Source organism: Lissotriton helveticus, chromosome 2_1, assembly GCF_964261635.1.
Source record: "Lissotriton helveticus chromosome 2_1, aLisHel1.1, whole genome shotgun sequence".
Classification (NCBI taxonomy): Eukaryota; Metazoa; Chordata; class Amphibia; order Caudata; family Salamandridae; genus Lissotriton; species Lissotriton helveticus.
The window spans coordinates 902,599,308-902,671,396 of NC_136059.1; positions in this window are offsets into that span (position 1 = coordinate 902,599,308).

Below are 72,089 nucleotides of genomic sequence, written 5' to 3' on the forward strand. Positions count from 1 at the left end.
ACATGTGGGTTACTCTAGGGGAACTAGGGCAGTGGGTATCCTACTCCGCAATTCTTTTCAATTCACTGTACAACATATCTCACACAACCCATACACGGGCTTTGTGGCACTCCATGGGCATTGGGAAGGCCGACTATTCATCATCATTTCTATCTACAACCCCCGAGGCTACCCACGACAGCACTGACAGAACTGGGCTTTCTTATTTTATGATTACCACAAGGGGAACTGCTCAAAGTGGGGACTGCAACACAGCTATCTGCTGAGAGACAGACCATTGGCCGGGAAGAACTCCTCGTGTAAGGTCCTAGCTAAATTTTTGTCAGCTGTGGGCCTGGTAGATGTGTGGCGTGTGTGCAACCCGGAGGCCTGTCAGTATACTTTCCATTCTGATGCGCATGGCAGTTTATGATATATTATGTCTTGGCGACGCAACGGCCAACTTTTAGTTACATCCACCTGCTCCCGAGGGGAATCTCGGACCACTCCCCACTCTAGGCAATCTATGGTAGACAAATCAAACCGGGGTGTCATGTAGTACCACTTAATCCCCGGTGTCTTATGGTGTCACATATCCAAGGCAAATTGCAGAGGGCCACTGACCAGTACTTCAAAGAGAATGCAGGTATTGTGGATTCGACTTGTGGTCTTTGGGAGGTGTTTAGGCAGTGATTAGAGGTCAAGGCTGAAAGCGGGACACAAAAAGGAGAAAAAGGCACAGTTAGAGGAGCCAGAAAAGTCGATCCAAGGCCTTGAAGCCAAACTGATAGTGACAGACCTTACTGAAGTGAAGCATAGACTGAACATTAAGCGAAAACAGTAGAGAGGTGTGGGGGAGGACACAGCCGGAGCCAGACACTGAGCAACCTTGCATCATCTATACAAACTGAGAGATAGAGTGGGCAAACTTCTGGCATGGTTAGATAGAAGGGAAACAGCATTGAAAGTAGGTATTTGAGGTTATCACCAAAGAGGGAGTGTCGGTGAGAGACAGACTGCTGACACCTTTGCAGCATATTGCACAGAGCTCTACTCTCCGTTGCTGCGGGTCACTGCAGATGAGGCACAGAACTTATTAGCCACCCCTAAGATACCATCCTTAACGATGATAGACAGAGATACACTGGAAGTGAATCTCACCGATAGATAAGTGGGCGTGGCCATCAGTCATTAAATTGACCCAAATTGCCTCCCAGTTGAACTAGAAAGCTGGCTCCACAAATACTATACCAAAGTAAGGTATAGTGAGCACAGATTCCAGGGAGTACCCAGAGGTATACTAGAGGCTAAATTAGGTAAATATTAACAGCTCCCTTTGTGGTAGTGTGGGCAAACAGTTAGGCTTGTCCAGAGGGTGTGTTAAGCATGTATTGTATTAACTCACTCATGACAAATGGCACACACTCAGAGACTGAATTCAGACTAATTAGGTAAGTATAAAAAATGTATACTTATGTTTTATTATCTAGAACCAAGCAGGTCTTGGTCCAGGTAGGTAAAATATACTTTTAATCATAGAACAGTTCAAGAAGTGCAATTGAAATGGATTCACAATTGTTATAGGTTTGTATTGGTTCAAAAAGCAGTTTAAATTACACAGTAATTACTTTTAGAATACCTTTAGATTATATTGACTGCTCAGTGTGGTATGCCTAGATACCACACCGGAGGGTTTGCAGTTTAGTTACTTTTTCTTTCATACAAAGTCAGTTCAACACTTTTGGAACAAAAACTTGTAACATTGATTCCTATGGTAGAAAAATGGTTATCGGTTTCACTGGTAAGTAAATGTCTTACGAGAGGGAGTTTTGGGGGGACCCTTCAGGTTGAGGCTGCAGGTGCCCGCTTGAAGCTTGAGGGAGCTCAGGAATCACCAGATCCCAGGTCAGGATCGCTGGGGAGACCTTTTTGAGGTATTGGGCCAATTCGATGGTGAAGTCAAACATTGAATAGCTAATAAGGAAAAGTAACTATTAAAAATTCACATTTTTCCTGCCTGATGTTCCTAGAGGCTAATTTGAATTAGCTCTCCAGCATTTACCACCTGGTCTTAGACTTGAAAATCCTTTCAGGAGCAAACACCTGGCTGACCTGAATGGTTAGATGTGACTCCTCTGAACTCCACAGAATATTTAAAGTGCGGGCTGTGGGCATCCTGTGATACCACACTGTCAAATCCTGCTTGACAAGTCTGTGGAGCTGCATGTATCACTTGGGGCCCATGTGAATGGGAGAAAACAGGATGCCAAGACAATTCTTGTGGATCTCCTGTCTAATTGCTGAAGGACCCTGCTTTTGTCCAACCAGATGTCTATCTCTGGGTTTCAATGTTGGATGTAGATGGACACTGGGAAGATTATGAAATGGATAAAGTTGGCCCCAGGAATGTTACTCCATTTGTTAGGGACTGCCAAGCACAATTGCAGTCACTCTTGCAGGTGATTCACTGGAAGAGGCTGAGGCCTTCACCTATGTGCGCAGCGCCATAGACAAGCAGGGTGGCACAGATGCCAATGTCAAGGCAGGAATTGGCAAGCAAGGGCTGCCTTCCTTCAGCTCAAGAAGAGATGGAGCCCCAAGTAAATAAAACTAAAAACCAATATCAGGCTTCTTAATATCAATGTAAAATTGATCCTTCTGTAAGGAGCAGACACTTAGAGGACAACAGTGACCACCACCAACAAAGTCCAGACATTAATCAACACCTGCCTGAGTAAAATTCTCCAAATCCACTGGCCAAACACAATTAACAATAGCGACCTATGGTATCAGACTTCCCAACTTCCTGCAAATGAAGAAGTTGTGAAAAGATGCTGGGGCTGATTAGGTCACACCCCCTGCAAGCCTGCATCAAATAACACCAGGCAAGAACTGACCTGGAACCCTCAAGTGAAAAAGAAAAGAAGATGGCCATGAAACACCTGGCACAGAGGCTTTTAGGCTTACTGCAAGGAGATGGGTTGCACCTGGAGTCAGATTGAAAGACAAGCCCAGGACAGAGGTGGCTGGAGGGTCCATGTTGATGGCCCATACTCCAGGAAAGTTATTTAGCGTAAGTAAGTAAGTACGCATTGTATTTAATATAATGAAGTTTTATTAGTTGACATGTTTATGCTGCCTACTATGCGAATGAAATCAGGTCAAGTCCTAATCCAGCTAAATGCATTTTTAAGATTCTCAAAGATCTCAGGACAAGGAAATCTGCGGCATCTGTTATATCATCTGCGCGCCAATGCGATGAGCTAGCGACCTTTTTCATGGAAAAAGTTTGCACCATCTATCAATCTTTTCCACAAATTCCCACCCTTTCCACCTCACTGCTTTCTGGCAGTGGGTCCGGTGCAACCCTGTCAGTAATCCCGACTCTGTCGGAGGAAGAGTTCATTAGGCTAAGCGGAAAAACTAAAACTGGCTTCCCCTCTGACCCTTTGAGGCCAATGCAATTCAGGGAATCTCTTTCCAACTTTCGGGTCCCGCTCTGCAAAATTATCAATTCCTCCTTTTCAACTGGGACTGTTGCGGCCCTATCTGTTTCCATAGGGCCGGCACAGTGCCTGTCATGGGTTTCGCCCATTCTAAAAGAATCTACACTGGATCCAACCAAACCTGAGAATTTCAGACCCATATCCCTTCTTCCTTGGTTGGCCAAAATCACAGAAGCACATGTTAACAACGTGCTAACTCAGTTCGTGAACTATAATAACATCTTGGACCCCTCACAGAATGGGTTCCGTCCGGGTCACACTACGGAAACGGCCCTTCTGGCCACGACTGAGTACCTGCGGTCTATCATGGATCCTGGTCAAAGTGCGGCTCTGTTTTTGCTAGATCTCAGTGCCGCCTTTGACACGGTTTCTCATGGCATCCTACTTCGCTAAGCAATGGGACCTTACTATGGTCTCCTAAGCTGACGATACGCAGCTTGTTATCACCTTGGCTGAAGGATCTTCTCCGACTGCCTCTAGATTTAGAGAAGGGATGACTGCGGTAGCAGAATGGATGGCCACCAACTGCCTGCAATTAAATGCTAGCAAAACTGAAATTCTGTTGGTTGGAAACAATGCCAGTCTGTGGAACGAGTATTGGTGGCCTACTGCCCTGGGTGTAATCCCTACGCCCAAGGGAGTGGTTAAAAACCTTGGGGTCCTGATGGATTCATCTCTTACATTTCAAGCCCACATAAGGCAAGTTGCTGCCACCTGCTTTGGCCTTTTGCCGGGCCTCCGGCCCGTTCTGAAGTTCTTTGATCCGCCAATACGACAGCTGATCGTTCAGGTGACTATTTTATCCCACCTGTATTATGCTAGCTTCCTCCTTCTGGGGGCGGAAATACTCAGGATGCAGCGTGTGCAAAACGCTGCTGCCAGAGCCCTGGTGGGTCTTCCGCGCTTTTGCTCTGCCACCAGTACTATCCATAGGTTGCATTGGCTCTCTGTGGAAAAGCGGATTCATTTTAAGACCCTGTGTCTTTCTTTTAACTTCTATGTCCCCTCCCGCCGGCTTCGTTCGGCGGGGCAACATCCGGCAGTTGTGCCTAGAGTTAGGCTCTCCCGTGCTGGCGGACGCTCCTTCCGCCACCTTGCCCCTAGGCTGTGGAACTCCTTGCCTGAGCAAATTCGTGGCATAGACTGCCTGCTTGCTTTTAGGAAAGCTATTAAAACTTTTCTCTTTCCTCTAGTGTAGGTTTTACCACACGATAAACTGCCACTTTTTAGACTGTTATGTGTGTCTGTGCCCTCACGCGGCCAGCGCCGGGACGCCCCTTTGCTGGGGCAGCTGTGCGCTTTATAAAACCCATTAACATAGCATAACATAACATAACATAACATAACATAACATGTGTTGGCCTAGTCCAGCTTTCAATTGTCCTTTCAAATGTGTGTGATGTGCAGTGCCAGGCACTGTCTTGTTTTCTCTTTCTCTGCCTGTGCATCAAGAGTCTAATATATGACCTTCAGTATTTAATTTGCTGTGCGAAATTCACTACTTAAATCTACTTACATTGTTCATTGTTTCTTTATTTGTGTGTAATATTCCTGAAAGGAGGAAAGTTTAACTGAGTTCAACTGAAATCCTTTACTTTTGGCCAATCAGAGATGTTGTTTATATTTTGAACGTGCTTTTGTTTTCTGTTGCAGGGCATAATGCAGGCATATTAAATAGATGGAGACCAAAAGTCATTTTACTATGTTATGTGTATTCTGTTTTATTATTGAATAGCGCAATGCAACCCTTGCTTCGCTCCATGGTGACTGTACAATTTCTGTCTGCAAATGTATTTAAAAAGCTCTCCATTTGGGAGATGAGCCAAGACTTTACCTTACTTTTCTTAGAGTCACACTTCACATCAAACCTCATATATTAGCATTAGATGAGCCAGGGTATCTTCCTGGTCCCCTTAGAGAGCAGACTCCACATTAGTCTGTGTGGGGGTGGAGACTCATCTAATTCACTTTTTAAGGGAGCGTTACACAAACGCACAAGCCCGAGCGCGGTTTGAGTCTAACGGAGAATGCACAGCATCGTTCCAAGTGGAGAGGGGGGTCAGGCAGGGATGTGTCATGGCACCTTTCCTATTTACGCTATATACCAACAACCTGGAGAAATTCATGCTGGAGAGGTGCCGGGACCTACATCAGCTGTCAAAACTTCCAACACCTCCCCTACTCTACACGGACAACGCTGTAATTATGGCCCGTACATCAATGGGACTCCAACGGGCTCTTGATAGCTATAATGAGTTTATGAGAAACCTAGGCCTGAGAATAAATATTTCTAAAACTTTTATAATGAGCTGTAGGACCATAAGGGCCAATGGCGTCAGGCTATCAATGCTAGGAATCTCCTTTTTATGAGAACAATGACAGCCCTAGTGAATTTCTCCAAGAGGCTAGGAAAGAGACCCCCAGTAGAGCTGACCCATATGTATCAAGCTAAATGCATCAGCACAGCCACCTATGGTGCAGGGTTATGGGGGTACTGCGACGTAAAAGAAATTCAAAGGGTGGAGAATGCTTTCTTAAGGTATCTGTTGACGGTTCCACGAGGCACATCAACCTACATCTGTCACACTGAGCTGGGGCTCCCATACGTTACAGACATAATAAAAATACAACTAGTGCTGCTAAAACAACGTTTAACTGCAATGGTTTAAGTGACAGTGTGAAACTAGAACACGCACTAGAGATCACGTGGCTGAAGTACATCACAGTTTTTATGTCTGATTTAGGCATGCCAGAATACTACCATGATCCCTCTCTGATGGGCTCTATCGCAAGAAAAGCATTAAAAAAACAATGCATGACCGATATGGAGGCAAACAGATTTGCCACCGAGGCATTGCGGCTGTCCAAACTAATTAATTGATGTTGTCAACCATTGGCATGCAACCATACTTAGCCTATACATTAAGCGGGTACCATAGATTTGTCCTTACACGTCTCAGACTCAGATGTATTTCACCATTTGCTAAGTTTTCCGACCATAACTGATTGGTCCAAAAATTAAAAACCTATCAAACTGCCCCGCTGACAGAGTTTCCCCGCAAATATCAATTCACATAGTCCTGTTCAGTAAATGTTATTTAGAACAGAGGAGAAGGTGGATCAAACCCAATTTAAAACTATGGGGTTTGAGGCAATGCCGTCTGGCCTACCTTGCTCTGCAGCTTCTAGATAATTACTGTTTTGCAAGATATATTGGCCTATTTCTGAAGTGTATCATCAAACATAGGAAGCACATATGATTTTTGTCCTACTCAAACGTTTGCTGTTATGTCTCAGATTGTAATTATTTTTAGAATTTCAAAATGCTGCTCAAGTTTAAAAAAAAAAACTTGAATTGTATAATAATGTGAAATGTGATTTGTAAAATTGTGCTTTAATGGTTTTCCGGTGTTTTAAAATGAAAACCGAATAAAACAAATTTTTGATTTGATTTGATCTATACATATAATATTTTTCCTGTACTTCTCTCCTTCCTTAGTGAACAGTCCTGATTACAATTTGCTCTTATTTGTTTTGCTGATTTACATTTATTTGCATTTTGAGTATTTTGAATTGATGAACAAACCATTATCCTTGCCCTCTGTGATGTTCCTAATTTTCTAATTAACCTTCGTGGTTTGTACGTTGACCCATATTTTTGGGACTTTCTAGTGTGGATTTTCCTATATGAATTGTCTGGATATACATGATATTGGGTTTAGGGCTCTCATCTTAAAGACACATAGCATGGATCCAGCAATAAACCCTTTTGATGCTGAAAACACTGACACTTGGCTGACCTCCTGTGTTGCTGCAGGGAGACTGCAAACTGCAAGAGGCCTTTTTCATGGAATGCCCATTTAATCCGTAGCAACTGGACCAGGAATGGACCTTACTGGTGGCCTGTGTTGTAGTGAGTGCTGGTATTTAAGTGTTGCCCTGGAGGTCCTGTGAACGTTAGAAATTATCTAAAGAAGCTGCTTCAGAAACCTTGAAAAGCTGGGGCTTAAAAGACTAAGGGCCTGATGTAGGTCGCCAATTACCGGTCGGTAATGGCCGATTTCGGCCGTTACCGACCGGTATTTGGGATTTCACATGTAGGTAGGCTTAATTTACAGAATCAGTATATTTACATATTCGGTAAATTTACCGATTCTGTAAAATACCGAATCGGTAAATCTACCGAATCGGTAAATACAAATGTAGGTGGCACTGAAAACAGTGCCACAGGCCATTACTGATTTGTTATTTACCATGTAATACTATTACATGGTAAATAACGAATTCCAGTGTACATGCACATCAGTGCATGTACACCTGTGCCATGTGGCACACAGACATGGCTAAGGGCATGTATGTGTGTCAACATGGCACACAAGCCAGAAACAGGGGTGCAACAGGGTATCAAAGTGACACCCTGTCCCCCTTGTAAAATCGGTAATTATACCGATTCGGTAATTACCGATTCGGTAATTACAGATTCGGTATTTGCTATTGAATCCTATGGACTTCAAGGCCCCTAGGAATCAATGACAAATACTGATTCGGTAATTACCGAATCGGTAATTACCGAATCTTACCGAATCGGTATTTTTACAGAATTTTTTACCTACATAGCAATTACCGATTAGTAAATACCGAATCGGTAAAATTCGGTATTTACCATTCGGTAATTTTCTATTACCTACATCTAGGCCCAAATCTTTAGGTAATATCTTTGACCAGAATGAACTTGGTTTGTGTATCTGACCTGTTCTCATATTTTTGGTTTCCCTTACTGGATGTTTGACATTTTAGTGGCAGTTTGTTCATTCAATTTTACTCTAGATTTCTAATCCATATTGTGAATTTTTATTAGGGCATTTTGAATTTATGAATGTTTTGGTGCTGCATAAATACGTTACACATTGCCCTAAATTATGTCTGCTTACTCTGTGTCATAACTACCAGGGGTTTGAGCTCAGGTTAATTTAGTGGCTTTAAAGATTTACCTTGAAAAGAATTGTGACTATTCCTTGAGGTCGGCAGTCACCCAACCCAAATAATAATCCAATTCCTTACTGTGTTCTTTGGTTGACCTAATTCACTGGAGTCGAGGGCGCGACACAACTCCAGCACCAAAGATTTATACAAAGCAGTACTTAGGATAGGTGCAATTGTGCTTGACCCCAATCCCCGGTCTCCTTTTTCAACAATAACAACTCCAGCACTGTGCCAACCCGGCCTATCTTGCACATGGTGCGTCACACCTTAAGCCTGCTTCAAGCAGGCGCAAGTTTTTGACACAGCGGGGTCGGAAAAGTGACTGAGTGAAATCTAGTAGATTTCACTCAGGCACTTTTTCGAGGCATCTCTGCACTGGAACTCTCCACCCCTGGGCCAGAACGCCCACATGAAACCTGACGCAGGTTTCATGTGGCGCTGGGCTTTAAATACATGACGCATCTCCCTGGATGCGTCACAGTGTAAATCCCCTGCAGCATGGCGCTAGCTTTACGCTGCCGCTGCCTCACAGAAGTGATGCAACGGCAGCTCAAAAGTGGCGCAGGGGGCTTGCAAACTGCCCCTCAATGTTTTCAAACTGCTGCCAACTTGGAATCACTCACCTCTAGTAGTTTGTCTCCAGCGTCTGATGACACATTTGCCAGCAGTAGAGTAGCCCCACAGTAGGCTGTGATGTAATGTTCTAGAATCATAGCTAGAGGAAGAATGTTGTTGATTGAACTTGGTAGTTTTATCCTGCTGTCTGCGGGTGAGGTGTCTTGTCAACCCAGACTAACAATAAAGCTAACTTACCCCACCTATCTTGGAGCCTTGTGGTCTGCTTACTTATTCTGAAGGCATCAACTCAACCTTCTCTTCTGGGGTCCAGTCTTTCTATTGGTTGTTGAAAGTCTTGAAATGTATTTCTCATCCTGATCATCAAGTTCCTGATTGGCCAAATGAATGCATAGATCTAGAACATGGAGGTATTAGCTGCAAAACCCACTTAGTTCATTGAAACGTGTTGTTTCAGTTAGAGGATTGTGAGTGGAGATAAGGAGTGAGTATAGAAATGAAATGGAAATGCACATCTTGTCAGTATGGGGTTGATATGAGAAACTGAAAGAGAACGTGATGCTGCCTGGTGAGGTGGTATAAAATGAAATGCATTAGGGACCCATCAATGGAGTGAGAGGAGGTAGGCAAATATTTCTTCACACACTCTGGGGCATATTCACAAGGAGCTTGACAACTGCTGAATCATTTTTTGGATTTAGGGGAGACACATTCTGTGCTCCATATTTAATAAGTGACGGATGAGAACTAATACGTCACTTTTGTCTCACCTGGTCATTTTTTTCTGTGCTAGATCTGGCTGCATCAAGTAATGTCAGTGATATGCAAGGTATGCATTCCCCCTTAAAAAAGTCACACAGAACTGCAACAGCCGTATTTACAAGGATATAGAAAAAAGGCACAGAGTTGGAAAAAGACGCACAAAGTTAAAAAAAAGTCACAATTGCTTCTCCTTTGCAAATCAAGCATAAAATGGCACATTTGCACTGGTACATAGGCAGAATACTGCCAAATAACTCTGGCAAGCTGTACTACACCATTGAATCCAGCTAGGAGCACCAAGAAGAGCACCTCCACCACCACCATCACCACCACGGAGGCAGCACAGGATAAGGGAGCGGACATACCAGCAGAGGATTACCCTCATTAGCCTCAGGTAAGAGGAGATCATTAGCAATTACTGGCTCTGTAGGGAGTTTGATTGTCCATCTCCGGCACCAGATTGCACCAAGGAAGCAGCCAACATCTTAGCGCTGCATCAACATCCCACCGCCAAGCTACTGGCTGTACCACACATGTTGGCATCTGGAACATTGCAACCCACGATAGCCAGAGTGAGAGAAGTACCCCAGCCATCCTTTTCGGCATTCCTACCCTCCGTCCTGGATGCAATCATAAGCCTCACATCCCAGTACCTCATGTTACCCAAGACAACGTGGAAACAAGAGGAAATCAATCAAGGCTTCCATGCCATTCCAGGATTTCCACATGTGTTGGGGGAATGCCCTGCACACATGCACATCCTATACCTTCTGCCGCTAAATCCCACCTGTACAGCAAAAGAAAGCACACCTATTTCATGAATGTGCAGGCAACAGTGGACCATCTTGGGGTGTTCATCAATGTCCTGATAAAGTAGACTGTGAGTGCACATGTATACATCTTTAGCCATTTCATCCTCAATGAGCTCTTCCAGAATGAGAAATAAGGAAATGGGCTATTGGTTGGTTAGTACTTCTTAAGCACATGACTAACCACATGACAATCAATAATGTGTGATAACATAGCCATGTTGTTGTAGAGCTAAATGAGACAGTGTATACATTGCAGGTGTGGGCCTTCATACTTACACCATACTACATGGCACATGTGCAACACAATCTTAAAATCCACAAATGTTGAGACCGGCTATGCCACAGGGGCCACATATACAAGTGGCCTGCGCTGCTGGAGCATCAATGTCCATGACACTCTGGTGGAGCAGGTCTCTCACTCATATCTATGAGGCAATGCATAGTCAGCCTCCATTCCCTTGCCTGGACTCATAGATATGGAGTAAACCAGTGCAAAGTGCAGTGCTGTCTCATCCAACGTCAAGGATGTGTTCCATGGGCCTTGCAGTGGCTTTTCCCACGCAACAACCAACAATGAGTATTTACACATTCCCAGAATTTGAAGGATCTGTGAACCTGGGATTGTGTCTAAATTGAGCCTCCAAAGGGAGGCGTAACGAGGAAAGAAATCTACATTTCTTTTTGTCATTTCCTCTTTCTACGTGTGCTGCATTCTGCAGTACATATAGAACAAGAAAAATGCATCCATTGTTATTTTATGCTGTGCCGAAAGGTGTCCCTTGTAGCATATAATTTATTGAGCACACAATGCTGACACACATGTACCATGTTGCAAGGGTGTGTGTGTTGGCGCTAGTCAACAATATGCAATGGTACATATGTGGCCTGACCACGGATGTGCTGTATTTTAGTAATATGGCACATTCCTCCCCTTACTTGTGTTCACAGGGTAGCACAGTCAAGTGATCTCCTGTGCTGCCCTGTATCAACAACTAGTAAATAAGGCCCTGTGTGTGCATCCAAACGGTTGAAAGATCCTCAATAAACCTATACTATGTATAATGCTGTGTCACAACACTGTGTTGATTGAAGAGACTCCCTTTCTGATGTCTAAGTGTCCATAGGTAACTCCCATGGTCATGAGGCATGTGATCTATCCAAGACCTGTGAAAAGAGAACTGTAGTCCTATTTCTACATTTCAAGGTCATGTGTACCACGCACAATTACATGAGTTGTTATATACCAACTCCCATCCTATGTGCCCACCTGTTCATACCAAACAAACCTACTCTAACACTCCTCTAAGGGTGAAAACTGTGCAGCAAGGTACACTCTCATGCACAAAGTACAACTTACAGGACAGGCAGCCACATAGTCACCTTGTAAATAATGTGCCTGTGTTAGAGCAATGCTGCATAGTGTAGGCAGCAAACCCTGGACAATGAATTACGTGGCAAATATGTTCTAAACTGCCCACACTAAGTGTGGCTGTATAGTGTGGTTAGTTTGCCAGTTGCACTGTACAGCGCAAGACTACCACATTTCTAAAACCCCTTGTGTACTGTCAACATAGCAGACATAGTACACTGCCATGTGTGCACTATCATGCTCCAGATTGACATCCACTCACAACGCTGCTCGTGGAAGTAGCTATTGAATAACAGTGACTCCAACTCTCATAGCCAAACATGTGTGAATGAAGTACAAAACAACACCTGCTTTAGCTACAGGTAGAAAATCCATACTTGTATCAGTTCAGAAATGGCAATAGTAGTCAAAAGCAGACATGTTGGACCTGGCCCTTTTGCAGGGTTATTCCAAATCTTTTTGCTTTCTTCCTCCTATTTTTCTGACGTTATTTTTGTTGGCTTTAGTACTCTGGGCACTTTTCCACAGCTAGTCAGTGCTAAAGTGCATGTACTCTCACCCTTAAAACATGGTATGATTGTTTTACATTTGTTTGGCGTATTTAATTGAAGTGTAAGTCCCTTGTAAAGGGGCATTCCATAGACCAAGGGCCTGTAAATTAAATGCTACTAGTGGGCCTGCAGCGCAGATTGCACCACCCACAGAAGTAGCCTTTCAAACACATCTCAGGCCGGCAACTGGAGGGCCTGCGTGCACAGTTTGCTGCCACTTTAACCTGCCATTTAAAAATAGTTGCCAAGTCTTAGACTCCCCTTTTACTGTGTATAGGTCACCTCTAAGTAAGGCCCTAGGTAGCCTTATGGGCAGGCTGCTGTGGAGGCAAAAGGCAGGACATGTGTTTTTATTGTGTGGCATGTCCTAGTTGTGACAAACACCCTGTTTAGTTTTTCACTACAGCAAGTGCTGCTCCTACCATAGGGTTGCATTGGGAATTCCCTGATATATTTTTCATTGGTAATTTCTGACTTGAAAGTAGTAGCATTGCCATGTTTGATATGTCTGGAACAGTGGTGGTAAATCCTGCTTATTGGTGTAAGTGTATTTTTCTTTACTATGGTAGAAATGCCACTTTAAGAAAGTGGACATTTCCATGTGCTGCTTATGACTATCCTGCTTTGCAGCCCGAGTCCAATCCACATCTAGGGTATAGTGACAGCTAGGCTTTGTTCATGCTTTCCAGACATCCAGCACACAAGAAGGGATAGGTGTAACAGGGTTGCATCTGCATTCATCTGCATCCTGAATGGTCTTCCTGGGCTGGGTTTGAGGGAGGCGGGGCACACTTACATCTGTATAGGCTGTGTCCTGCACTCACACAACGGGCTCATTTACTCCACAATAATGGCAAGTATGCTGACCTGCTGCATACCTTCCTGCTTGTGTGCCATAGTGTTCACAAGGACATGCAGACTTGCCCCCGGTTTGTAGGGATCTCAGGGCCATCAGAATTTCGCCTTTCTGCCCCTGCTATGGGACTCAGCACCTGGTGAGGGTGGCAGGGGGGAAATTGGTCATATTCAGCATGTGAGGTACCCGTCCTTTCCCCAGCGTGTGTTGAGTGCTTTTGAAGGAACAGGTTTGTTATGCCTATTTTGTTGTTCTAAGCTAGTGAGCGAGAAGTGTTTTCCCCCTGAGAAGAGCAGTACCGGGCAAGTGCTTTGCTCTGCTGAAGTGCAAATTGGGGGGCACGTTTGTGTCAGGACCGAGCGTCCTGAATTCCTGCTTCCCAGGCTGCCTAAACCTGCAGGGAAATGCCTGCAGCACTGTCTCTAGGGTTTCTCTCCATTTGTAGGTGATTTACCCTATTTGTTTATGGGGTTACTTAGGGGCATATTAGCAACGCTTTGCGATAACTATCGCAAAGCGCACTTAGCGCTCATTTTTTTAACGCCGGCTATCGCAGGTTGTTATCACGGAGATATCGCGTTATTAGCAACGCGTGTCTGAAAGGCGATAAAAATTCCTGCGATAGCGTGGAAATCGCCGTTTTGCAGGGAACATTGCTGGCTTTCCAGCGATGTTCCCTGCAAAACGGCAATAACCTTGCTGATACGACCCTGTGGTTGTATCAGCATAATCCACCCTCTATGTTAGGGATAGCTAAGTCAGGATTTTAGTAGATGTTAAATTTTGGCGAAAACCGCCATTTTCACCAAAATCTTACATCTGCTAAAATCCTGTGGGCTGCCTTGTAAATATCACGATGTGAATATCAGCCATATTTTACAAGGTAGTCCATTGGGGTACACCCAGTGATGCCCACTTTGCAAAAGGGAGGCGTCGGGAAAAAGGGTGCTAACATGCGATTATGCATGTTAGCACCCTCTTGTAAAAAGGGCGTTAGTTTAATCTCTGCTTTTTTGGCTTTTTAAGCTAAAAAAGCGGAGATAAAGCCCTTGTTAATATGCCCCTTAGTTGCCTTGTACTATGTTGATTTATGTGGGCTTGCTCTAACCTAACTGCTGCATTTCATGCCCTGATGTAACGAAAAAGTGTCTTTTTTGCCTAGCATTGTCAGGATAACGACTATTACTTCAGGATTTGCTCCGAATGAGAAGTGAGGAGGTTTTTCATGACATGTGCAACATATGTCTTTATCTTATTGCCTAACTGTGATGTTTTGACAATTGTCTAGTTGGTGAAGTGATTATTGGTTTATGTTGTTTCCGTTGCTGTTGGTATGCAATACAGAAACCTATATAATACTGTGTGAAGTCTCTTTTGTGGTGTATTTACTGTGTCACTGGTGTGTGTGTGTTGTGCAAATGCTTTATACTTTGCCTCTGGGATAAGCCTGACTGCTTGTGCCAAGCTACCAAGGGGTTGAGCAGGAATTATCTTGGGTTTGTAACTCCCTTACCCGGACTAGAGTGGTGGGTTCTTCCTGGCTTATATGCCTACCCTAGCCAACCAGAAACCCAGTTTCTTACAAGACACAATGGAGGAGTGTAAGAGAATGTCTCCTCAATCACTAACTGACTTTCATTACTGGTGAAAAATCACCACCTTCATGGCATTGACACTCACACGTATAACAAATAGTAAGTGTTTCACAGAAAATAGTACACTTGTGTGTGTAGTGCAGTGTCAGTCATATCACAATTCAAATTGTGTGTATGCCAAACAATGTCAGAGCATGTCTCATTCTGTTGGCAAAGTATATGAATCATTCAGGACACACAACAGAATTTATATGAATGTGGGGCTATCACCTGTCATTTTTTAAATGTATTTATTTATTTGAGTTTTATATAGCGCTGGCTAGACCCGGAGGTATCAGAGCGCTTTACATAGGGTTCCACAAAGTTACAAAATTACATCAGTTACCAGTTACATCAGTTACTGAAAAAACATTTCAAGAGCCTAAAGACGAGATAAATGGAGCTTATAAGGGAGAGGGGGTAGGGTAAAGGTGTAGGCGGAAATAAGGTGGAGAGACGAGGGAGAGTCTGACCAAAGTCCTGCTGGGTAGGTGAAGGTCGAGGGGGAAGTCCACAGCCCATCTCCTCTATAACTATGAGGTAGCTCCACCGGGCATCAGCCAAATAGCTAGGTCACAACGGAAAAACATTTAAAAAGCATAGGGGATGAAAAAAATGGAGGAAAGGGGGTTTTGTAAAGGGGTGGGAGAGAGAATGCAAAGGCGAGACGAAGGAAGGTGTGCCCAAAGTCCGGCTGGGTAGGTGACGACCAAAGGGGGCCATCTCCTCTATATCTATCAGGTAGCTCCACCGGGCATCGGCCAAAAAACTAGGTCTAGCGCTTAACATAAGTCAACATCATGTTACAAATTACAAAAATAATCGCATTAATTACAGAGAGGTGACAAATTCAATACAGGAGTTTTTAGCGATCATGAGAAACAAGATCCACAGAAAAGAGAGGGGAAAAGAAGAAAAAGGTCAGGGAGAGCAGGGAGTCCACGGGAGGGAGTCAGCAGCGGAGAAAGATACGAGACATAGGTCCGAGGTCCGGCTGGGTAGGTGATGGCCATAGTGGTGTGCCAGAGCCTGTCTCCCCTATAGCTGTCGGGGCAGCTCCACCGGGAAACGGTCATACATTTCGGACTCCGCCGGATAAAAAATAAGAATCAGGAAGGGACCAAGAGTTAGCAGTGGAGAAAGAGATGAGACATAAGTCAGACTGTGACTGTTTACTAATGTTACTCCTCTTGTCTTTGCAGCTGACCAAGGATATGTTCTGCAGCTATGGGGGAAGACTCCTTATAAACACCCACAGACGGAGGCCCAGTGGAGCTACATTCATGCCCTGAGCAGGACCCAGCCCATGTTAGAGCAGACGGTCAGCATCTTAAAGTCCCACTTCAGAAGTCTGGGCATGCTGTACTTGTCACCAATGGTACATTGCAGAATATCTTTGTGCGGACCAATGTCCTATGGGGCAATGCCAATGAGGAGCATAAAGTGCCTTAGGATGATGATGAGGAAGAAGAGGAGCAACATCAAAATGTCCTGTCACTTGCAGAAAAACGGCAGAGGGACCATATAGCACAAAAAGAGGCATCAGTGACTTTAAAGATGTACTAAAATAATGACTAAATGAACTAAGTGTACATATATGAAATTAAATATATGATTCCTACCAGTTTGTAATACATTTTACTTCATAGTCATAGTAAACATCTAAATACTCACATCAAACCTGCTAGTAATTGCCACACAAAAAAAGGTATGTAGCTATGTGTAACAAACAGCGCTGAACAACAGCAGGCACATCCAAAATAGTGTGAATGGCAAAACCCTGTACCAGTGACTCCTCCATTGCTAACCATAATGAGCACGGTGTGCTAAAGTAGATAGTGTGCTATCACTGTGTGTGCGTTTCGTATAGTTAGCCATTTATAAAGCCTCATACTTGTGGAAGATAGTAGTGTTAACTCATACCTGATGACTGTGAAGTGATCCACATAGTATGTGCATTGGAACATAGTTCCAACCCTACAGTCTACATAAGCAAAATACAAATCTGAAAAACACATAACAATTAGGAGATCTTCTATTGCACATATGAATGCTAAATACTGTACTTTTCTAGTGCACAAGTGTCTACCTTGTAACAATGTGGCCACACTTGCCCCACTAGGTTACGATGTCAATGGAATAAGCAGTGATGTAGCCTACCATGTTGGTTGTTGCACTCAGATGCAAACAATGGCTTCACTGCTGTGAGAAATCTTAGAGCAAATGTGAAGACACAACACCAAGATTCAGACTGTGAAACAATTGACCATCAGAAATCACAAAAAGCAAGTTCAATTTAGACAAGGTACCATGCACTGATGCATTCCAAAGCATATTGGCAGACCCGGGCAAGATATTCACAGGGGAGCATTGTGTGTGAATGCATACCCACATCCATACTTCAAGTAATCACACAATATAGAAACATACTGTGATCGGTGCCAATGGCAAACATATTTATGATTGCACTAAAACTCACTAGCTGTGGCTAAACAAGCTGGCATTGAGATCACCAAACTATAGGCTAACTTTGTAGTTAAAGACAGTGTGCAGTTGCATGTGAATGTGCCACACATATCCTTCAAGACACACGTTTGTGTAACACAACATGCTATGGTGGATGTTTATGCAGGTTCTTTGGTAACCATTGGTATGTACATATTTATTTATTTAAGTATTTATATAGCGCACTGCTACCTGAGGGTGTCTAGGCGCTTGAAGAATCGGCATACAGTGTGCACTAGATGTCATATTTCCAGTCCTTACGCAGGGTTACAGAGTAAAGAGCCATGTCTTTAGTCCCTTCCTAAAAGAGAGCAACTGAGAAGCATTCCTCAAATAAAATGGTAGCTTATTCCACCATCTTGTAGTAATGTTGAAGAAGTTGAGAAGTTACTAACTTCAGTGAAGTCGACCGAAGTGTACGTCCATGGAAGTGCCATTTAAAGCGCTTTATCAGGTATCTAGGACCTGAATTTTGTAATGCTTTAAAGACAATGCATAAGGCTTTAAACCTTATGCGCTACGCCATAGGCAGCCAGTGCAGAGTGTTGAGGGCATATTTAGCTGATGTGTTTATGGCTAATCCAAAGAGCAATCTTGCGGCGGAGTTCTGAAGTACCTGTTAGATTTGCTACAACCGATGTGTTTACTCCAACCAAAAGCCCATTTCAGTAGTCAAGTTTTGATAACACTAAGGCTGACATCACAGTTTTCTTTAGGTTTGTTGGAAAAAAAGGGAGTACTTTCCTCAGGATTTTAAAGGTGTAACAAATAGATGCAGTAAGCATTTTTACATGCTGGGAGAAGGAAAGGGTGGAGTCCATAATGACTCCATGATTTTTAGCAATAGTGACTGGGACGGGGGCAGTTCCCAATTCTAGTGAGCACCAGTCTGAGGACCAAAATGTTCTATCCTTGCCGAACAGTAAAACCTCTGTTTTATTCGAGTTTAATTTAGGGCAATTTTCGGCAATCCATTCGCTAACACTTTTCATGCACTCCTTGAACTTCAATGCAGTATCCTTTTTTTGCTTGAGATTGATACAATAATCTGCGTGTCGTCTGCGAATGGTACCAATTCAAAACCATGAGTTTTGATCATACAAGCCAGGGGGGCAACATAAATGTTGAAAAGAGTAGGGCTCTGGGATGAGCCCTGGGACACCCCACATGGGAGCCTAAAACATTTTGATTTAAAACCTCCTATTTCAACAAATTGTTCCCTACCAAGCAGAAATGACTTAAGGAGTGTGAAGGCCAAACCACCAACTCCTGCCTCATGAATGCCGTGGTCTACCGTGTCAAAGGCAGCTGACAGATCTCGCAGTATCAAAGCTGCCGATCCTTCTTTGTCAACTGCCAGTCTGATCTCCTCGGTAGCGGTAAGCAAGGCCAGTTCAGTACTATCTTGGCTTCTAAAGCCATACTGGGTAGGATCTAGGACCTGATTTTTCTCAATAAAGGCACCTAGTTCCTGATTCATATGGTTTTCAAGAATCCTATCCGGTAGAGGTAGGCGGGAGATGGGACGATAGTTTCCTATATAAGTTTTATCTAAATTAGGGTTTTTCAATAAAGGTAAAATAGATGTATTTTTCCACAACAAGGGGAAAGTTGCAGTTTCAATGGCGGTGTTTAGAGCCTCCATTAGAGGGCAGGTGAGTGTCTCAGCTAAAATATGGTTTATTCTCGGAGGACAAGGGTCCAGCGGGGATCCTGACTTAGTTGCCACCAGAATCTTTGCGGTTTGTTCATGAGACATTAGTGTAAAATTTTAAAAACAGAGTGGAGTGCATTCATGGGCCGAGATGGACAAGCCTGAAAGTGGACTTTTAATATCAGATAGTTGAGCCTGAACAGTTAGTGTGACTTTAACACAAAAAGATGAGGCCAAATTGTCACAGAACACTTGATCTGTTGTGCTTTGACTTTGAAGGGTCATGGTATGAGGGGTCCGAGGACTTGTGGTGTCTCACAAGCACTGTTGGAGGGGAGTAACGAAAACTAGGTAACTACAGTCTGTTTATGATTCCGGAAGAACACATTATGTGTGACACTGAGCCAGCACCGAACTCAAGGATAATCCACACGGAGAAGTGACACCATTATGGAACCTCTTCTTGAGCTACTATAGCCAAAATAGACTACGGTCTGGTACTTTAGCACTAATTTTAAGTGTTGCTGACTGCCCACTACTGTGATCATCGCTGCTCCCATTCCGGAACCAATTTAAGGGAAAACTTGGCAACTGTACCTGGTTTCCAAACAAGTTGTTCTGTTGCCCGCTGGACTGCTTAGGAACACTCCGGTGCATAAAGTCATCCCTGGAGGAATCCCTGGATGGACGAGGGGCCACGGGTTGTGTGCCATCCACCCCAGTATCGCCGCCATCACCCTGGGAGAGGACTGCAACTCCCAGGGTGCAATTTTGCTGCCACAGCTGCCATGAGTGAGAGGGAAGTGTGGTGATCATGCATAAAGCGCTGCCTCTCCCACCGTGGTGCGAAATCCTTTCTTTCTTCTGTCCGCCTTTTGTCTGCTAGTTGTTCTGCTGCCCGCTGGACTGCGCAGGAATGCTTCGGTGCCGAAATCCATCCCAGGAGGAATCCCTGGTGGGACGAGGGGTCCGGGGTTGCGTCCCATCCACCCCAGTATTGCCGCCATTACCCTGGGAGAGGACTACAACTCCCAGGGTGCAACTTTGCCACCACAGCTGCCGTGAGTGAGAGGGAGGTGTGTTGATCGCGCATAAAGGGCTGCCTCTCCAACCGGGGCCCGGGACGCGCGCAGGACACAGCGTGGATGAAGCCTGGACCAAGGGCGGGCCCGTCCGAGCCCATCAGAGACTGACAGAGGCTGGGCTAGCCAACACTCTAAGAATTCGGACTCGAGGTATTCTCAGACCCTTTTAAAGACTTTGCTGTGCAGATTTTACATTTTGAATGTTTATCTGTGCAGAGATTCGACAATGAGTAAACGTTAATACATCACAGGCCAGGGGGTGGTGGGGACATTAGATGCGTTTATACTGAGAGCTAAACAGCATTAATTCATGAGATAGAATTAACAGAGCGAAGGTCGTCAGTAGAGCAACTGCCATCCCAATTCAACACAACTCAGGATGTCCCTGCTGCTCTTTTTTTGCAGTCTAACAATGAAACTCTCCCTCGGGTAAATCCTGTGTCAAATACCGTAATATAAACCACTTCTTCCCTGGACTCACTAAGCCTACGCAACAGTCCTTCTATAACAAATAAAGGGCACAAAGGTGTTATGAACTGTAATACCGCTCAAGAGCCACACTTAAATAAGAGGAAGATGAGGGGCACACAGAGACCAAATTTCAAAGCAGATACCCAAGGATTACGAGACAGAAAACAAGAAATAATGTTAAAGAAACCAGTCAGGGACCTACTATTCCATCTCAGTCAATGGTAGCAAATAGACCATTACCCCTGTCACAGGATGATGATTCCTGGAAAAGGTTGAAGACGATGATATCTGTTTTACTAGACCCACTGGCCCAAAAATTGACTTCAATAGAGGATAGGCTTACAAAATTGGAACTCCCGGACGATGTACATAGAGCCTGGACAATAGGCATGTTTTTAAAAAAAAAGTATTTAGCCACAGGAAAACTATTACTTTGTAACTATGGAGACTATTATGATTGTTTGTATGATGACATTTTAACATAATTATGTACTGTTTATGATATTTTGTGGTTTTAACGAATGGCTGAACTGCAAACTTATTATTCCGCTGTCATGCATTCTCCAGTGAATGGCATGCTGGGGTTTGTAGTTCCGATATTTCCCACAGTGGGAGTGAAATTGATTGAAACCGGACATCGTTTCTCAAGGCCCACTGGAGGGTATAAACATTGTAAAGGACATTGGGGTTGTTGGAAAAACGCATGGACCCACTGTGGGAAATATCAGATCTACAAACCCCAGCATGCCATTCACTGGAGAATGCATGACAGCGGAATAATACGTTTGCAGTTCACCCATGGTTTGACTCTTTGCCCCGCCCTATGATTAAGGTGATGTTCACCGAAACGCGCCAGGGACTATAAAATGTTTTGAGACTGGATGTGCTGGTTTTTAAATAAAGTTCTGTGAACTCTCTCCCGCAGGAGTGGCGTCCTTGAGCTCTGGGGCAAACTTGGAGGATATATAAATATATAAATATATATATATTCACTGAAAAAACCATAGGTTATAGACCATATATAGTTAGGAATTAGCATTTAGAAAACCTTATTTTACTCACACAAAACCATTGAAATTCCATATATAGTTAGTTGCACTAACTATATATCGCGCACCCGCAATCCACTGCTGATGATGTCACATATTACATCATTCATGACATGGTCAGTGACATCACTGATGACATCACTGATGACATCTCAAATGACATCACTGATGACATCACTGATGACATCTCAAATGACATCATTGATGACATCATGACACACCAATACCAGTTACTACATACGCACTCACTGATTCCTACGTCTACACACACATTCACTCATTCACCCATACAATCACTCATACATACAGTCACTCATTATTACAACACTATCATATGCACTCATACACCTATGCAGACAGTCACACACTGCCACTCATCCATGGAGTTACTCACACACCAAGTCAGTCCTGTAAAGAATCAATCACACTTCCATTTCTTCATCTATACAGTTAAACACAGAACACCATACTTCAGTGACATCACTGATGACATCACTAATGACATCTGAAATGACATCACTGATGACATCTCAAATGACATCACTGATGACATCATGACACACCAATACCAGTTACTACATACGCACTCACTGATTCGTACGTCTACACACACATTCACTCATTCACCCATACAATTACTCATACATACAGTCAGTTATTATTAGAACACTATCATATGCACTCATACACCTAGTCAGTCCTGTGAAGAATCAATCACACTTCGATTTCCTCATCTATAGTTAAACACAGAACACCATACTTTTCACACATATACTAACACATACTTACTCTCTTATACAATCACTGATACAAGTACACATTGATATGCACAGAGTCACACACCTCCCAGCCAGCCACACACACACTCAGTCTTCCATACATCCACTCATTCTTCAATATGTAAAACGTATTTAAACTTTACAAAAACACACAGACACTAGATGATGTCATCAGTGATGTCATTTGAGATGTCATCAGTGATGTCATCAGTGATGTCACTGACCATGTCATGAATGATGTAATATGTGACATCATCAGCAGTGGATTGCGGGTGCGCGATATATAGTTAGTGCAACTAACTATATATGGAATTTCAATGGTTTTGTGTGAGTAAAATAAGGTTTTCTAAATGCTAATTCCTAACTATATATGGTCTATAACCTATGGTTTTTTCAGTGAATTTTCAAGGTTTTGTAAATGCTAATTCCTAACTATATATGGTCTATAACCTATGGTTTTTTCTGTGAATTTCATTGGTTTTTTAACAGCTAATATCTGTAGCTGTAAAATGTATTCTTCTTTAAATCCAAAAATATATTTTATATGTTTATGAATAATTTTTTTTTTAAATATTTTTTTTTCTTCGTTCCCGCTTCGCGAATCGGGAAGCTTCCCGTTAGCTGACCTTGATGCCGCGAAATAGACCGCGAGCCGGTAAACGTTTCTTTACCGCAAGTGCCGCGTTGGAAAACAACATCGTGACGCCTCCCGTCCGCATGACGTTTCACGTTGTCGCGTGATACGTCATATGACGTGCTACGTTAGCGAACTGGTACGCGAAGCGAGTCGCAAAGCGCAGGTTTCTGGAAGCAAACCGGGAGGCCCTGCAAAGCGCTTAACGTAAACACAGCAAGTCATGTGACTTGGTAATAACACTTTTCATTGGTTCATTTCACTTTTGGTTTCCTAATGATGTAAGACTAGGTCATATAATCTAAAATGAACACTTTTGATTGGTTGAGAACTCTTGTTTTTCCCAAATGATGAAAATCCCTCCTTCTTTCCTCACTCTGACTTTCATCATTGTGAGAGAAAGACCCTTTGTGATCACTGAGCAATGGCTTCTTTAGTAGCTTCAGCTGGTGCTTCCCCACCACCTCCACCACATCCAAGGAAGAGTGGACCACCTGCTCAAGTTATAATTCAACAAGAAGAGGAAGAAGAGGAACAGGACGACGAGCACGAAGAGAGGCAGTTTTTGCCTGAGCAGCCCAGGACGTCTCACCGGAAAGAAAACTTCATTTGGCAATTTTTTAAAATTCCCAAAGGTCAGAAAAAAGTAAATGCAAGATACGTAACTTGCCTTATATATCAAGATAGACTGTCCAGAGGAACCGAGAAAAAATACAGTTTCGGAAACTACACAATGCATCGCCATATGACTAGGTGGCATCCTAACAACTACAGTGCTGCACAGTTTCGGAACGACCTAGATAATCTTCCTATTATGGCCAGAAGATCTGTTGTACCGGAAGTAACGGGACCAGAGGGCAGGGAGATGGTGCCAAATATACAAATGAAATTTGGTGAAGTAAAACACATCTGCGTATTTTGCGATGGATTCATTTCCTACGGAGAAAGAAGCATCACTCTGATCAACAGAGCTATTGACTATCATATGCAAGTTTGTACGAAACGCCCAAAATAATAAATACTTCTTTTTTTGTTTTGTTGCTCCTGTTGAGCCCTTTACAATGAATCGTTTTCATTGCCCCCTCCAAGAAAAACCCAAAAAAATATAAAACTGTTCAGAAAAATTCAAAAAAAGTAAAAAAATGTTCCGAAAAATAATAAAAAAAATATAAAACAACAAAAACAATAAAAAAAAAAGTTCTTTTCAGAACTACCTCCCCGTTATTAAAAAATTGGTACAATATTTGGAACTGTGCCAACCTCTATTTCTCTTAGTTCGCTTCCCAGTTCGCTCGCCGGTACGCGAACCGGAAGCGAACCAAAAACAGTAAGTATAAGGGAAGGAAACAGACACTTATGTTAAAAGAAAGACAGCTATAGGGGAGTAAACTAGAGATACTATTACCCGTAATCCACTGCTGATGATGTCACATATTACATCATTCATGACATGCTCAGTGACATCATCAGCAGAGGATTGCGGGTTTTTTGGCAACGTGCCTTATCCACGGTTTAATAACGCTGCCTTTTGCTTTATATAAGTTTTCAAATTGTATGAAATATATACCAATAGGTCGTTATGAACCTTTAGGTAGTGCTTTTCTTCATGAGGTCTGGTCGCTTCCATACACATACAGATGTTTCAAAGATGATCAAGAAGTTTATATGAATGGAGAGGAATGCACTGAGACGCCAGATCATTCACTAATGTGTAGGCACATACAGTTACACGGTTCATGCAACAAACACCGACCAAATATGGCTTGCGTGTTGCAAGGCACGCCAGTTCCTGCTATCATCCCCACGTTCAAGTTGTTGGAAAATGGTAGTTATTTGATGCTCAATAATGAAGATTGTTCTGAGTTAATTAAAAGTATTCCTTTTATCGTAACAGTAAGTGAACGGGTTATTTGCTGCAGAAATGTTCTATTTCCTCCCACACATGAACATAGGGAGTTTTCAATCTGGCCACAAATACCAACCTTGGGACAGATTTCAACGGCATGGCAAGAATAAGAGCTCTTTTGTCTCAGAGAGAGGTGGCCTTGAGTTCGGCCCGTGAAACTTTCGTGCTTCACATAGCGAACACCCGTACAGAGGTGCAGACCCTTTTCAATTCAGATTTGCCTTTCAATTTCAGCAAGATGGTTCCGACTATCTTTAACGCATCCTCCACAAAGGCCCTGGCGCACTTTTTTAAAGTTGTTACCAGTGGTCTCGTGACTTCATTTGAGAAAATCTTTGGAGTCATCCCTGCTTCCTTTCATTCTATTTTCTCCACTCTGGTTCGTGGATTGGCATTTTTACTTGCATTACCAGCGGACGCTCTTGTGCTTTTTTACATTTTTAAATATGGATGTCCCTCCTATGCAACCTCCCACCCTGCAGCTGCTGACACTGTTCCGCAATCGCATGCTAGAATATTATGGCACAATGCCGTTGGCGATATTAAGCACGGCATATGGATTATCTTTTCGATTCTCCTACTTCACCTGTGTCCAGCCTGTATTTCACTGCCTGACCTGTGATTTCGATTGGGCCATTGATTTGTGTCTCTGCGGACCGGTTTCTCCTGACGTCGACTTTAATCAGCTGATGACTCCTATCATTACTCACGAGTTGGTTTGTCCTGGCGAAAGGATTATGGCTGTGGCATTGATGCATGGACTACTTGGTCCCTGGAATTTACTGGCGGCAGCACAGTCTTTCTTGGAACAGAGCTTTCTTGAAAACCCACCGAGCTGTCCTCTGATGGTGATAGAGGATCCGGTGCTGGGAGAGCACGTATGTTCTTTTCCGCTTTTAAATTGGATGGCTGAACTGTTTTCGGATGAAGACGGTGACTTCCTATTGGAGGCTGTTGCAGCTTATTTTGCATACACAGTTATGTCATAGACCTTTTTCATGTTTGATATGCTGAGTACTAGCATTTCATTGACAATTCATTGACTTATTTGTCAAGTTTTTATTATTTACCTTGCCTATTGGCTTAAGACTCGATAAAGTACTTAGCTGTTTTATTTTTGTTTAGCATTAAATTTTCCTAGTTTTTAATGCTTTACCTTGCGGACCGTCCACATATAAACTTACAATCTGCTCTCATGAGATGGCACTTCTATTATCTTATTCAGTTCGTTTCCGGATCATGGGGAGGTGTCATCTAGGTCCTGGATATCTTTACACCGTGTTAAGTTAGCATGGGCTCATTACCGGTTTAAACGCCATTTTTCCTTTTTTGCAACTTCTGCACACGACACTTAGTTGTTGCTTTAGCTTTCCACCTAGTAGTTCATCGTGGTTTACATGAGAATAATATGTTATTGCTCTACTATCTGCTTTGCTTGTTAAACTATATCTGTACAGCGAGTGATAAAGTTTCAAGAACAACACGATACAGAATTGTTATGAGGTCTGATCTCCACGACTTCATACTCATAACATAAGTGCAACTTCTGCCAATTCTGGGCATGAGGCGGGTTTTATATTGCTTTGCCGAACACACATACACAACAGTTGATGCGGTTCACATGAAGAGAGAGCTGGTGTATGCTGATGTGATTCCTTCAAATCTAAGACACTAAAGTATGGGCACGCCCTAAACCAACACAAAGAGACCTTCTTAGCAAATAATATAATATGTGTATTAGGGAGGGTGAGATATAAGCAGCCGCGGGCCGTGGAGGGAGTTACGGTGAGGCAGGGAGGCGGGGAGGGGGAGAAGCAGGGTGGAGCCCTCTCTACCTTGCCCCTCCCCCTCCCCGCCTCCCTGCCCCACCGTAACTCCCTCCACGGCCCGCGGCTGCTTATAAGTGTTGCTAACTCTTATTCATTTACAGCATGTTAACATACTGTCACCATTCGCTTTTTATGTACTAGTAACTATGCTGGTAATTTTGCTACTGATAATATGTGTACTTGTATTCTCCACCCTGCTTCTCCCCCTCCCCGCCTCCCTGCCTCACCGTAACTCCCTCCACGGCCCGCGGCTGCTTATAAGTGTTGCTAACTCTTATTCATTTACAGCATGTTAACATACTATCACCATTCGCTTTTTATGTACTAGTAACTATGCTGGTAATTTTGCTACTGATAATATGTGTACTTGTATTATCTAAGATACTACGCCTGAGAAGACGGCATTAGTAAATAAACATTTCAAATACACATGTGTTCTTCTTAACTCCATGTTCTGGTTTCTAAGAAATATATAACGACCGACTGTTCATGAGTTCCACGTATCCTGAGGTACTATAAGTTCATATTCTGGATTGTCTAAACATTGAGAGTTTGTTATATCCAATGTGACACTGTACCTAGCTTACTAAGGAGTTTTTGATTACTAACGTGAGTTTTGGGACACCCTAATTCGCCGAGGTTCCAATCCTCTGTCCACAGTTCTGTGTGAGAACAGAAACCCTGCGACAGGGGCACCCCCGACCCTTGCTGGAGCTTCATCACACTTGCGATACAACTCCAGCAATGCGCCACCTTTACGGCACAGATACATCACGCATCTGTGCTGTTTTTGCCCCATGATGCGCCGCATTGTAAATGCAGCACACCATAGGTGACGGAACAGCGGCACAGAATGACTAACACATCCCTGGTGATGCGCCAGTCATCATAAATGTATCCCTATGCTTCTTATCTTGTTAGAGATGAACCGCCATATGTATCATCAAAGTTTTTTGCATTTCCTAAATAGCGAACTTTAAGGAATAAATAGCGATTCTTTACCATTCCTAGTTTGCGATTAGCTATTTGCTAATTACAAATTACCCATTCATTTCCTTCATTTCCATAGGGCGGTTGGACTCACTTTTAGCTCGAACGGCTGAATGGATTTCCACGAAACTTGGCAAAATTGTAGGGACTGGTAGCCCGATGTGCCTTTGCTATGTCTCAAGATATATGCTCCAGTGGTTTTTACGAAAATTAACTTTGAAAAATATATATTGGGCTACATTGGCCTATATATATGTTGGAGCCCAAATGTAGCCCAATGTAGCCCAATGAAGCCCAATGTAGCCCAATGTAGCCCAAAGATGGCCGCCAGACACACAAAAAAACAAATGTAGCCCAAATATCAGCCAGATGTAGCCCAACTATAGCCCAGTGACAGAATGACCAATCAGCTTCGCAAACCTCCGTTACGCGAAGCGGAGCGCTGTTACAGATATATATCTTTTTTTGAACGTTAATTTCTCAAAATCCACTGGAGCACATATATTGAGACCTAGCAAAGGCACATCGGGCTACCAGTCCCTAATATTTTGCCAAGTTTCGTGCAAATCCATTCAGCCGTTCGATTATTATTATTATTTTTTTTTTTTGCCCCGCGGGGCCCTTTTAAAACCTCCACATCAAACCTAGGGGGTCAGCGAGGATCTACTATGCCCCCTTATAGTTATTTCCCCCTTTGTTTTGACCTCCTCTTGTCTCTCGATCCTACCGAGAGACAAGATGGCGGCCGCTACGGACTTTTTGGAATGTTGACAGACGCCAGAGAACCAATCAGCTTCGCTTCACAAAGCTCCGTTGCGCGAAAAGTACGCGTCCTGGGACGCTGCCAGGTCCGCTGTTACAGATATATATCTTTTTTTAAACGTTAATTTCTCAAAATCCACTGGAGCACATATATTGAGACCTACAAAAGGCACATCGGGCTACCAGTCCCTACAATTTTGCCAAGTTTCGTGCAAATCCATTCAGCCGTTCGGGCTAAAAGTGAGGCCAACCGCCCTATGGAAAACTCAATGTTAAAAACACGTTTTGGGACCCCCCTTTTTTCTCGGCCCCCCCTTGACGAACCCCCCCCCAAATTTTCAAGGGCTGCTCAGAAACAAAATGTGCCATTTTCCTGAAAATTTCAGCCAATTCCGTCCACAAACGCCAAAGTTATTAGACATAGAATTTTCAAAAATCCCATAGAGAAAAAATCCTAACTATATATACCTACTGGCGACCGCCAGTAGGTAATATATATATATATATATATATATATATATATATATATATATATATATATATATACATATTTTTTTTTTCTTTCGTTTAGGATCATATGTGTAGTTAGTTGATGTATAAGTGTAGTTTCTGTTGTCTTTGTATGATGCTGTTTATTAAGGTGGGTGGGAGTTGATGTTTGTTTTGTAGAGTAAGGTAGGTTAAGTTAAGTTAGTTTCAGATTTTTTTTGGATAAGGGTGTGTAGTTTAGGTCTGATAAGTTAGTTAGTCTAGTCATAGTATGTTGGAAAAGTATTTGTGGGTCCTCGGAGTTCCTTCCAACACAAATACAATGTGTGCACCAGTGCAGCAGGAATGGACAGGAATGTGCCGTATCTGATAGACATGGCACATTCTTGCCTTTTCTTTTGCCGTCGGGCAGCGCAGCAGGAAGGCTTGCAGTGCTGCCCTATGGCAAAATATGGTAAATGAGGGCCTTAGTGTTCAGGGTAATCATTTTCAGTTCATCAGCGATGCATAGGACAACTGTTACACATGGGTATTGAAGGCAATTGCACATTCAGGTGGCAGTATCTCTGCATAGTTCTCACAACCACTGTTTGCCAACTCTGATGGGATGGGTCCTGTCATACTAGGTAGAGTACTATCACTGACCTTCACCCCATGTCATCGTGACCATATTAGGCTATCTGCAGAGTGTCACACATCGTTTGGCTTAGACACATGCACTTGCATGTGTACATGCCTCCTCTGGCTACCCTAAACGTGGTCCTGGGACGGGATTTACTGCCACACAGTGATGCTACCCAGATCATACATTCACTCTCATGTGCCTACAACACCTTGAATATGCGTGTTCAAATCCAATGGAGGGACAAATCAGGTTGGTATTGAGGGCTATGGGTCAGGCAGCCCCCACGTGTTAATATTGCTGGAAATGGTGACATCTACCTACTGATGTTTCCCACACAAATAGGCCCATCCATCTCAGTCTTCAACCTTCCCTGACTACTGTCATTTGTGGTGGCTAAGTAATTCTTCCTAGCCCATGCCAGATCCCTGTTTGACATCCTCCAACGTTTACATTGTCTCACTTTGAGACAATGTTTTCATCAGACTGGCTCCTGGCATGTGCAACATCTTCCCCCAGCTCCACATGACATGTAGGATGTAGTACCACAATGGGTTGTTATCTGTCATCCCTTCCCAGCTACGACACAAGTGTTGCACATTCAGACACAGCAGTGCATGTGTATTGGTGAGGCTACCTTGCCGTACACATGTCCTTTCTCACCTCCTTGCATTGCCTGGTCTCCCCTTTCAGACAGAGTGGCAGTTTTACATGCCACATCCAACGCCTACAATGCAATGCACCAGCAGGGGCCCACCAAGCCCACATATCATCATTACTTTGGACTCACATGGTCCCCTGGTGTGAATCTCTTGCATTCACCATCACACCCAGTCAGATTTAGTAGATGAGAGGAGTTCAAGTGGCCCCAACCAGGGCAGCTGACACCTGTGTGCTCTCACCCTTCATGCCAGGTCAGTTGGGTGCAGTGTATTTTCATGCGGCTACTATGGACATGGCTCTGGCATGTCCCCATGTGTAGTTACTTCCCATGGCCCACACCTAACCCCCCCTCTCAGTTGAATGGTTTCTCCTATTACAAGGACATTCCATTCCATGGATTTAAAGTCTAGATTAGTGTGCATGGGCCCAAGTGAGACTGAATAGATTCATGGTGCAAGGAGGCCTACACTGTTACAGTCAGGTTGTGCAGGGTTGATTTCTGCATGCATGATGTGTTGTTCCAGTTCATGTCGTTTGCTTTGTATTATGGAAGTTGTAGTTCTGGTGACTAATGTTGTACCTTCAACTGCAAGTACCAGTATACAAAGGAAGGTAAACGTGGACTGATGCTGCACTTCACCCATTGAAGGGAGAAAGTTGACGGAGCTGGAATGAGCTGTGCAACGTAAAACTTGTCAGTGAGATTTACATTTATTTTATATTTAACTGTAAATGAGCCAGCATACTGCTCTTTGGCCTGCAGACAGTGCTGTGGAGCACTGGTGAAAACATAGCTGCCAAGTTTCCCCTGTTCCTGCATGATGTGCTGCTCCATTTTGTCTTTTTTCTTTTAATTGTGGGATTTGTAGTCCAGTTTTATAATGCACTAAACAAGAATACAAGTCCAAGAATTCAATCAAAAGAACCCAGACTAGAGCAGCACATCACGCATGGACCTGGGCAATGTGGCAGGGCTGAACATAGCTGCCTGCACCTAACAACATAACCTAGTTGCCCACATTGCCCCTTGTTGTGACTTACCCTGTAGGTCTTGTGATTCATCATAGCCAGCACTATCATGTCCCAGGAAACCTGCCACCAACTCAGATGAGATGACAGCTGCCACCGGCTCCTCCAAGGGATCCAGCTCCTCCTGGGGTGCTGAGTCACCACCTCCAGTCTGCATGCTGTCTTGAAGTTGTTGGCCAGTTTCTCCTTTGTCCTGCACTTGCAATCATACCAGGGCTTTTTTTTTAGCAGTCAGTCACTGTCCTCTTTGCTTGTCCTACACTGTTGACGTTCTCCACAATGGTCTGCCATATGGCGTCTTTCCTCCCAAATGGCAATTTTGAGGTGACGAAGGTGCTGTGTGTCCTCAATGATCAGGATGTTATTCTACTCCTAAATGAAGTTGCACTTCCTCTTCCTATGGGAGTCTGTCTGGACATTCTGGCTGGTACTGGGGTTGCTGGTACTGTTGTCCTGGGCTCTGCTCTATACTCTTTCCTCCATTTCTGCTTCTCGTAAGTGTTGCCATTTTTTCCCAATGAGGCTTTTAAAAAACTGTTTGGGGCGATTTAGGTGCTCAAAATTGATGCTAGGACGGCTTGCGTTTCTTAACGCGACACAAATCCGCTGAACGTCACTTTGCAGCAGTAGCGTCAGATTTCCTTAAGACGCGGCGCATAGCATACATCATTTCTGTTTTTTACATGTTTCTTGACAATGTTGTTTTGCTGCTGCTGGACAGGATGGGTGTAAAGGGAGAGAGAGGGAGTGATCAAAGAGATCAAATGTCCCAACTGCAGCTGGTTTAGCTTTACAGGCTTGCACTGCCTGCTCTGCAGTGCTATGGCACTAAATAAGCCTGGAATTGTGAACTGTCTTTTGGCAGATGAGCTCTTTTCCATTCCCAAGAAGTCAGAGATGGGAGAATAGAGAGATTTCAAACTGTAACTCTGGCTTTGTTGTTCATTATTGTACGGCCTGGCAGAAGCCTCAGACAGGATGTAGGTGGTTGTTTAGCACCTGCCTGTGCTTTCCTCATTTTGCTTGGAATCTGATTTAGGCATTCAGAGCAAAGCAATAGGTGTGTGCCCACGTACTTTTACTAAGATAGGTGAGAATAGTGCTATAGATGGCATATTATCTGTTTTTATTCAATAAAAGGTAATCTTAACAATGCAAACTCGAAAAAGATTTGAAAATACTTTTTCCAGCCTAGTGATTAATTGGAAAATGACACAACTGTGGCCCAAATTTTTCCTAACCTTCTAATGACACCAATTATGGAAGTTAACTTGCCCTCGGCAAGTGAAGCTGTGTAAAATAGAAATGATGGTGGGAAGACGTAATAATAAAGCTTCCCCAAATGGATTTGCAACTCATAATTCCTGCCTTGACCTGCAAACAAAGAAACAGTAGGGGAAGAGTTCACTTCTGGCATCAGCGGCCCAATAGGTCCGCACTGAGGTGCAAACTCCATTCCATCTCATGGTGAATGACTAGCAAGCAATGACAAAGCCAATAGGTCTGAATTATAAGTAAAAGTGCATCTTCAATGATTGTAAGCGAGTCTGCTGGTGTGGATGGGTGAATGAAGGTTAAAAATCATATAGGTGTTGGGGCCTGTTCACCAAATGCATTTTGTAGTATGTTTAGTAATAATACATTATATCTAATCCTACTAAATGCTATTCACAAAACTACATGTGGATGTCTCTACCTCCACTTCTCCTACCTTTTATGTCCAGATATCTCTGCCCTGACTGCAGATATCTCAGCACACATAGACCTACATTTTAGTAGTAAATGTGGAATGGACAAGGGAGTGGCTGAAAAATGATGAATGCTTATTTTTTAAATGGGAGGGAGTTAAGGAGGTGTTAAGAGAGGATTAAGAGGATTTAATGAGGGACATGCACCCACACATAAAGATTAAGACCATGTCTACTCACAAACTGAGCTTCTAAAGTTACTAGACAAAAATGAACCCAAAACAGTAGTAAACATACTCCAGCTCTGAGCTAGAGTTATATCCAGCACCACACATGCCCAACCCCTGGTACTGCCTCACCCTTGCATTGAAAATAAAGAAAGCAGGGGCATATTATCAAAAAAGGCGATAAGATTATCGCCGGTTCAGGTGCAGAAAACTGCTGCTAAAACGGCAATAATGGGCTTGATAATAGGCTCTATGGAATTCCATTTGAAGCCCATATTAGACGTGAAGGACATCCAACATGGACTTCAATTGGAACTCCATAGAGCATATTATCAAGCTCATTATCGCCGTTTTAGCTGCAGTTTTCTGCCGCTTAAGCGGCGATAATTTTATCAACTGTCTTGATGATATGCCCCAAAGGGACTTAAAAAACACGCTATAGTAAATAAAGTTAACATATATTTTGTTTCTTAACAAATATGTATGAATCTAAATAAATGTAGATATTTATATAATATTTTGTTATAACATTTCCAATAACCTTTTTCATTGAAAAAAATGTAAAATTAATTATTTTAAAAATAATTAAATAATTTTATTTTAATTAAATAAATAACTTTTTCGTAAGCTTTACTACACAAATATAAATATTTATGTCAAGTGTTTTGTAATTATCAACAACAGGAGAGACAGGGTCTAGGAGGACACTCTCCAACCCCTATTTGTATTATGTTACAACAACACGAGAGTGCCTATTGGGATAGACTAAAAGTACACAAGTGACAATATCCCAACTTACTGAAGACCTTAATGTGGAAAAACTAGTGCTATTAAATAAGATCAAAAAAGGCCAGGAAACGAAATAAGGGAAGAAAAGTTCATTTCTTAAAAGAACCCTCACTCACCCTAGTGGTGACATGCTTCATCATGGGGTTCCCGCAGGAGGGACCGAATGCCTCTCCTGCGTGCTACGACGCCTGCAATTGCAGCGGAGCAGGAAGATTGTGTACCTGATTTTGTGAGGCAAAGTGTTTAGTGATAATTGTGAGTGTTAAAAGGTCACAACTGGGCCCAAAAAAAGTTTAATGGTGGACCAGTCGCTCGCATTAAAAACAGTGGGGACACGTGATGGTTTGTTATTAGAACCATAGTGTCCAAGTATCAATAGGTCAACATGTTTCTGCTGTATAATGCATTTTTAGCTCAGCTTTCTTCAGGACCAGTGTAAAAAAATCCCCCGGGGGTCCACACTCGCTAAGGCGTGTCCACTCCGTGGAGACAAATGTGAAAAAGAAGAAAAAAAGGAAAAATTGATTCCTTATACAACTCACGGTTTTGTCCGTAGTCAATGCTCCTGCGATTAGCTTGGAGATTTACCTGTAAATCAATACACACAAATATATTATATATTTATGATGTAAGGATCAGCCTTTTTCCTCCCGGGGGTCAGGACCTTAAAATGTAGGGAAATAATCATCCCGGTTAAGAGAAGTGAGACTCAAACTAATTTCAAATCAAATCCCCTATTTTTTAAGCCTTCTTATATTAAGATAGTGCGGGGGGAAATTTTTGGCACAATGCCAATCGTTAACCTTGAATTCATAATAGCAATTCGCCCGTGTGATTATCAAGGAGTGATCTGAACATTTAAAATCAATGAGAACCCCGTCATAAAAATGGGACCCGTACCCTTAGATAAGAGCCCAAGGACCCGTGGAGATAGATATCTCGTGGACTTAATTCAAAAATACTGACTCACATCACCCGTAGTACCGGCGTGCCGCATGGACTGACAGTACGGCGGATTCTTCACGCTGTGCTTTTACTAGTAAAGAAAGAGTAAAATCAAGGGCCGGTAAAGTATACAACAACTCCCCAACCCTCCTAGAAACTTATTACCTGCATGGTACACTTACTTCAGGCGCAGCGACTCGCCGCCAGTAACCTAGCTCTCTGGTCACTGCAGTCCGGGTCTTACCCGTGCATAGGACGCCATTCATTCTTAACAGGAAATCCTGGGTCACGTGTGTCAAACCAGGTCACGTGATCGAGGATGCCGTGGATCGAGACACATTATAATTTGTCAAATCACCAGTATATAATCCTGTGAGAATAAATATTAGCGAAAAGGACAGGAGAAGACATCTCATGTCTGATTTTTGTAAAGTAAAACCCATCGTATATAAGGCTCGCGTAGCTACACCAAATACTCACTTCCGGGTCCCAGAGAGATAGCGCTAGACCGCCGACCGCATTCAAAGTCAGTTCACCGAACTTTATTAAACTAGTATCTGTAAGAACATTCTGCTAGTGCGCCCGTGCCTAAGTTAGCTGGTGGCATACGAGAGCAGCAAAATTAAATTTTTGAAAACCATAAGGTCAAATTTCTGCAAAAAGCCTCGTCATTACGAGGCGCAAAATATGCAGTTCCATTAATCAACATATTTCACCAGAAAATAAGAAAATAAGAAAACGAATAAGGTGATAGTATCATCTAATAACACACTTGGTCAGAAATTCGCTCTTCCATGCTCAGTCATTTGATAGTAGTATTGTGTAATACCACAAATGGCCAGAATTTCGCTCGCACAAGATACGCCCAGTAGTTAACTACAGCGATTCTACAGATCCTAGGTTAAGAGCCACTGGGTCGTCAGTTAAGCAAGTCCTACGTTAGGAACCCCTTGATTGTAATGGGTCTATTCATATAACAGAGAGCCGAATAGTAAGGGCAGGTCTTAAGAGACGTTTAACAGGATTTTCCACTGTGGTTTATCGGTAAGAGGCCGCTATCTTAGAATGCTCCCCCATGGGATATCATCATTAAGACCCTCTATGTGGGTCGACAAACGATGTATCCACCTCTGCTCCTTTTCAAAAAGTCTCTTTTCTGTGCCATATTGCAAATGTTCAATCACTGTCCAACTGATCTGATCTGGGGAATGCCTGTTCTCTGCAATGTGTGTGGTCATTTTGGTGTTATTCTTTCCACATCTTATGCTGCTCCTATGTTCACAGATACGGAGTTTGACCATCCTCTTGGTCATCCCCACGTATCTCAAACCACATGGACAGGTTATCAAATACACTACGTTGCTCGTATTACTAATAGTATGATTTCTTTGCTCCCAAACTTTGCCAGACTCCAAGTCCAATGTTTTGGAACTGGCAGTGAAAGGGCACACACTACAACTCTTGCATGGGTAGTGACCCAATACAGGGGGTAAACCCCAAGCATTTAGAACACTTCTGTGATTTGTTTGTAGCTTCTGAGGGCGTGTGTGTAGAAGAGAATCTTTGAGACTCTGGGCTCTCTTATAAGAAAACAGAGGTTTCTCCCAATTAAGGTTATTAGATGTTAAAATCCTCCAATGTTTCCTAATGCTGCGACTCACCATGTTGGAGGCTGCATTAAAGGTGGTAACACAGGTCAAGGGGACGTCATCGATGTTATTCTTTGGGAGGTCTTCTAAAAGGGACTCGCGGTTCTGATTGCGGGCCCTTTTATAGCTCTTTGCCAGAAGATGTTTAGGGTATCCCCTGTCATATAGTTTGCATGTCAACTTGTCTGATTGTTCCTTAAAATCTGTGACATCACTACAATTCCTCCTAATGCGGAGGTATTGTCCAAATGGCAGATTTTCCCTAAGCGGTTGGGGATGGAAGCTTGTGTAATGCAAAAGATTGTTCTTTGTGGTAGGTTTCGAGTAAGTCTTGGTCTTTAGTTGGTTACCTACACGTTGGATGGTAACATCCAGAAACACCACCTCAAAGTGATGAAATCCATGTGTGAATCTAAGATGTGGATCCCGCTCATTCACCCAAACAAAAAAGGAACTAAGTGACTCCTCGTCCCCCTTCCAAATGAGTAACACGTCGTCTACGTATCTTTGCCATAAAATTATATTGGCAAAGTACTGGTTAGACAATGGTAAAATATGGGTAGTTTCGAAGTCAAACACATACAACCCTGCCACGCTAGGGGCAAATGTGCTGCCCATAGATGTACCAGTTGCTTGCAAAAAAAGTGTGTTCTCATATTGAAAAAAGTTTCGTTTCAAGGCTAGCCTGGCACAGTCCACGACAAAGGATTTAGATGTACTATAATCCCAAGGGCTGGCCTCCAGAGTTTGAGAGATCACATCAATAGTTGCATCTTGAGGTATGCAAGTATAGAGGCTCTCGATGTCCAGTGTGGCCAAAAGACATGGTTCCTCAGGTAACTCAATGGTTCCCAGCATGGCCAGCAAGCTCTTAGTATCTTTAATGTAAGTGCTTGTCGTCTCTATTATGGGTCTGAGAAAGAAGTCGCAATACTTTGACAGTGGTTCAAGTAATGAACCTAGGCCCGAAACAATTGGTCTTCCCTGTGGAGGAAGAATCCCCTTATGTGTCTTGGGGAGGGTATAAAAGTATGGAATTTTACCCTCTGAGACTGTCAAGAAATCTGCTTCTTGCTTAGTGATGTTCCCTTTGTGTTCTGCGGTCATTACCAGATCGATTATTTCTGTTTTTAAGCTCACAGAGGGGTCTTCCCTGAGCACTACATAGTTGGTATTGTTACTCAGTAGACGCCTGCACTCGTGATCGTAGGCGACCTTATCCTGGATGACTATGCCACCCCCTTTATCTGCACTTTTTATCACGATATCAGAGTTATTCTGTAACCTCTGTACCGCTCTGAATTCACCGGCTGTGAGATTTTTAAAGGGGGTACGGGTCTCGATGGACTCGATTTCCTTTGTAACAGCCTGTTCAAATGCCAGTATTTTGGGGCGGTGGGGTAAAGGTAGATCGCAATCTAAAACTGGTGTCACCCTGAGGCCTCTGTGTGGATTTGGTCATTCTTTTCTCAAAGAAACTTTTCAATCTTAACTTTCGGAAAAATTCCGACAGTTCACATCGTAGTCTGAATTTATCTAGACTCGGGGTCGGTACAAAGCCAAGGCCCTCTCTATGTGAGTCAGTATTTTTGAATTAAGTCCACGAGATATCTATCTCCACGGGTCCTTGGGCTCTTATCTAAGGGTAAGGGTCCCGTTTTTATGACGGGGTTCTCATTGATTTTAAATGTTCAGATGACTCCTTGATAATCACACGGGTGAATTGCCATTATGAATTCAAGGTTAACGGTTGGCAATGTACCAAAAATTTCCCCCGCACTATCTTAATATAAGAAGGCTTAAAAAATAGGGGATTTGATTTGAAATTAGTTTGAGTCTCACTTCTCTTAACCGGGATGATTATTTCCCTGTATTTTAAGGTCCTGACCCCCGGGAGAAAAAAGGCTGATCCTTACATCATAAATATATAATATATTTGTGTGTATTGAATTACAGGTAAATCTCCAAGCTAATCGCAGGAGCATTGACTACGGACAAAACCGTGAGTTGTATAAGGAATCAATTTTTCCTATTTTTCTTCTTTTTCACATTTGTCTCCACGGAGTGGACACGCCTTAGCGAGTGTGGACCCCCGGGGGATTTTTTTACACTGGTCCTGAAGAAAGCTGAGCTAAAAATGCATTATACAGCAGAAACATGTTGACCTATTGATACTTGGACACTGTGGTTCTAATAACAAACCATCACGTGTCCCCACTGTTTTTAATGCGAGCGACTGGTCCACCATTAAACTTTTTTTGGGCCCAGTTGTGACCTTTTAACACTCACACTTATCACTAAACACTTTGCCTCACAAAATCAGGTTCACAATCTTCCTGCTCCGCTGCAATTGCAGGCGTCGTAGCACGCAGGAGGGGCATTCGGTCGCTCCTGCGGGAACCCCATGATGAAGCATGTCACCACTAGGGTGAGTGAGGATTCTTTTAAGAAATGATCTTTTCTTCCCTTATTTCGTTTCCCGGCCTTTTTTGATCTTATAGCACTAGTTTTTCCACATTATGGTCTTCAGTAAGTAGGGATATTGTCACTTGTGTACTTTTAGTCTATCCCAATAGGCACTCTCGTGTTGTGGTAACAAGTGTTTTGTAATACATTTTTGAAAAATAATTTTAATTTAGTTTAATATATTTTAATAATGTAATTTTTGATTTAAAATATACTTAATAGTGCATCAGCGTATTTTATTTTGTTCGATATTTGTAATAAATATGTAAAAATAACTCACTCTAATATTTAACAGCCACCTTTTGTTTTGCTATATTTCTTTGCTCTTTTTGATAGAGAGACCTCTGCGTCTGTGTCGGAGAACTAAACCTACAAGTGAAACGTTACTAGCAGTAACTTTACACTCATAGATTAAGCCCCACCCATTGAATTTAAGAGGTGGAAACTTGCAAGCCTACATTTTGTTGTAAATTGGTATATGGTGAATACCCCAAATTAGCACGTTTGCTACAAACTGTAGGAGTAAATTTATACACATAGAATTATACCTTTCTGAATTTACCCATAAACGTATAACTAGCTACAGCCTAATTAGCTAGCCTTCAATTACCATGAAGGAATTGACTACAAAAAGAGTGAGGTTGCCGGAAGCTTTTGCTCAAGAGCTACAATGCCCTTGCAACTTGGCACAAAAGGAAAAAATTAAATTTTAAAAAGCGTTGTTTTATAAGCAGACAGGCTCCTTTTAAAATAATGCAGAATATATTTTGAAAGGGCAGGTTCGGCTCAATTACACCATTTTTAATAACACAGATCTGATTTTTATATAACAGTGTTATATAAATGCCCACGTTGGATATAATTATGCTGGAGTACCACAACAAGTATGTTAGATTCCACATCAAGGACTAACATGCCTAAGTGAGCAAAACAGTGTCGGAAGTAGATCCTACTAAGCGTTCTAAAACTGATGGGAAAATCAAATAGCACATTTGCAATATTTGTTCTTTTTTCAAGAGATACAACAGAATTAAAATGATTTCTTCTTTTTTTCTAAAGTGGTCGTTGAATTCATTAACATCCTCCTTATCCATATTCTGGGGCCAACAATAGAAGCAAAGCAAGCCATTACTATAAATCTCTGATCCGTGAAATTAAAATAACGACACAAAAGAAAACGAGTTCACTTTCACTGACAATCAGATTCCGCGCCTGTGTTAAGCATAATCAGCTCCCTCGGAGACAGGAGCACAACCGGCTTGCCTACAGAGCGAGATTACAGCGGATAAAATGAGCTAAGGCCGAGAAGCCAGCACGCGCCAGCTGCATTAATATGCAGCCCTTCACCTCTCCATTCCCATGGTGTGTCCTAAAATACAATACGGCGCATCTCCTTATCAGAGCGTAATAGATAGAGTTAAATATAATAACAGAAGCTGTGTTCTGGCTTGCCCGTTTCAATACAGTACTACCTGAGCGCCACCTGCTGGTTTCTAACCAGAAATCAACTGCAAAACACATTCTCTGCTCTAGATTTGTGTTCCTTTTGATGTGATCAGGCCTTTGTAAAGCAAATACAGCATGCATTTTGCATCTGTAATGTGATAATTAACATGGGTATAGACGGAGATGGTACGCTTCTGTAAAGAAATGAATGGTGTTTGGCTCCATGGGGGACGACAGCAAGGTGTGCATGGCAGCCCCAGCAGGACAACATTGGGAGGGTAACATTGGGAATCGTGTTATATAAAGGATATTTGACTATTTGATAGTGCTTCATTGGGAAATTAACAAAATAGCAAAGCATAAATGTGTACTTGTGACAGTGGTGTAGGTGGCTCTGCTGCCACCCTCGCGGCTCCTAAATTTGCCACCGGGTGCAGGTAAGGGTGTGTGGCAGCCGACGGACGGCTTGTTCTCAGGGCTGGGGACGATGTACTCCAGCCTCCCCCAAAAACAGCAATGCCTTTGACTCTTGATGCAGTGTCGATACTAGCTCAACTGTAGGCTTATAGCCCAGTGTCTCAGGCGCTAGGGGCAATGTGCTCCCACAGGAGGAAAATGGGAAATGAATAAATAATCAGAGAACAGTGATGCCACAGAATTAGTAGGAAAACTTGAGGGCATATTTATGAGAGGCTTGTGCCTGTGTTGCGTCACTAATGTTGATGCAACTGCGGCACAAGCAGTACTCACTATTTACAAGATTTGCCCCCAAATGTGTTGGTTTTTCAACTCCTGCGTCGGAAAAAAGCTGCACCTAAACCAGCTGCGCCACTCACAAATTCAAATATGTGTCCCCCTGAAATATTCTTACATCAATCTAATGCAGTGAGATTCATGGTATTTTCAATGTGTGACGTATCGTCAGCAAGCGGCGCACAAAGCCTGAAATGTGTCAAAATTACTGTGCATCAGCAACCCATACAAAACAATGCGGCAAGCTCAACTACACCATGGAGGTGTTCATTCTGCAGCTGGGAGTCACGAGGCGAGCACCACCAACTCATAGTTATAGAAGGAGAAGAGAGCTTGTGATCCAGCAGCGCATATCCCTCATTGACCTCAAGGAGATTAAGGTTATCAAATGTTGCATTGCTCCACGAGATTGGGCCATGTCTCCAGCCGCCAACCGCTAGGCCCAATAACCTCCCTCCACAACTCAAACTCATGACAGTGCTCCACATGCTGGCATCTGGTTCCTTCCAGATCACAACAGCCAGAGTGGCAGCAATATCATAGCTATCATTTTCTGCCTTCCTACCCTCTGTCCTGAATGCCAGGCTCACACCCCAGCAGCCACGACCGGCAGTAGGAGTTCCTGTAGGGCGGTGACGTGGGGAGGGGCAGGGTGGGGGGTAGTAATGTATGGATTATGGAGTTTAACAGGTAAGTAAACATATAAATAAATAAAACGAATTTCGTTGCACGCACTGCATCGCATTTAGTGATGCAGTGCGCGCAACGAAATTCGTTTTATTTATTTATATGTTTACTTACTTGTTAAACTCCGTAATTCACATTATGTGCACACGACACTAGATGCCAGATATTTGGCAAAGTGGTACACTTGTGACAGCCTTGTGACAGCCTGTTTCTCTATATTCGCTATATTGTAAGCCTGGTTAGAGTTTGCGCAGTTCCACATAGCGGAACTTCATGTAGTGCAAAGAAAACTCTGCCATGCTACGCGGAGCTCCACAAGAGGTGGAGTGCGTTAGATAAATGCAGTTCGTTATGATTTTCAGTGCCAGGTGCTTGTCCGCACTGTGCAATCCTCGCACCATGCACAGCGCAAGTAGGCGCTGCTTCTTTTATGCTGCTCAAGTAGATTTTTACTTGAGCTGCAGCTTTCTCAGCATGAATGCACGGTTTCTCAACATGAGCAGTCACAAGCATACGCGACTACTCGCAATGAGAAATCTGACTGCCTGTATTGAGAAATCTTGCCCGGAGGTTGATTTTCTGCCCTCACCAACTTGATGTTAACGATCGCGTGCAAGGAAAAATCTCACCAGGAGGGGGATTTTCCTCGCCTGCGCTTGCCAACTTGTCCCTGTGACTTCTTAACAGGAGACCAGCACACTTCTGGCCTTTGGAGATCTCCTTCAAGCAGGGGACACAGCACACAGCAAAATCCTTATCCTTTCCCTGGCAGAAACAGCAACTGCAGGCCAACCCCAGACACACAGCCAGGGCAGTACTTCTACTCAGTCTCCTCAGTCTCTCCAGCTCTTCTCCTTGGCAAAGGTTCATCTTGATTTCCAGGAATGATATAAAGTCTGGGGTTTTGGCTCTGATGCTTATTCACCAAAATGTCTTTGTTCTCTTTGTTCAAGTGGCTCCGAGCCCAGTTCAAACCAGTCATGGGGGGCACTCTGCAAGTGCACAACAACATCCATTGTCAGTGTGAGCCTTGGCTTCAGATACACCACAGCATTGTGGAAGGCAGGCACAGCCCTATTCTGGTACAGGTTCTACTCCTCCCACCACTCCAAATGCAGATCAGGCCTATTCAGCCTAGTGCTGACTAATCCAGACTACTGGAGCCACTGCACCTCCCGAGCCGCTGTCACTCTAAAGCCAGACAGTCAATCCACAAACAGACAGAGGCACACAGGATGGTTGAACAAGAAAATAGCTACTTTCTAATGGTTGTATTTTCAAACACACTATATAAAAAAACATCTTTACTAAAAGATGTGTTATTAAATCCTGAGTTCAGGATACTAAACTCTGTTTTTCCATCATATCCCTATGGAAAGATATGCTTTTAAAATGTTACAAGGCATTCCCAATTCTGTCCTATGGGGCAAGATAGCCTTTCAATAGTGAAAAACGAAATTGGCAGTATTTCACTATCAGGACGTGTTACACACACCAGTACATGTCCTACCTTTCAAATACACTGCACCCTGCCCAGGAGGGTACCCTGGGCCTGTCATAGGGGTGCCCTATATGTAAGAAAAGAGATGGTGAGGGCTTAGCAAGTGGGTGCACTTGCCAATCCATCATGGCAGTTAACAAACTGCACGCAGGCACCACGGTGGCAGGCCTGAGACATCTTATCAGGGCTACTCGTGTGGTTGGCACAGTCAGTGATTGTGCCACCCACACGAGTAGCCCTGAGAAGCCCACTAGTAGCATTTGATTTACCAGCCCTGGCACACTCAGTGCACTTTACTAGTGACCTACTGGTAAACCAAATATGCCAATCATAGATAACCAATCACAATAACAATTTACATAGAGAGCATATACCCTTTAGCACTGATTAGCAGTGATAAAGTACCCAGAGCCCTAAATCAACAACAGCAGGTCAGGAAAAAATAGGCGGAGGAATTAAAAAACTTTGGTACTAACCCTGCAAAAAGGGCCATTTCCAACATGAAGTAACAAGGAGAATTAAAGGTATAACACCTTGCTACCCCACTCCTGGGAATGTTGCACTTTCTAGCACATTCCTAGGTTTCCCTTGATATGTATGTCTGGGAATGTGTCTCAAACCAATAAAGTTGCATGGGTAAACCATTGCAATGGTCAAGTAACTTCTCTCTGGTGCTGATTAAGGCAATGCAGTGTGTTTTCAATTGTATCAGACAGGATGAATGACCATTTAGATTGCAGGTGGACTTGGGATGGAGTGAATATAAGTTGTACATTGCACATGTTCTATGTTGTATTGTGGAAGTGCCACGCAACTCAGGTCATACATATACACCTGAGTGCTGAAGTGCATGTGCCACTACATTACAATGAGAACCTTGCGTAGCTTTGTGCATACGATATCGTTGACTCACAAAAACATGTTGCAATTTCGAGATTCACCAGATGGTATTTAAAATTCCAGGAAATGTGCAAGCTGGGTAGGGCATACACTTTAGTATGGGTGAGCCAGCCTGTTGTTGTGCTTCCCTAAGTGTGTGTTGCATCTGTGACATATCAGAATGACAGATTCCCCACACATTGCATGAATAGAGAGCCTAGCCAGATTAAGGAATACAATAGCGTGGCACATAGGCCCGAGTAGAGATCTTTATATGCACATATGTCTGAAGGGGACATCTGGTATGTACTCTGATGATGGCTCTGACAATTGATGTGTGATTCTACAGCTCTAAGTGTCTGCCTTGCTGGACTGCCATGCTGCCTACTGTATCCCAAGGCATGGTGAAAGGGGCTTCACATGCACTCCTTGGCGCAGCCTGACTCCATGGGCAATCTGCTGTGCCACCTTTCATGAACTTACAAGCCCATGACAGACTTACAACCACCCAGATTCACTACCTGGACACTGCCCTCTGTCACACAGACCTGCCAAGTGGTGTGACCTCAGTCCTGGCCCAATGGAAGTGTGCCCAAAGTGTGTGCTTCAGAATCACACAGACTTCTACTGTTTTATTTATTTATTTTTAGAGTTTTCTATAGCGCGAACCAGACCCGAGATAGGGTATCAGAGCGCTTTACATAAAGAGCAGTGTGTACATATTAATGGAGAACATTGCATACAAAAAAACATAATATAAAACTAACAGAGAATAGCAGCATTGAGAATTGTTCTCAACAAGAAAGTAAGTTCAAGTTCGTGTAGGTCCTAACTTTACGGTCTCAGTGACCCACGAGTAGAGGTAGTTAGGAGGTTGTAGAGCTCGTGTCATGATTGTGCAGATTTTACAGAAGGAATTTGCTCATCAAGAAAAATGTTGCTTCCTTTTTATAGAGAGGAGTAGAGGAAATATTTCTGATGTATGGTGGAAGTGAGTTCCATATTCTTGACGCTGCTCCGGAGAATGCTCGGTTGGAAGTTTTTGTCTTCTTGAAGAGTGAGGGTTTCAGATGTAGATTGTCTGTGCTCCTTGAATGTCTGTTTCCTCCAGATAAGGTACGTTTTTGGGCTAGGTACTGAGAGGTGCTATGATGTAGCGCCTTGTGAGTGATGCAAGCCATTTTTAGGTGGATTCGAGCTTCGTAGGGTAACCAGTTGAGAGCTTTCAGATGGCAATATGTGGTCATATTTCCTAGATCCTGTTAAGAGTTTTGCCGCACCATTGAGACATGCTTTTAGAGGGACGGTTGAGATTTTGGGAAGCCCTGAAAGGGTGGTACAACTGTATTCCAACCTCGATATAACTAAGGACTGAACTGCAGTTTGAGGTCCGAGTTCTTGAGGAAAGGTTTCATTTTTCTGAGATAGCTGAGTTGGAAGCTGGCATTTTTAGCCAACACGTTGATGTGAGTGTGCATGTTAAGGTTCTTATCCAGAGTGATTCCAAGTGAAATGAAGGAGTCACCAAAATCTGTGTGCAGTTTAGAGGAGTAATAATTTTGATCCACTCCTTTGTCTTGGTGAAGTTATTGGAGGGAAGATTAAGAGAAATTCTGTTTTTTGAGAGTTTAGCTTGAGGAAGTTGGTCAATAACCATTGGACAGTCTTTTCAAGAGCTAGATTCATTGTCCTTATCTCTTCGATAGAGGAGATCTTGATGTACAGTTGGATGTCATCGGTGTACATGTGGAAGGAGATGTTCGTCTGCTGTAGTAGACCGGTAAGTGGTTCGACGTGTTGGTTGAATAGCATGGGAGATAGGGTGGAGCCTTGTAGAACTCCTAGTAGGTGAGGTGAGGAAACGGAAAGATTTTTGTTGATCATGTACGAATGCATTCTGTTTTCCAGGAAGGATTTGAACCATTGAAGGACTTTACCAGATAAGCCCATCCTGTTTTCTAGTCTTCTTGGTTGTTTGTCGTGATTGACCGTATCGAAGGCTGATGAGCGGTCGAGTAAGACTAGTAGACAGGTTTTGTTGCGGTCAAGGGCTTGAAGGGCATCATCTACTTTGTGCAGGATAGCTGTTTCTGTGCTAAGCCAAGGTCTGAAACCCGATTGGTGGGTGTTCAGTAGATTGAAGTTCGAGATGTGTTGGTACAGTTGTTGCTGAACACATTTTTCCAGGACCTTAGCTAGCATGGGAATGTTGGCTACTGGTCGGAAGTTGTTGGGGTCGGAGTTGTCTTCTGTTGTTTTTTTTAGGATAGGAGTGACTTGGCCCGTTTTTAGGCAATCCAGGATGTGACCTTGTGCTAGCGAGGCATTGATGATTTTGGTCCAAAGTGGTGAGATGTTATGGAAGAGTTGGGGTAAGCAATTTGAGGGGACAGGGTTATTGAAGTGGTTGTTGAGTCTGGTAGTCGCTAGAATATTGGTGAAGTTTTTGAGATCGTAGGGTTTGAAAGTAGACCAGTGAGTTATTATGGGCAGTGGCAGCTCATGTAGTACAGAATTAAAGGCTTGACTGCTCTTTGGGGTGGCTGAGTTAATTGCCACCGTACTAAGCTTGAGTTGGAGGGAGTTTGTTTTAGCTGTAAAAAATGAGGAAAATTCTTCACTATTCAGCTGTGATTTCGATGTTGGGCGTGAGGATTTGGCTAATTTGTTAGATTGTTGTTTGAGAATTTCGAAGAGTTTCTTTGGTCTATTTTTGGCCTTGTCAAGTTCTGAACTGAAAAAGTCTTTTTTTGATTGTAGGATGCTTTTATTGTATGAATTTCTCAATTTCCAGAGCAGTTTAGGATGATGGGGAGGGATGTTGCCTCCATTTCCATTCCGTTGACCTGAGTTTGGTCTCTCTTCATTCAGGGCTCCACTACAACATGGGTTTTTGTCTTTATCTGGAATTCTTTTGAGTTTTGGTGGAGCGGCTTGGTCGAAGACTTTGGTCATTGAGGAGTTGTAGTGAGCGGTGAGGTCATTGACATCTGACAAGTAACTGGGGGGAGTAAGAGCCCTCACAGTGGGAGGAAAGGTTGTTCCAATCAATGTTTTTTGTGTCTCTTATCCAATGTTTTCACCTGATTTGTTTTGCGATAAAGTTTTCATGTTAGCTGAGGGAATTTGAAAGGTGATAATGTGATGGTCTGACCAGTCACAAGGAGTAACCAAGAGCGATTCAATCGTATTTGGTTTAGAGCTGATCCAGTTGAGAGTAACACCCTTTGTGTGAGTCGGCGTTGAGATAACTTTGATCAGGGAATGGTCTGCTAGGAAGGTTTTGAGGGCGTTAACGTGCTTGTCCAAGGGGCTCTCCGAGTGGAGATTGAAATCGCCAAGGAATATGTCATTGGAGTGAGGAGAAGAATTTGAAGTAATGATTTCCATAAGATGTTATGTGAATTCTGCGTTCAAACCTGGAGGGTGGTATAGTATATATAGTTTGTGGGAGTGGATACTTGATGATTTAACAGAAATCCCAAGGTATTCACAAGAGATTAGGGGTTCCAAGTAAAACTTCGAGATTGTGATGTCGGAACGATGTATGTAGGCTACGCCTCCGCCTATCTTGTGAGTTCTGTCTAGTCTAATGATGTTTTAGTCAGGGGGGGACTAGAAGCTCTAGGCATGGTGAGGATGATTAATTGAGCCAAGTTTCTGTGAGGATGATTATATCCATTTTCCTGTGGAGGGCGAGGTCGGCGATGTCAGAGGCGTGTGTTTTGGGGCTGAACGGCAATTCAGAAGAAGGCAGGAGATCACGTTTGAGGAAATCTTTAAAGTTGGCTCAAGATTCTCGGTGTTAGAGGTTAATGATTGAAAGTTATCCAGGTTTATTCATCTGTGTATTGGATGGGAAGTTCTGCTTGGGTTGATGGGGACTGTGAGAATATTGCATTATTCTTTATTTGTAGTAGGGCAAGCCGGAGTTTCATATAGCCGTAGTAGTGTTCTGATTTCATGATCCGTTATGTTGTTGGGGAGTTAGCATGAGCGCAAGAATCGATTGGTTAGAGGTAGGGGGATAGTTTTTATCACCTTATCGACTGTTTCTAGAGATGTTTCAAGATGTTTAAGTGTAGAAATATCATTTTCAGCGAGTTGTAGGATGTTTCTGATTCCTAAGATAACGTTTTGTAACTTTCGGGAGGAGACGTAAGGAAGGGTTTTGGGTTAGTCTTGATAGGGAGGGAGAGAGATGATGTTAGGTGTTGAGAGGGGGTGTTGTTGTTGGTTCTCTTGATAGATCTAGATGAGGGAGTCGGTGCGATGCATGATAAGGGAGGGAAGTTGTTGACGCTTCTTTCATCGGTTCTGGGTGGAGGCAAGGGTTGTAGATCTTCTGGAAGTGCTGATGGAGTGGTGGGAGTTGTTAGGTCCTGAGGTACACCGGGTGGGGTGATGGCCTGGCTTGTTATAGCTTTTTAATCGGTTGACTCGACAGATTAGGCCGGTTGCCTGGGTCACAACCCACGCATTGTCCCTGTCACCTAGCACATTGCAACAATTGCGTTCGTAAGCCAATGCATGGAAATGATTGCAGAAGTGCCACTGCGCAGTGCAGGCCCACGCACTAGTCACTTAAGTATCATTGCGTCTTACAAAAAAGACACAAATGTCAGAAACGGGTGGGATACACCCAGTAAATGACACAATGGGTGTGGCAGGCTACAAACTAGGAAGTGTTAAAGCTACTTTCTCTTTCTGCTACAGTCTGTTAGGGGCATATTATCAAGGACAGCATTAAAATTATCGCAACCGAAAACGGCTGCTAAAGCGTCGATAATGAGCTTGATAATATTCCCTGGAGAATTCCAATAGAAGCCCATGTTCACACCAGAACATGCGTCAAAAGCAGTTTTCACACACTATATATGCTAATTAAGTCAGCCCCAGACGCTAAATCTAACATCTGTCCAGGGTTTTCGGAGTAGAAGTGAGAATCACAACGCATCTGGCGTCACTGCACCCACATCTACCACCACTTCACCCCAGCCAATGGATTTATGGGCCACACTTTAATGGTGATGAGTGGATGCTTTATCAATGCCTGCAAAAATAAACATGGCTTCCTGCAGGGAAGTTCCGCTCTATCAATGGCCTTTAAAAACCTAGTTTAGTGTATGCTTTCCAAAAAGAGAAGGGGAAGGGAGGTTTCAAGAGCATAATAAGCTTTATTTTTCATTTATTTTTCATCAAAAGTTTATTCTTCATCTAAACACAATCCCCCCCTATAGTAGTTTGTGTTCTTTGCGGTATGACGTCATGGCTACTAATGTACTTGGTAGGGTAGTTAAGCGGTTGGCTGTCAGCTCTCCATCTTGACTCTGGACCAGCATGCATACCGGTGTGAATGGTCTTCCTGAATGGGGTTTATGCCACTATTGTGGGGTTACGTGGCGTAAGGAGGCAGACCTGGTTTAGGAAGCCGCCAAAGATCAAGTGACGTTTGTGCTGTGGGATAAAGGCAGGAGTGGGCGAGAGGAGCAACTCTGCCCACTAGTGGAACCCTGTGGAATTCCACAGAGTTTGTATACAACTCCCTGGAATTCCAGGCAGTGCAACCCCCACAAGCTCCACCCACTCCTAATCCTAAGGTGTAGGGTAGGCTCAGGGGGCTTCCTGCTTCCAACAAGATTAGGAAGGCAGAGCTGCTGAAGTCCCTTAGGTCCTGGGCTAGGGTTGCTGAGGAGATTCAAGGGGGGATGGAGGGCGTTCCCCCCCCCGAACCTCACCCAAGAAGAGGTTGAGAATGGTGCCTCTTCCATATTCTCCAGTGTTAACCATATGCTTCCAGATTGTAGTTGGAGGGCAGGGTCCTGTACTCAGGAACCTTCACATTTTCTTGCAGAAAAGCAGCTTGAGGCCCGATTAGTTTCCATCGCCGTGCACAATTACACAGAGGGGGATGACATTAATAAGTGGCTAGCAGCCTTTGAAAGGCCCTTTAGAATGAGGAGGGTCCATTCTAGTTATTGGGGTGGACTCCTGTGGGAGTTGATTCCAGTAGCTGGGAGGGATAGGCTCCTGACCCTGAGGGGGAAGGATGCAGAACCATACAAGCAGATGAAGGCATGCTTGGTCAAGAGATTTGGTCTGACTCCAATTCAATACAGGGTAAAGTTTAGAGACACCCAGAAAGTGAAAGTAAAGTCTTGGGTAGACTTTGTGAAAGTCTCACTGAAGGTACTGGAAGGCTGGATTGTTGGTAACAAAGTTGACACATGGGGGCTTGTATAATTTGTTGTTGAAGGAACATATTTTGGCTCATTGTGCAGAAGAGAAGTTACACCATTGTCTAGTGTACTCTAACCTGACAGACCCCAGAGAGACGTGGGTAGTAGCTGATGAGGGGGTGAGAACCCAGGTTTCCAATCAGCACCAAGGCGGTGACCAGAAGAGAGGTGGACAGGTCCCTCACCAGGGGAAAGCCCAGGGAAATGAAGGTCAAAACAGTAGGAGCTATCCAAAGACCCAAATAAACCTGAAAATGGAATGGGGGCGGGGGTCTAAGCCAACCCAAATTCAAAGACTTGGGTATCAGGGAACAAATGGTAGATTCTTTGATCCCTAAAAGGTGGGTAAGTGATTTGACTGTAACCAGCCAGGACACAAAAAGGGAGATGCTGTCTGCACCAAGAAGCCCCTCACTAAGGGGGCATCCCCAGGGATTGCCAGAGTAAGTGTGGGGTTGGAGAGTGGTGCCCCAGAGTGGGGTAAGCAGGTAGTGGTAGCAACTATAGTGTCCCTAGGCGGGGTGAACATTGCAACCCATGCTGCCTTACCTCCTAACATGAATAAGTACAGGCAGTGGCCTTAAGTTAATGGAGCTGAGGTGGAGGCTATCGGAGACACAGGGACTAGTGTATATATGGTCCTGGGTAAGCTGGTGCCTCAGGAGAGGTTGCTACCTGGTGAGTTTCACCAGGTTACCAATGCAGACAGCACTACCAAACTCTATTCTATGGCTGTGGTTGATTTGGAATGGGGAGGAGTGATAGGCTCTCTGAAGGTAGATGAGTCTCCTGTGCTCCCAGTCCAGTGTTTATTGGGCAATTACCTTGAAGCATCTGAGTGGTCAGGAGTGGAGAGGGGTCTCCATATTAAAATATTGGAGGTCCCTGAGTCGGTATGTGCTGTGACCAGGTCCCAGACTATCCAGAAGGAAAAGTCTGGACACGTAAACCCTGGAACAAAGGGCCAATCATCCAAGGACAAGGTTACTGGGCCTGGCGAGCCAGCTCAGGGAGCTCCGGAAGTAAATTAGGAATCTAACCATGATGGGAAAGATCTGGTCTCTGAGAGAGGGACTCCATCCCTGCTAGATGTGTCAGATTTGGTACAACTGAGAGGAGGAGGTGGACCCTCCAGAGAGGAGTTCAGTAAGGGACAGAGAGACTGTACCACCCTTGAGAGCTTGAGGCAGATTGCATCTGAGCAGCAAGAAGGGGATGACAGTGGTTATCAGAGAATCTATTGGTAAGATGGACTGCTTTTTACTGAGGCCAGAAACCTCAAGGAGGGAGCCATCAGGAGGCTGCTGGTACCCCAGAAGTATTGACTATTCATCCTGACCTTGAGTCATGATATCCCCCAGCAGAAACGATTGGGACAGACCAAGACATTGAACCGGTTGGTGAATCATTTCTACTGGCCCCATACGTCTGAAAACGAAGAGGAATTTTGCAGCTCCTGGGTCACCTGTCAGACCAGTGGCAAGGGAGTGGGCAATACAAAGCCTCCCCTAATACCACTGCCAGTGCTTGGAATTCCTTTTATAAGGGTGGGGATGGACATTGTTGGTCTGGATCCACCTACTGCATCAGGGAATAGGTACATCTTGGTGGTAGTGGACCATGCCACTAGGTACCCTGAAGCAATCCTTCTTCAAACCATAGACGCTCCTGCAGTGGCTAGAGCACTACTTGGTGTGTTCACAAGAGTGGGTTTTCCGAAGGAGGAGGCGTCAGATAGGGGCACAAACTTTCTGTCCAACTATATGTGGGATGAGTGTGACGTGGACTACAAGTTCACCACCCCTATCACCCACAGACAAATGGTCTGGTGGAGAGGTTTAACAAGACCCTGAAGGGCATGATCGATGGGTTGTCTGAGAAATTCAGGAGATGGGATGTTCTCCTCCCATGCTAACTGTTTGCCTACAGCAAGGTTCCCTAGAAAGGGATTGGGTTCAGTCCCTTTGAGTTGTGTTTGGACACTCTGTGAGAGGGCCTTTGTGCTATCTGAGAGAGTCTTTGGAAATACCTCTCAAAGAAGCAAAGGACAATGTGCTTGATTATGTGCTAGGCCTGAGATCAAGAATTGCAGAGTACATGTATAAGGCAACCGAAAACTGGAGTCCAGTCAGGAACTCATGAAGCAATGGTATGATCAGAAGGCTACTTTGCCTGAGCAAAATCCAGAACAGTTGGTACAGGTGTTTGAGCCTGTGGCTCCCAGGGTCCTCTATGACAAGTGGAGTGGCCTTATCCAATCTTAGAAAAGAAGGATGAGATTATCTATCTGGTGAACCTTGGCACCCCAGGAACCATCATAGGGTCCTGCATATCAACAGATTGAAAATCCACCATGACAGGGCAGATATGACCATGTTACTGGTCACTGATGAGGGAGTGGAGGAGGAAACTGAACCAGTGCCTGACCTTCTCTCCAATAATGTGCAAGATGGGTCAGTGGAGGGAGTTTTTCTCTCTCCCAAATTGACAGACCAGCAGCACAGAGACTGCAAGCAGGTGCTGGAGTAGTTTGCTGGCCTGTTCTCTTTGACCCCAGATATTACTGAGTAGTGTGTGCACGACATTGACACTGGGGACAGCCTACCTCTCCAAAATAAACTGTACAGGTTGTCTGGCCATGTCAGAGTCAGCTTTAGGGCAGAGGTAGCTAAGATGCTGGAGTTTGGGATCATTGGACTGTCTGAAAGTCCATGGGCCAGTCCAGTGGTGATGGTGCCCAAACCTAATCACCAGGAGGGACCAAAAGAATTAAGGGTTTGTGCCGACTAAAGAGGACTGTATGCAGTCACAAAGACTGATGCTCACCCTATCCCTAGAGCTGATGAGCTCATTGAAAGGTTAGGGGCTGCCAAATACATGAGTACCTTTGAATTGACTTCAGGCTACAGGCAGATTGCCCTCATAGATGGAACAAAGGAGAGGTCAGCATTATCCATGCCAGAGGGACATTATCAGTTCAAAGTAATGCTCTTTGGCTTAAAGATTTAATCTGCCACCTTCCAAAGTTTGGTGAACAGGGTCTTGTCTGGTTTAGAGCAGTTCAGTGCAGCTTATCTAGATAGGATAGGATGTGTGTTTATAGAGCGCTAGATTGCCGTGGCGTCTTGGCGCTAGTGTATGTCAGAGGAAACGCCTATATTACCAGAAGGACTAGGTGGATGCAAACAGCCATGTTTTCAAAGCCTTCCTGAAAAGCTGCCGATTTGCTTGGAATCTCATAGCCATTGGCATTTTGTTCCATAATTTTGCTGCGCCGTTCGATAATGTCCTTTCTCCCCATCTTGCCCGCCTAATTTTATCATTCTGAAGTAGGCTTAGGTTGGCAGATCTAAGAGCACGCAAAGGGGTGTAAGGCAACAAATGCTTGAGATTTCCTCGGCACTGCCACCATGAAGTGATTTGTGGACCTGCTGGCATAAGGCCTTAAATTCCACCCGCTGCTGGATGGGAAGCCAGTGCAGTGATTTGATTCGTGCTGAAGTTGGTTGTCCTTTGGGGATATTCAAAAGCATTCTTGCTGCCGCATTCTGTAGAGACTGAAGTATCCTCATCTGAGTCTTATGCGCATTTGTCAGGAAGAAGTGGCGAGAAACTAGGAAGAGGGAGCCCCGGGATGCCGCATGTCAGGTAAGTCGTTTTAATTAATTTTACAATGTTTAAAATAATTTTGAGGGCATTTACAAGAGGGCGGGAGGGAGGCTGGTGGCAGGCACTTCACTTCGCCATGGCGTGTGTGTAGTGTTGCCTACTACACAAACTTTGCGAATCGCAAAGTAGGCAACACTACGCACACTCCGTGGACGGAGCGGAGCGCTACGCCTACCCCTAGTTTTGAGTTCTTCCTGGAAATGGAAAGATTCAGTTTGCTTCTCATGGCTAGCAAGAGTATGTTCAATACCCTGTGGGCCTGGAGGATAATAATCTGCCTCTAAGGCAGGCAGACTGACTGCGTGGAGTCTCAGGCCTACCACATACATGTCTGCCTGGCTATTAGTAAAAACTGCTCCTGCGTTTGTTCTATTGACTAGGGGTGGGAACTGGTAAACTCCACTCTGCGGCATAGGCGAAGTTTTTGCCAAACTCTGCCCTCCAAGGAAAGTGTGGAGTGACCAAAACCCACCACTACCTAGGATCAGCCATCCTGAGCTTAGTCACTTTAGCCAGGTCTAGCTCCACGGTTCCCTAGTTTTGAGTCACAACAACTAGCCCCACAGACTTAGAACAATTTTGGAAAAATCAAAATGATGGATTAAAAACTGTTTAGTCCAAATTCCAAAAATCTAACTCAAAAGTTATGTTTTAAGGCAATTGAGAGGATTTTGAAATTGTAATTCATTTTACTGAAATGTGTACTTTTTAAACACAGGTCCTCATCCACACGACTGAACACCAAATGTTGGAAGGTTGATTATTAGTAGGGGTAAATATGCATCTACCACTGGCAATAATACCACTAACACAAAATAGGGCTCAGAATAGGTCTTAGAAAATTATTCCCATGCTCAACCCTTGGTAGCTTGGCTGAGAGCAGATAGGCTTAACTTCAAAGACAGGTATGGAAAGCATTTTAAAACACCAATTAAGTAAATATTTAAGACACAAAGCACAATAAAAATCCTACACCAATTCATAAACGTAGAAAATATTTTTGTCTTTAACCCTTGACCGCGGCACGAATTCTGCCATGGTGCTGGAGAATTAATGAGTGGGCAAGTTTCGGACAGCTGCTGGCCGTCCTCCGCACACACCCACTGTGACGCCGGATGGCCCGGGGTCGTCTGACGCACGCAATGGGTTAAAACAAAACCAAACAGAAAAAAAGCCAATGTAGAAAACTGGAGACTTGAATTTTTAAAGACTTACCACTATATAGCACATATTATTATTATTATTATTATTATTATTATTATTATTATGATTATTACATTTGTACAATGCTCAGCTACCCGAAGGTTTCCCGGCGCTAGAGAACGCAGGATGAAAGGCAAAGCAATAGAAGTGGTAAGGGGACTATTGATTGAAGAGCCAGGTTTTTAAATCTTTACGGAATTTAAGATAGTGTTGGTCAGTATGTAAATGATAGGGAACAGAGTTCTAGAGTGATGGAGCCAGATAGGAAAAGAAGCGTCCGCCCATTCTGGCTCGTCTGACCCTAGGGACTTGGAATTTGTGTTGATTGGAGGATCGAAGAAGGCGGGAGGGGCGATAGTGGTGTACTAAGGCTTTTAGATAATGGGGTGCAACACCGGAGTTAATCTTATGCATGTAGCACAATGCTTTAAATTTGGCACAATTGTCAATTCGGAGCCAGTGACGGTCACGTAGTGAAGCTGAGATAGCAGTTCTATTGGGAAGTTTGCAGGGTAATCTAGCCGCAGAGTTCTGTATGACCTGTAGCCTGTGCAGCACTTCCTTGCTGGCTCCCAAGTACAGAACATTACCATAATCCAGTCTAGATGTTATGAGGGCTTGGATTACAGTTTTTTGGATGGACAAAGGGAGCATCCAGAGAATTTTCCTTAGCCATTTCAAATGGAAAAGCAAGTGGAGGCTACTTTGACCATTGATTGAGCTGGGAGCGGGGGGGAACCCATCTGCGACGGCCAACGTTGGGGGCCCCAGAGGGTTTTATTGTTGCCGAAGAGGATGAGTTCAGTTTTTCCACCATTAAGTTTTAATTTATTGGCATGCATCCAGTCAGCAATGTTTATTAGTCCAGATCGGAGCACTGAGGTATTGGAAGTTGTTTTAGAAGAAAGTGAGAAGATAATCTGAGTGTCATCGGCGTAGGAATATACAGTGAGCCCAGCTTGCTCAGCTATCAAAGCCAGAGGGCTAACGTATATGTTAAAGAGCAAGGGGCTCAGTATGGAGCCTTGAGGGACTGCATACTGAGATACATGAGTTTTGGAATTGGCAGTAGGGAAAAAACTTGGAAAGTCCTGTTCGATAGGAAGCTGGATAGCCACTTGAGTGCTAGGCCAGTGATACCACAGGATTTTAGGGTGTTTAGGAGGATAGTATGGGAAATAGTGTCGAACGCGGCACTTAGATCCAGTAAAATAAGTGCCACGGTTTCTCCTTTGTCGACCTGTTGACGGATATTTTCAGTGAGGCCCAACAGTGTTGATTCCGTAGAGAAACCTGCGTTGAAAAAGGACTGGGACGTGTGAAGGGAATTGTGTGTCTCCGTAAAATTAGTGAGCTGGACATTGATATGTTTCTCCAGAATTTTGGAAAAGACTGGAGAAGGGAGATGGGGCGAAAGTATGATGGTACCTCTGGATCAGAGTTAGCTTTTTTCAACAGGGGCACAATCATTGCATGTTTCCTAGCTGCAGGGACCCTAGCTTCAAGTAAAGAAGTATTAAGTAATTCCATAACTAGATTAAGTATGGGATGGTCTAATGTTTGGAGGATCGAGGGGGGAAGTGGATCGTTTGGGGATCCCGATTTAATACTGCTAAGGTTATCGCGGAACATGGAGATGTCAAGTAGAGTCCATTTGTCTAAACTGGTGAAATTGTTGACTGGAGCGATTTGAGAAGGATGTTGATTTGGGAAACTGTCAGCTTGTGAGTTTGTTAGAGTAGGCATCTGTTTATCAAAATCAGCATAGATATTAGCAATTTTGTCGACAAAGAAATCAGCTAAACCCTCGCATTGTTAAGAGTCCAAGCAAGGGGGTTTAGGCTGACAAGTGGCACCCGAGAGTACTTTGACAACTTTGAAAAGTACTTTGTGGCAGTTTTGTGCACGTAAAACAGTTAGATTAGCGTGCTCTGCCCGAGCATTGTTACATAGTAAATGATATTTGCTTAGGGCTGATTTGTACAATGATTTAGTTCTAGGATCATAGTATTTGCGCCAACGTCTCTCTAACTTTTTGCATTTTGTTTTATCTTGTTTAAGTGCTTCAGAGAACCACGGGGCGGGAGGGTAATGGTGGTTGTATTTCTTATTGGACGGGGTAGACATGCGTCAATAGGTGAGCTAAGCCATTGATGGATGGCCGCATCCTCATCATCCAGGTTATTAATGGAGGCTACCGGCCTGGTGTTTTCTAGAAAAAGGTTACATTTATTTACGTCCAGGTTTTTCCAGTTTCTGCCGTTCTTAGACCCTGGTGGGTATAAAGGGTTCATTGAATGTTGCTCATATTTAATTTGGAATTCGACCAGCAAATGATCGGACCAAAGAATGGGGATAGCAGGTTTACATAAGGCGTTGGTGAGGTTAGAGAAGATAGGATCTAGTAAATTTCCTGCTGTATAGAAACCTGTCTGAACTGGGGTGGCAGAGTGGGCTAAAGAATGGTGATGGATTAAACCCAGATCTGTTGACTGGGTGTGAGTGTTTGATTGGTTCAGATGCTTCGTCCATCACCACCCCCTTTTGTACCATTATAGAAACCTGCAGGGACATCTGGTCGTGCTAGATGGGGACAAAGCCAACGTTTTAGGCCAACCGCAATGGAGCCCTGCGCAGTTGCCCCTCGCGGCAGGTCTCAGTCAAAGTTTTTACCTGCAGACTTAAAAACTTTTCTGGAGCTTTTTTTCCCAGGGCTCCTCAATGCTCTTCACCAGTCTGGATTCGGTGAGGGTTCACCAGCTTGTGTTGCGACCAACTCCTGGTCAAACTCTGGAGGTCAGACATCCAGAGCTTTTCACAGGATCAGACCTGAAGGGCAGGCCGGCTCGTGGTTGAAGGTCGCCAGCTCTCCTGGTCAGGTCGAGTCGATCCACTTATGAAGCTTTTTTCCAAAGTAGTCCAAACTTCTTCAACCTCCTGGAACTTCTTCCTGAAGTTCTTTTGAGCATACCAAAATGTCCAAGACTTACTCCAAGGGTCTGGAAGCTCCAAGATGGTCCTTGAAAATGTGGTGCTTCAATGCCCACAATCCACTTGGACAAAACTCTTAAATACAATAGTAGTACTCCAGGCTGGGGTTTCTTGGTGGTGATGGTTCAGTTGAGCTCTGTTAACCTGTAGCATGCAGTGAGCGCACTCTTTAGTGATTTTGAAGCAGGTTTTTTCTACAGGGCTGTAATTTCAGATTGTGCAGCAGGCACAGTCAGTCAGATTGCAGAGCCTGGTTGGTGCAAATCAAACTTTCAGCATGGACCCTTCTTCTTCTGTAGTTTCAAGCAGCAGATCTGAGTGGCAATGCCCCTCTCAGATGCATGTTCAGTGTTTTCTGGGGTCACTCAGGAGGGCACTCTTGTCCAATGAGGTGCAGAATGACACCCCGGAGTATGACAATTTCCATTTCCAAGTGTGGCACAATGGTCTCCCAGAAAGCACTATTTCTCCAATATTCAATATGGCTGAAGTCCCAGCAGAGAGGCAAGAGCTGTCTAAACCAACCTCCAGGATGACTCATCACCATAGTTTCCCTCACTCTGGCATCTGCACATTAATTCCTTAAACCTGTCATCTGACTGGGTTCAAGGAGTAGGTGTGTAAATGAGACTGTTTTCTCCTCCCTGTCTCCTCCTTCTATTGAAGATTATTGTTTACGAACCATCCCCTTGACTCTGGCATTCCTATGTAGCAGAATTCTCTCCTCCCAGAATGTCTCCTTCTACCCAGGGCTATTTATCACTTCAACAAAGCAGCCTGGCTAAATCACTTAACTCTCACCCACCAGGACAGAGCACTGGTAGGCTGAATTTTGGCTTATAGACAAAAAAGTCTTATAACTTCTTGTCTGTACAATTTAGGATAAATTCAACAGTAGCATATTGTTAGATTCATCAATAGCATTCTAGTATGTCCTTGAATGATATTTCATGATCCTCCTTGTGGGTATTTTTAGTTACTAATTTCTTGCCATGTTAACAACTTGGACCTGCAATGGGGAAAATGAACTGGGCAATTTCCCCAGCACCAGGGCATAGTTTATAAAGATCCTGCCTATATCTACAGGACCCTTCATCCCTGGAACACATATGGGAGACTTTAGGAGTTCTGAATATGCAAAAACATTGCAGATCCTCACTCCACAGTGCTCCTAGCACAAAGTCGATTTTGGGAAGCACTTTACTACAATGTGGGAAGTGAAATGTGCAATTTGACTAAACCCAAGGCATATAAAAGCAATTTTATAAGGGCCCTCCCTATAAATACCACACCACTCAGCACTAGGACACACAGGGGAGACCCTGGTACCTAATATGCCATAATATAGTAGTTTATTCATCTTTAAGTGCCCCAAACACCAAAATTGAGTCTGGGCACAATTTGCATTTTAAAAGCAGTCCTACACCACAGGGGTCCTTTTAAACTGACCTCAGGCCTCAGCAATGCTCACATGCAAGTGCAGACAGGGCTGCTGGCCTCTAAATGTCAATGTTATATTATATATTAGGGACATAAAGTTAGTTTTTACCTCCCTGCCCTATTATATACTAGGGCCTTATAGGGGCGGTCATGCCAAATATAGAGGTACCCTAACCCATAGTGTACCCTAGTGTATGTAGATGTTTTGTCCGTATTCTAAGTGTGCTTTCAGCATAGCACTGGCTCTGGGCCTGCCTGGTTGGGCAGAGCCCATGACAGTCAGAGTAAGTTACCACCAATACCAGTCAGCAAAAAATGGGGGTGCCCAGAGCACAAGGATGACTTTGCAACATATTGTTATTGTCATTGTTTTGTCGGGTGTTTGTCTATTTAGAAGTTTAATATTTTAAGGGTGGGGGTTAGGTTAAGGTGTTTTTGTTGGGGGTTTAGTGGGTGTAGAGTAGGTTTGGCCATGTTGGGAAAGAGTAGGGTAAAAAACTTCACAGTGGGAAAGTGTGAGGGCCTGTTATGGCTGCTGGCCCATTACGTTCTGAACATGATGACATTGGGGGTAGAGTCACCCAGGGTTACCCCACCAAGGAACGGAAGGAGCCCTGGGAGAGTGTGCTTTGGCACATGGCCAAGGTGTTTGGGTTGGAGCACACCATTCACAAGCTGAAGCATTGATGGGCTTATGTGGTGTCCCGAGAGGCAGACCTGGTAAACCACTTTGGATTGGAGATTGGCGGCCCCGTAGGTAAGTGAGTATGTACCAGCCACTTGTAGTTGTGTAAGTATCACAATTTCCAACAATGTAAACTTGTAAGGCCTAGATCATTTAAGGTTTTGTTTACACAAATACAGTGAAAATCTGTGCAATTGCAATTTCCCTGCCCCAGGGGCCTGTCCAATGTTAATTTACATGCATGTATTTGGAAACATGAAGTGATTTCACATACGTGTTTGTGCAGGGCATAATCCACACATTTATACACACTGGCACGGATGATGTATAAGGAGGAATGTAACGTGTTATCTCCTATGATGTTGACCTTCAAATGTGTGCGGCATTGCTCAGGACATGTAGACTCATAAACTTGCCCCTGGCGATTGTATTTGTTCAGGAAGGTGGCTCATTCAGGACAGAAAATGATGCCATCTTCAAGGTCATGCACCCTTGCATCATGTATAAAGGTAACATGCTTTGGCACTATTCAAAACTCTGTGTACCAGTGACATGAATAGCCTTATGTGGTCAATACAATGTTACCCACTGTGTATACCTTTCTTTTTCCATCTCAGTACTACTTTGCCCTGCTTAAGGCTAATAGTTTTCCCCTTTTGTGTCTTGGTGCAAATGGCGCTCAGATGATGCTGCCCAGCAATATACAAAACATTCACATGCCTGAGCCATGCTTCAATTATACATGCTTCTTTATTGTCTCACGTGTGATTTAACATCTGAAAAATAAATGAAGTTATGAAGAATCTGTGGAGGATATGAACTATTTTGTTGAAAAACTGAAAACATCTGTTGATCTAAAAGAAAACGCTGTGCGTCCGTGCAAGGAATGCACACACGCTCCTACTTTTGAGCCATGCTTCAGGATGTGATGTGAGATGTATCTGAGTGGATCACTGACTAAATATCGAGGGACAAAATATAGACTACCCAAAATATAGATTCCAAAATATCGACAGACAAAATATCGAATTCCTATCTACAAACAGGTAAGTACCAAAATATCGACCCCAAAATATTGTTTATATATATATATACATTATAATAATATCGAATTTCTTAAAATTAATGTAAAATTAAAAAAATATTAAAAACAAATAGCTAAAATATACTTAAAAATACTTAAATTACCTTAAAATTATTAAATACCTAATTTAACTTATATAAAAAAAATACAATCATATCTGTTAAAACATATATATATATATATATATATATATATATATATATATATATATATATATATATATATATATATATATATATATATATATATTAACATAATATTAATAAAAAACACACAATATTATTACCATAGGATAGCAGAGGTGTAAAAATTACTATTCCCACTCCTGGAAGTGCAACAGTAGGGAAAGTGTTGGATAGCGTAGGGGTAAAAATTACTATTCACACTCCAAAGAGAGCAACAGTAGGGAAAGCGTTGGATAGCGTAGGGGTAAAAATTACTATTCCCACTCCGGAGAGTGCAACAGTAGGGAAAGCGCTGGATAGCGTAGGGGTAAAAATTACTATTCCCACTCCAGAGAGTGCAACAGTAGGGAAAGTGTTGGATAGCGTAGGGGTAAAAATTACTATTCACACTCCAAAGAGTGCAACAGTAGGGAAAGCGTTGGATAGCGTAGGGGTAAAAATCACTATTCCCACTCCGGAGAGTGCAACAGTAGGGAAAGCGTTGGATAGCGTAGGGGTAAAAATTACTATTCCCACTCCAGAGAGTGCAACAGTAGGGAAAGCGTTGGATAGCGTAGGAGTAAAAATTACTATTCCCACTCCAGAGAGTGCAATAGTAGGGAAAGCGTTGGATAGCGTAGGGGTAAAAATTACTATTCCCACTCCAGAGAGTGCAACAGTAGGGAAAGTGTTGGATAGCGCAGGGGTAAAAATCACTATTCCCACTCCGGAGAGTGCAACAGTAGGGAAAGTGTTGGATAGCGTAGGGGTAAAAATTACTATTCCCACTCCAGAGAGTGCAACAGTAGGGAAAGCGTTGGATAGCGTAGGAGTAAAAATTACTATTCCCACTCCAGAGAGTGCAATAGTAGGGAAAGCGTTGGATAGCGTAGGGGTAAAAATTACTATTCCCACTCCAGAGAGTGCAACAGTAGGGAAAGTGTTGGATAGCGCAGGGGTAAAAATTACTATTCCCACTCCAGAGAGTGCAACAGTAGTGAAAACGTTGGATAGCGTAGAGGTAACAATTACTATTCCCACTCCAGAGAGTGCAACAGTAGGGAAAGCGTTGGATAGCGTAGGGGTAAAAATTACTATTCCCACTCCAGAGAGTGCAACAGTAGGGAAAGCGTTGGATAGCGCAGGGGTAAAAATTACTATTCCCGCTCCAGAGAGTGCAATAGTAGGGAAAACGTTGAATAGTGCAGGGGTAAAAATTACTAATCCTAGTCCACAGAGTGCAACAGTGGGAAAAACGTTGGATAGCGTAGGGGTAAAAATTACTATTCCCACTCCAGAGAGTGCAACAGTAGGGAAAGCGTTGGATAGCGTAGGAGTAAAAATTACTATTCCCACTCCAGAGAGTGCAACAGTAGGGAAAGCGTTGAATAGCGTAGGGGTAAAATTTACTATTCCCACTCCAGAGAGTGCAACAGTAGGGAAAGCGTTTGATAGCGTAGGGGTAAAAATTACTATTCCTACTCCAGAGAGTGCAACAGTAGGGAAAGCGTTGGATAGCATAGGGGTAAATTTTACTATTCCCACTCTAGTGAAAATAAATTAATATAATTCACATAATCATCAATTAATCAATTAATAAAAATGAATTATCAATTAAGAATTAATTAATTACCAATTAAAAATGAATTCACAATTTATTCTAAATAAATACCAAATAACTAATTAACATATTTAATTAATTATAATTAAATTACTTCCCACCCTATTCCCCTATAAACCCACAACCCGCTACAGAAAATAAATTAATTTAATTCACATAATTATCAATTAATCAATTAATAAAAAATATTTATCAATTAAGAATTAATTAATTACCAATTAAAAATTAATTAACAATGTATTCTAAATAACTACCAATAAATTAATTAACATATTTAATTAATTATAATTAAATTACTTCCCACCCTATTCCCCTATAAACCCACAACCCGCTACAGAAAAAAAATTAATTTAATTCACATAATTATCAATTAATCAATTAATAAAAAATAATTATCAATTAAGAATTAATTAATTACCAATTAAAAATTAATTAACAATGTATTCTAAATAAATACCAATTAATTAATTAACATACTTAATTAATTATAATTAAATTACTTCCCACCCTATTCCCCTATAAACCCACAACCCGCTACAGAATTAAATTACACAATAATTAAATAACATAAAATTAATTACTTAAAATAAATTACAAAAATATATACGTTTTTCACACATATACTAACATAAAAAACACTTTAAAAAGTGCGATATTATTAAAAAATCGCTATTTTTAATAAACTATATTATGTACTTCGATATTTTGACTGTCTATATTTTAAAAATCGATATTACATTACTTACCTTCAAAACGATATTTTTGATGTCTATATTCTGTCCATTCGATATTTTGTCCATTCTATATTTTGGACTCGATATTTTGGTTTGTCCATATTTTGGAATCGATATTTTGACCATTTACCATCTGAGTGTCAATATCCAACCACCTCTGCCATGTAAGGTGACTGGCTACATCTCATATTCTCAGACAATGTATTCATATGGGTGTCCAAAGTGTTGAAAATGCTAAATCACTAGGATGTCATAGTACCGTTCATGATATTTAGACGATGTGTTTTTGCACTATTTACAATGCAATGTTCCAAATATTGTCTTGCAGGAGAACCTGCACCTTACTCCATGGGAGAAATTGAGACCCTCAGGTATCCCAACGCTACCAGTAAGTGTAATAAGTACATGGTTGTAGCTCCATAAGGTTTGTGTGTGATCCATGATAGTTGTAACATTGTGATGTGTATGGGAATGTATCAATTAACTGTAACCAAATTACACTCAGGGTACAAACACAACTGAACTTGTACACAGAATAATGTTAAATGGACAAGGACTTAAGTCATTGTGCATGTAGGCACAATGTATGCAGGGCCACAGTAATCATGCCTCTTCACCTGCTGTGGTGATGTTTGCTCACCTACTGTTTGGGTGCCTATGGCTCATGTACAATACATCATCTGGCGCTAAATCTGCAGATGGTCCAAAGGCGCTAAATTTGACATCCTACACATTACAGACAATGGTTCAACAAATGTTGCTGCAAAGTTGGCTGAGCTAGGTTTAGTTTGCCCGGACACAGTATGCTTGGCTATGTCCATACTTGACTAGCATAGATGAGGTGCACATTGCCCAATGTAAACATTATGGTCTCATGTAATCTGAATTAGAATGTGTGTCCAAAATGCCACATATATTTTTTAATTTTGCATCATACTATGCTCATACATGCGGCATAAGTCTCCTGCAACATGAGATCAGTATAAAAGACTATAGACATGGTCAGATATTCATGCTGATCAACACTTATTGTGACCCATACCAATTTTTGTAGCTATGTTTGAATTCAAATGTCTAAAATCTTAAAACTTGTATGACCATATGAGCAGGCTAGCCATCACAAACAACCCATTCATCCTATGATAGATGCTGCAAATGTTATTGTGATAATGCAAAGATATTCCTAATCATTGATTTGAGTCATGACAGAGAACATATGTATCTCAAAATGTGTAGTTGTAAGGGCGATAGTATATTATCAGTAGTAATTAAGTTTCATCATTTGCCAACCTTAACCTGAGGTATGACTGCTGTAATCCAGCCTCAGGTGTACTTGAGCCTCAATAAGAGTAGTCCATGGCATCCATACATGAATTTGAGTGAAAAAGGAATAATTTCACAAATGTTATGGAAGCTGCACTGTTGTAGGGCTGCAACTCTATGTAATCATGGTATTTGACAAATCAATACCAGACTGCCTGACTGATGCATATTCTGAGTGTAGATGTCCACAGGGCAGGGTATGGACTTATGGCTTGGCAGGTCATGATAGGATGTCAGAAATCGTACCTCAATGCAAACAGAGTATTTTAAAGCACATTGGGCACATGTCACTAGTCTGCACATTGAATTGCATTGAAATTCTGAACTAATGGCCTCATATCTCCTATATCCCATTTCTGGGAGGCATTCATACAATGCCAAGTACTTAGTAATTTAGCTACAATGTGTAAAAGTCCACATCCAGGGATGTACTGTGAAAGCATCATACAAACGATTACATTCCTCATCTACTAATGGGGTCATTTATACTGGCCAGCACCAACCCTGTCACAATTGACTCATGGTGCAACATTCTCTGCATCATACACCACAAAGTACTTGCACAGATGAGAATTCCAGCATTCATGTACACACTTCTGACAAGCATTTATTAATTCATAATGTACAGGGAGAAAAGCAGCCTTGGGAAAATGTGTGTACAGACATTTGAATATGTTACGGTCACCATGGTATTGCCACAACTGTATACCATATGCTTCATGTTAGATTTCGCAGTAGTTGCCTGACTCTATATTGGGGAAGTGTAGGACAGTTGTGTCTTACAGGAGAAAGCTACCCACCTTCCATCTATGTTTTGACTACCTGGCACTGAGTTAATTTAGACAGCAATGTGCGTTGCCTTGAGTATTTCTAGATGAGTGAGACATTGCAGAGCACACTACCTTGACTTGCCTAACTTAGTTCATTTTACATATGTTAATCAGTAAATGACAAACCCAGCATCATGATTTAACCCCAACATCAAAGTGTCTATATCTCGACATGCTTGCGACTCAGTTTCAGGAATTATATGGTTATATGCAGCGCTTGCCCCTCTGCTATGGCTGCTGAGTGTCGCCCCCCTGCCCTTACCAGCAGCAGCCTCAAAACGTGAAAAATAAAACGATAATAAAACAGGTATGTTATCATTATATTTTTCAAGTTCTTAGGGCGGGGCCAGTGTGGGGGCAGTCATAGAGGGGGAGTGGTGGGCACTGCTGCCAGTGCGCATGTGGGCTTGGCCGGCCATCTTAGGATGGACAAACCGACATGCACACTGAGATGTCTCCAACCCGAGCTGCGTTGCTATGATGGGGACAGTAGGCACATGCTCCCAGTCTCTCTAGGAGAGCAAATTCAGGGCAATCAGGCCAATCCTGATGCTGCTCTCATGCTGCCAGTAGGCTGAGAGCAGCATCTGGATTGATTGCCGGGGAGTCTGGGAGCCTGTGCTGCAGTGGATCCAAAGCGGAGCAGAAGAGCGGTGATGCAGGGAGTGGCAGGTAATTTATTTTGTTTGTATGGTTTTTTTTCTCATCATCCGTCTCTCCCTCCCCTCCCCTTACTCTGCCCTTACACCAGCCGCTACTGGTTATAAGAACATTTTGGACTCATTTTGGATTTTGTATGCCTACACTGCCAGCATTTGAGTCAATTTGTCTTGTTTGATAAAGAGATTTATTTGTACAGAAAGTATATTGTTCATATCTCTTTCTCAATATCTTCTTTGGTGCTGGCCTGCCACATGTTTTAGTAAGACACTTTAAGCATTTTATTGCACACATCATGTAAATTTCCAAATTTAACCTGATATATTATTCCTTTTCCTCCCTAGACAACATGACTGATGAAGAGGTCATACAGCATCATATCTGTTTGGAGCGCTACCGCGAAAACCAGCATGTAGTCAAGGCCTACAAAAAGACGGGGTAGATATCAACTAGGCCTGGGAGTAAAATACCCGTCTTCTCATGGAGTTTCTGGAATTCAGCAACTCCACGTTCTCTGGGGAATGAGGAGTTACCTTTAAACTCCACAACAGAGCGAACCTTTTGATGCACTTGTACGAGCGCAGGGAGCAAGGCGAGACAGCGGTGGAGAAAGGGGGAGGGGCCTCCTACAGCTTCACAGCAATCCGGCTGTGGGAACTTACTTGTCGCAACAATAGGGGTTCTTTACCCCCAACGACCCTGAGCAGCCGAGGGGACTTCGGGGCATATTACCAAGGGCCCTTATCTCCGCTTTAGCAGGACTTTTTCCCGCTAAAGCGGCGTTAATGTTCTCGTCCAATTACCAAGCTGTCGCTAACACCAGTTAGTGACAACTTGTAGGCGATAGCGAGCATTTTGGGTCCACTTTGCATGTCTGCGATATTTATCGCTAATGACATGCAAAGTGGGCGTGCCAAAATGTTAGCGACTGAAAACAGTCGCTAATATCGCTATCGCCTATGATCAACACAGGCGTAGTTTTGGAAATATTCGCGCTAAGCGCGAATATCTCCAAAAGCTAACTCCTGCCCTGACCAGTTCTTAGCCATGTTATCCAATGGGAGGTGAATAACATGGCTAAGAGCATTGTCACGCTAATGCGTGAATATCGCTGTATTGACAGCGATATTCACGCATTTCGCCTGATTTTTATCGCTTTTGAGATAAACCTTGCTAATAGCAAGTTATCTCAGTGATAAAAACAGGTGAATCGCTGTAGGTTGGTAATATGCCCCTTCATCCCCCAACCAGTAGTGGGCCAGGAGGCCCCTGTGCAAAGTGGATGACAAAGGGGGTGGGCTTCCGACCACATCTCAGCAATCTGGCTGTGGGGGACTTACTTTTCGCAACAATAGGGGTTTTTGGTCCCCAACAACCCTCTGCAGCCAAGGGGACTTGATCCCCCAACTGGTAGTGGGCCTGGAGGTCCCTGTGCAGAGTAATTGAGAAAGGGGGTGGGGCCTCTGACCACCCCTCAGCAGTGTGGCTGTGGGGGACTTGTCACAACAATAGGGGTTCTTGGCCCCCAACGACCCTTAGCAGCCATTGGAACTTCCTTCGTCAACCAGTAGTGGGTCAGGAGTCCCCTGTGCAGAGTGGCTGAGAAAGGGGTAGGGACCTCCAACCATGTCTCAGGAATCCAGCTGGTGGGGAATTACTTGTCGCAACAATAGGGGCTCTTGACCCCCAAAAACCCTCAGCAGCCAAGGGGACATCATTCAAAGCAGATGAGCAATAATCCGCTTGCTAACAGAATTCTGCAGAATTTGGGTGAGTTTTTTTGCAACTTGGTGGCAATCCGCAGAGTAAAACTCTGCAAGGTCCGCCTAGGCCTAATATGAACAAGCCAAGGCTGAAAGAACCTGGAATGCCAGAAGGCAGGCACACCAAGGACAATCCAATGCCAACAAACAACAGGAGAGACCCCAACAGCACCCAGATGTTGCTCAGGCAAATCCAGGACCATCTACAGCCCATCAGATGCCAGCCAAACAGGCCATACTCCCAAATCCTGCCACAGGATCATTAGTTGAGGCTCAGGCCCTGAAAGACCTGCCAGAACTTAAAATCTGGATTCAAGGCATTTAGGGTGAGCCGGCAAGCCTCCATGCCATCATGCTCACATTACAAAAGGTCATGGAGCTCATCAGTGTGCAAATTTGACTCTCCCTTGAACAATTTCCTTTTCCTATTATTTTACATGCTGTTTAGAATTTAGTTTAGGTATAGTGTAGGTTAATGTTAGTTTTTTACATGTTTAATTGGGTAGTAGTAGTTTGTAAGTATGTTTTTAAACTGGTAGGCTTATAAATGGGTGGGGGGTTAACGTTTAGTGTATGCAATAAAATATAAATATACCCTTCCTTGCTCAGATTTACCCCTGTATAATCCGGTGCGCACGGCCGCAACAACATGGGAGAATGGCGGAAGTAATCTTAGATGTTTGGTCATGCGGGTATTTACTCAGCAATGAACACAAGTTGAGCGCGAGTAATTTTCCTTATGTTGGCAGAAACTGCACGCAGAGTTTACCCACATAGTCATTGTTGTTACAACTCAGGCAGCACACTACAAAGTCTGTTCACTATGTCAATACATGATGACTAGTATGTGATGTCACTTCGCCTGTCAGCAGTAAAGCAGCGCTACAGTGAAAGTTACCACATGTAGTAAAATGCCTAGTCACTTAAAACAAAATAGAAAAAATACTACCACTGTCACCTGTATATAATGCACAATTTCTTAACAATGCGCTATGTGAACAAGGCTGAAGGTCTGTCGGCCGAAACGCGTCATTTGGACCTATGATGTTTGAATAAACAGAACTGACATGCATCATTGCTTACGGAGTCTGTATCCTGGTGTTGCGCCGTTCTTGGTTGGTCGCGCTTTGGGATTTCGTTGTGGATATATATATATACATGTATATATATATGTGTGTAGATTTACATGTATAGGTAGTATATGTTAATGATGTGGCTGTTTTCTGATCTATGTGTATTAAGGGGGTGGGGAAAATGTTAAACTTGTCATTTGTGTATAGTAGGTAAGAATGTTTTAGGATAATTTAAGATAGTTTAGATCAGATTTAGTTAGTTAGGATAGGCTATGTAAGCGTAGGTAGTTTAAGATAATTTAGGATAGTGTAAGGCAGTATTGCGGTTAATTAGTTTAGGCTAGATAGGTGTAGGTAGTTTAGACAGATTTTATAGATCAACATTTTTTCTACTTTCACTACTTTATCATCATTTCTTATTTATGAGTTGCTAGCATGGAGTAAGTTGAGTTGGGTACATGATGTATCTATTGACCTGCAGGCTTTATAGGTAAATGCTGTTTTGTCAGAGGCCTTTGGGGGATCAATAGTCTACCTGGCAATTGATTCAAGTGTGTAGGCTTTTGAACATTAGCCACTGTAATTGGGCCTCTTTTGGAATTGTAATTTCAGCACTACACAGGCATCATACTACTGTTGCACTCTGTGTGAAAGTGATGGAGCAAATATAGTTGGTTTAGTTTTGGTACAACAGATAACAGATTCCAGATTCCGGATTCCAGACTGCAGTGGGACACACTAGTGCCTTCCAGTAGCAGACATTCTCTTGCCCCATTGTGCAAGTTGGCCATAGTTGTTGGCTGGTTACAGATCATAAATGTATCCACACATGCTTGTGGAACCTCCATCATCATTGACATTGACTATTTGGTGATTGTTGCACTACATGCAGTTCACTTTGGGTAACTATGTTCAAAGAATCACACCCATACGTCTCCCATGTCATGCTCCCCTGAGGAAGTGTTGCTGTGTGTCATGTTCTGTGCTCTGTCTTCCATGCAGCAATATGTGTGTGCAATGTGCCATAGGATGTAATCTGTGGTTACACTTGCGCTCAAAACATATGACAACTCCTAGGGTCAGCGGACACATTTACCCTACTTACGCCAATGTAGCATTATTTACCATTTACCAGTTGACACTGGGCTCCAACGGTAAGTGCTTGCATGTATTGTATACTGGCATCCAAGGTATTGGATTGGCCTTGCACATCCTTGTGTGGCACAGGTATCATGCTAATTCAGGAGAAGTATGGGAATGGCTATCTGCTGATCATTAGTGCCCAGCATGACCATTTATGTACTTTAGGATATCTTCAGTGTTAGCATTGTGGCTATCATATGTGTTTGATCACATTGTCATGTTCACTGAGCTATATATATGTGGATGAGTGGAACAGTGTTATTGAGTCACATACCCTCACAGACCCCGTTTTTAGAAGGTAGGCATTTGTGTGTTTAGTTGGAGCTTTTCACTGTGTGTCAGTCAAGTAACTGACATTTATTTGCACAATCTGATGTTCCTTTGTGAAGCAACACATTCCTCATTATGCCATCTCAGTGGATGTACTTGTTGTTGCTGCATATTTAAATAGAGCAGGTACTATTGAGTTTAACTTACTCTCCTTGAGATGCTATGAATTGAGTTATGTTGATACACATCTACCATGGTATAACTAGTCCTTTCTGCAACAAACATGCACTGCTCTGATTTATAGTAGTTAGTTTATTTGCAAATGTGGGTAGCTCAGAATGAGAATTTTGTAGTGTTTGGGGCAACTACACCAACATTGATTGTGAGCAAAAGATGTTCAGACACAGTCCATTTGGGAGACATGTAATGCGACATGTAGAGGTGAGGAGGGTCTCCATGAGGAGGTATAAATTGTCATTAGGCAAGGTAGGCTTCTTCAACAGTCCACAAGTGGAAAAGATTAACAGATACACAAACAAAAGGTTACAGTACTGGGTGACATGATGACAGACACAGGACCACTGAAAAATGGCCAGGGGCCGCAGAAAAATGTTACCTGCCAGTTCACCGATGGAAACTGGTGAAGTCCACATCTTCCTCCCCTGTTGGGTA